Below are 72,089 nucleotides of genomic sequence, written 5' to 3'. Positions count from 1 at the left end.
TTTCATGAAAAGAGTTTGGGAAATCTATTATATTGTTTGAAAACACCTGAATCACAGTAAAAGAATATTAACTATAACTGCTATCTGTACATGGCATTATCAAGATTGATGGAGTCACAGAAAAACAAATCCTTCCCATTGTGGTCACTGTAAGCACACAATCTGAGTTTAATTTATTTGAGCCTTGAGCACAACTATTATTACGGTAGGGTACTGTAGTGGAAGGGCCTGCAGCAATGATTCAGAGTTAAAATCCTCTTGTGGCAGAATTAAGTAGGTAAAAAGTTGTGACTGTAAAAGTAACCATGAAACTGTCAAGAGTGTTGCATGGAGCACAGAATGAGGAGTAAGGAATGAATGATAGGACGTGGGGACTGAGATGTGGGGAGTGACGTCAGGGGAGTGGTGATGAATGAGGAGTAGGGGTAGGAGTGAAAAGTGAGAGGGGGGAGTTTTTCAAGTAGGAACAGAATATGAGCTGTGAGACTTTGAGTGAGAATGGATTTTGGGCTGTGGATGAGGGCGGAGGAGAGCTGAGTGAGATACATGAAGAGTGAGTGAGGGTGGGTTGTGAACAGTGAGGGCTGGGATGAGAGGGGGAGTTGGCTATGGGTCACAGAAAATGGGAGTGATGAATGTGGAGAGAAATGATTGGACTCAGAAATCAGGAGTTAGATGTGAGCAGCAATGAGGAGTGAGAAAGAAATTAAGATTTAACAGTGAGGAGGTAGAAGCAAGAAGTCAGGATTGAGGAGAGTAAGGATTGAGTTTTGGGAGGGGTGAGCAAGATTTGAGCTACCTGCAAGTGTGACTGAGGATTGAAGGAAATGTGGATTAAGCTACGTGTAGAGAGAATAAGGAATGGGGAATAGGAACATTTAGCCTGTCAAGCCTGCCCTGCTCTTCAATATGGCCATGTCTGATTGAACGATAAGCCAGGTATGGGGTTTCAGGAATGTGGGAGAAGAACTGGGGAGTTGGATAAATTTGAATTGAAGATGGGGATTCAGGAGGGAGTGATGAAGTATGTGATGAGTCAGATGCTGAAGAGAATGAGGAATGGGACAAAGAGTAAGATGTGAGGAATGGATAGTGAGGTGTGAACAATAGGGAGTGGAGATCAATGAATGGCACTTGAATTGTACTGAGTGGTGAGTGAGGATTGGCAAGTATGAAGTGGGGAGTGAGATATCCAGGTATTGGTCCCTTTCTACTAAATTATTGTCATTAATGATACAGTGATAGTTCAATTCACACTGTACAGAGTCAATAAACTGGAAATTGGAATTAGATTATGAGCAGATTTGAATAAGATGGGGAAGACTAGGCAATGATGAAGAATGAATAATTAGATACATGGTATGCAATTACCAGTAACTGAGGAACCCTAGGAATTGGAATGATGTTTAATGCCCGGTGTCAAGAGGGAGGTAGGGAATGATCCCACAGGCCTTATATTAGAAACAATCTGCTTGTTCTTCATCTCAAAAAGGACATTGTGACAATTAAGGAATATGAAGAGACATCTTGTCTGATGATATTGGAGATTGATTTATTTACATGGGTTTGTACTTAATGAAAACTCAGACTTGGAGGTGATCCATTTCTATATTACAGTATTCACCATTGTCAATTTTTGTAAAAACTTTCACTAATATCCTTGTCAGAAGGAAATCTGTCATCCTAACCTGGTCTGGCCTATATGTGACTCCAGACCCACAGCAATGTGGTTGACTTTTATCTACTGTTTGGACAATAAATGCTGGCCTAGCTTGTACCTGAACAGTGAAGCCTAACCTGTTCCCAAAATTTGACGTCAAGTCTGTTGTATTGGATCTAGCAAAAGGAATAACTAAGATCATTACTGAACCTCAGTAAGTGAAGAGAATCATAGCAATCATTGGCTTTGGCTCTGAGGATTGGGTTTGGAAAGGAGGGTAGGGAAGAGGATCAAGGGTCATGGAATCAGCAGGAAGGGTTAGAGGATGGAATAGATGAGGAGATTGGAGGATCATTGTGTCATAAGATCAAGAATTGATGCCAAAGGTTCAGGTCATACGAAAATCTATTGTTACATTAAGGTATGATACTGATCATTTGGGCACCATTTCAGGGAAGTAATTCTGAAAAACGTATTTTTTTCATTTTATAAGTAGTGTCTATGTTGGCTTTCTCAGAGAACAGGCTGATATTTCAGAACAAACAATCTTGGAGTGCAGCCTTAAACATGCAGTGGATCCTTTATACTTATATCCTTGGTCAATATTAGAATATTACAGACTGTTTACAGTAATAGAAACAGGCCACTCAGCCTGACTGGTCTATACCTGTGCTTAAATTCACCATGAACCTTCTCCTATCATACCTTATTTCATTCCATCATCACTTTTTTTTCTATTCCTTTGTTCCTCCTTTGTTTAACTTTCTTTTTCTTAAATGCTATTCTATCTTACAGGGAGACCCACAATAGAACATAGAACAGTTTAGCACAGGAACTGGCCATTTGGCACACAATGTTGTGCCAAACATGATGCCAAATTAAACTTCTGCCTGCACTTGGCCCATATCCCTCCATTTATTGCATATTCAGGTGCTTATCCAAAACGCCCCTCTCAGATCTGCCTTCACCACCATCCCTGGCAGCATATTCCACACTCCTACCACTCTCTGTGTAAAAGATTTTCCCCCTTTCACCTTAAATGGATGCCTTCTTGAATGAGACATTTGAACTCTGGATGGGTGGGGCCGGCTCTCACAAACTAGGATTTCAAGTTTTTTTTAGTTTTTAGGTTTAGCTTTAAGGAATTGCTGTTGTGGGCTTGAAGAAGTTGAAACTATGATTTCCCTCTCTCTGTTACAGCTAGGAGCTGGAGTTTCTCTCTGCTGCTGCGTTACCTGTGAGATAAATCCATTTTTCTGAATTTTCTTATTTTGCCAAGAGGTGTTTATGGGATATTACTATATTGGAATAGTTAATTAGTAATAAGTACTGTATCTATTATTCTGTTAAGTTTTCCAATAGAATTGTTATTCTAAATTCCTCTTTCTTTTTTTTAATTTTAAAAATATACTTTATTCATAAAATATTTTGATGATCTGTACAATTGGTGGTGCCATTCATATGTATACATTCCATTTCTTTACAAATGATTAATTCCGATCTCTATAAGTATATACAGGTCTGTACATTTACTATCCATGTATTTAGCTGAGACATCAGCGGAGCCCAATTACTGCGTGGGCCCCCTGTTCTTTGGCAGGCGGACTTTACATGGTGGTCTTTCCCCATCGCACCTTGGCGGCCGCTGCCCCAAGCTTCAGCGCGTCCCTCAGCACGTAGTCCTGGACCTTGGAATGTGCCAGTCCGCAACACTCAATCAGAGTCAACTCCTTCAGCTGGAAGATCAACAGGTTTCGTGAAGACCAAAGAGCGTCCTTCACCGAGTTGATGATCCTCCAGGTACAGTTGATGTTCGTCTCGGTGTGCATCCCGGGGAACAGACTGTAGAGCACAGAGTCCTGCGGCACAGAGCTGCTCGGGACGAACCTCAACAAACACCACTGCATTTGTCTCCAGACTTTCTTTGCATAGGCACATTCCAGGAGGAGGTGTGTGACAGTCTCATCCCCTCCACAGCTGCTTCGAGGGCAGCGTGCAGTGGGGCAGAGAGTCCAGGCACACATAAAGAATCTCACCGGCAGAGCCCTTCTCACCACCAGCCAAGCCATGTCTTGGTGCTTGTTTGAAAGTTCTGGCGATGAGGCATTCTGCCAAATGGCTTTGAGTCTACCCAGGGAACCGCTCGACAGGATCCGCCCTCTCCTTTCCCCGAAGGGTCTCAAGAACACTACGTGCTGACCACTTCCTGATGGACTTGTGATCAAAGGTGTTTTTCTTCATAAATTTCTCTATGAAGGACAGGTATATTTTAACAGTCGTGTTTAAATAAATTATGTTTTACCTAACATTGAGTAGTTTGACTAGTCACATTACATCTGAAACAAGGCACTTCACATTTGTCTTTAAAATAAGAAAAAGGGACTAGGCTACCTTCTTAAACTACTTAGAGCGGGTCTGGTCTGGTCCATAACAGCAGTCACCAGTCAAAGAAGTGAACATTTGCAGAACATCACCATGCTATGTCAAACCCTCATCAGCATTATGTGCCATGTATGTGCCAAACCCATGTATGCTTCGAGCAAATGAACATGTATAAAAGTCTGTGAAAGATGTCTTCAGTCATGTCAAGGAAGGTACACTTCAGTCAGGGGCACAATCAGTACAAGGCAGCTTCTGATATCAGCTCAGTAGCAGTCAGGGTTAGGGGTGCATAATGTACATTCTGTGAAACTTGAAAGGATTCAGAAAAGATTTACAAGGATGTTGCCAGGGTTAGAGGATTTGAACTATAGGGAGAGGATGAACAGGCTAGGGCTGTTTTCCCTGGAGCGTCGGAGGCTAAGGGGTGACCTTATTGAGGTTTATAAAATCATGAGGGGCTTGGATAGGATAAATAGACAAAAGTCTTTTCCCTGGGATGGGGGAGTCCAGAACTAGAGGACATAGGTTTATGGTGAGAGGGGAAAGATATAAAAGAGACCTGAGGAGCAACCTTTTCACGCAGAGAGTGGAATGAGCAGCCAGAGGAAGTGGTGGAAGCTGGTACAATTGCAACATTTAAAAGATATCTGGATGGGTATATCAATAGGAAGGGTTTGGATGGATATGAGCCGGGTACTGGCAGGTGGGTCTGGATTGGGTTGGGATATCTGGTCAGCATGGACGAGTTGGACCGAAGGGTCAGTTTCCATGCTGTACATCTCTATGACTCTATGACTGGGTTCAGTCTCGTGGGTCTGGTGCAACCAGTGTGGGGATTTGCAGGAGGTCACTCGGAGAGTTGTACAGATGTCAGTCAGGGATTTGATCACTCATTGTCCCAGACTGTCCATCTAAATCAGTCATGAAAGTGGACTCGAGTCTGTTCTGGAGGCCTGTCCACTTCATTGTGGGAGTTTGAGGTACAATACTAGGATTGTAAATGGAGGAAACACAATACATAAAAAGGGAAAGGGGTAATGTGGAAGTGGGGAGTTCATCAACAGTCAGCAGCATGGGTAGGGGGACAGTAGATTGCTATGTTTGTTGACTTAAAATGCTTTGGGTTGAAGCAATGGCTCTGTGCAATTGAATTTACAGGCCATGTGTTTGAATTTATAATATGCATTGGACTCATAGATAATTAAGGGGTGGGTGTTGACAAAAAATTACTTAGTCGCACTTAAAAGTCTTTCTCAATTCCACTGGCCAAATATCTAATATTGAACAACTAACAAGATGAAGGCAACAACAACAAAAAAACGAGAAAAACACGAGGAGCAGAGAGACACTAGAAAGGGAGAGACAGAAACAGAAAGAGAGACACCAGAAGTAGAGATGGAGAAAACAAGAGCAGAGACACCATGAGTAGAGAGAAGGAAGCTAGTAGAAAAAGGGGAATTACAGGATTAGAAAAAGGAAGACAACAAAAATAGAACGACAGAGAGACTATGTATAAAGGAAGAGACACCAGATATGGAAGAAGACAACAGAACTAGTGAGGGCGGCCCCAACAGTAAACTGAGAAAGTGGGACTATGATAGGAACACAAAGAATAGAGAAAGAGACACCAGATGTACAGTGCCATCATTTTCCTGCCTCTTTAAACTCTAGCTGATCCAGAGCTGTGCTTTAATATTATATCGAGAGATTGTTCTGCGTGTTGTCACCTTGGTTCTGACATGTTGGTGTTGGTGCTGTAGGTTTGGAGTGGGTTAGGAAAGAGATTAAGCCCAAGTCGTCAGATTCAGTGCTCTAACTAATGAGGAGATCCTTTTAATACTGGCAGAAGGGTTAGAATATTGCCAGTTCAGCAAAGCTGTTCATCTCTCTCACTATCCAGTTTAGGAGGCTGACAGTCACAAGCTGTATTTGCAAGAAAATTAGTAAGAATTAAAAGCTTGTCTGAATAGAACCAGGAACATTGTACAAGGAGCAAAGCAAGTTCAGCATGTTTCTTCTGCTGTCTCTTAGCAAACGCAGACAAGTCGAGTTTGTCTGTGAGCTGTGGCCTAGCAACATGCTTCCCCCTAGCAACTGATATGGTGAAACAGCAGTGGAGCCTCCCTCTGTATATAATTGTTGTACAAAACATGGCCTCACATCAGCCTTTGTTGGGGGAGGTTTGAATAACTTATACTTGTGACAAGAGGCAACATGTATATGAACTTCCACAGGCATTTGATAATGTTCTACACAGGGAATTATCAGCAAAACATTAGAGCACATAGAATTGGACAGAACCTTGTGACGTGGGCTGATAATTGGTTGAGAAGTAGGAGACAGAGAATCAGGCTAAAGGGTTTGTTCTCCGATTGGCAGAGTGTGACGTGACAAGTGATGTTTCCCAGGGATCAGTACTGGGTGCCTCAGCCATTCACTACATAGATCAGTAACTTGGATTAAAAAAAGAGAGATATACATCCACACTGAGAATGAAGTATATAAATCCAAAACTATATTCAGAATTGAATTTAAATAAAACCAATTTCATAGGTATGAGGAATGAATTGGAAAAGTTTGATTGGGAAATTAGATTAAACAGCATGATGGTAGCTGAGCAATGGCAATTTTTCTCTTAAATCTCATAGTTCTCAATAAATCTACATTCCATTAAAAAATAAAAGCCTCATGGGAAAGGATTCCCTTTGTGCCTAACTAAAGAGATTATTGATAGTATTAGATTAAAAGAAGCTTATAGTGTTGCCAAGAAGAGTAATAAGTCTGAGGATTGGGTTTTAGAGACTAGCAAAGGATAACCAAAAGAAATTGATAAAGAGTAAGGAAATAGAATATGACAATAAGCTAGCCATATGCAATTAAGCTGTGACAGCTTCCACAAGTATGTTAAAAGGTAGAGAGCCGCAAAAGTGCATGTGGGTCCCATAGAGGCTGAGACAGGAGAAATTATGTAGGGAATAAGGAAGTGACAGAAGTATCAGTCTTCACAGTAAAAGACACAAATATATTCGAAATAATGATGTGGAGGTGCCAGCGTTGGACTGGGATGGACAAAGGTAACAAAAATCACACAACACCAAGTTATAATCCAACAGGTTTATTTGAGAGTACAAGCTTTCATGGGCGGCACGGTGGCACAGTGGTTAGCACTGCTGCCTCACAGCGCCTGAGACCCGGGTTCAATTCCCGCCTCAGGCGACTGACTGTGTGGAGTTTGCACGTTCTCCCCGTGTCTGCGTGGGTTTCCTCCGGATGCTCCGGTTTCCTCCCACAGTCCAAAGATGTGCAGGCCAGGTGAATTGGCCATGCTAAATTGCCCATAGTGTTAGGTAAGGGGTAAATGTAGATGTAGGGGTATGGGTGGGTTACGCTTCGGCGGGGCGGTGTGGACTTGTTGGGCCGAAGGGCCTGTTTCCACACTGTAAGTAATCTAATCTAATCTTTCAGGGCCCTGCTCCTTTGTCGGGTAGCCAGTGGGGCAGGCTCACAGACACAGAATATATGGTAAAAGATCAAAGTGTCATACAACTGAAGTGATGTATTGAACAAACCTAGATTGCAGTTAAGACTTTAATCACTTAGAATGGGGATTCAGGTTTCGATCCTGCATCCCCATTCTAAGTGATTAAAGTCTTAACAGCAATCTGTGAGCCTGCCCCACTAGCTACCTGACAAAGGAGCAGGGCTCTGAAAGTTTGTACTCTCAAATAAACCTGTTAAACTACAACCTGGTGTTGTGTGATTTTTAAATTAGAAATAATGAGGAACAAATGATCTTATGAAAATGATGAACATAATGAAATTAATGTTAGTACAATAAAAGTAGTAGATAAATAAATAGAGACTGAAAGTTAATCAATTGCTATTACATCTTGGCTTCTAAAAGAGCATAGAGTATGGATTCCCTGATTGGGCTGTCAATCTGGTCCAATCAGGGAGCTCTGGCTGACAAATATAAAGAGGCGTGTCCTGCCCCTCTTCCGCGGTTACGTTAGAGCCCGGGTGTCCGTGAGTTGTTCAGGGAGAGGTGGGCGCCGCAGGGAGTGGAGTGCATTATTGCCCCGTCCAACTCTATTTTGATTTAGTCCCTCCCCTTCACTGTTTGATCACACGGCATTGCCCTTTGATGTGAAGGGCACTGCTTGTCACTGGCCACTCGGGTGTTTTCCTATCTTCCTGGTGGTGGAAATTTGAATAAAGATTCATGCACCTTGTGTCTCTCACTGTATCTCACACCTGCACACACACACACATGGGTACTGGGGAAAAAATAAGCACTACCGCAGTTAGGCGTTAGTGTGGAGGTTAAAAAAAACAAAAATAAACAGGAGTGTCTCCCCTACACTGTTTAATCACGCAGCATTGTCCTTTGATGTGAAGGGCACTGCTTGTTCGTGGCCACTTGAGTGTTTCTTTTCTTCCTGGTGGTGGAAATTGAATAAAGATTCGTGCACCTCGTGTCTTTCACTGTGTCTCACACCTGCACACACACAACATGGGTGCTGGGGAATAAAAAGAAAAAAAGAACAAAAAGAAGAGAAGGAAAAAGAACATGAACAGGAGTTTCAGACGTTCTGTTCACTCAGGGAACTGTCTCTGAGGGAGCTGGATCAATGTCAAGGATTCTTCACATGTAAATAAAGGGTGACTTGGTGACACGATACTGACCTCTCTGTAGTTCTTTCAGTGGTGATGAGAGGAAAGCACATTCCTGAAGAAATTCATTCTCAACAGTTGTCTTTGAGTGGAGTAAGCGTTTCTGGCATCATGCTGTTATTTGGGAAGCTTGGCTAGTTCAATCTTGCTGTAGAAGACTTAGCCCAGTATGTGGAAGGAGTAGCTTTATATCTTCCAGGCAAACAGCACTGGGACAGTTCACAGAATCATACAATCCGTACAATATGAAAGTAGGCCATTTGGCTTATTGAGTCTATACCAACCCTCCAAACAGAATCCCACCCAGACCCAATCCCATACCCTATCCCTGTAACCCAGCATTTCTCATGGCTAACCTATCTATCCTGCACATCCATGGACTCTATAGGCCATTCAGCATGGCCAGTCCATCTAACCTGCACATCTTTGAACTGTAGGGGGAAACTGGAACACCTAGAGGAGATCCATGCAGACACATAGAAACATAGATGATAGGAGCAGGAGGAGGCCATTCAGCCCTTTCAGCCTGCTCCGCCATTCATCACATTCATGGCTAATCATCCAACCCAATAGCCTAATTCTGCTTTCTCCCTATAATCTTTCATTCCGTTCACCCCAAGTGCTAAATCTAGCCACCTCTTGAATACATTTAGTGTTTTAACATCAACTACTTCCTATGATAATGAATTCCACAGGCTCACCACTCACTAGGTGAAGAAAAGTCTCCTCTTCTCTGTCCTAAATATTCTACCCGAATCCTCAGACTGTGACCCCTGGTTCTGGACACAGGCACCATTAGGAACATCCTCCCTACATCTACATTGTCTCGTCCAGCTGGAATTTTATAAGTCTCTGTGAGACCCCCCCCCCCCCCCCCCACCATTTGTCTGAACTCCAGCAAAAACAATCCTAACCAAGTCAATCTCTCCTCATACGTCAGTCCCGCCATCCCTGGAATCAGTCTAGTAAACTTTTGCTGCACTCCCTTGAGAGCAAGAGACCAAAACTGCAGAACACATCCCTGCTTCTGTACTCGAAACCGCTTGCAATGAGGGCCAACGTACCATTTGCCTTCTTTACCGTCTGCTGCACTTACATGCTTACCTTCAGTGACTGGTGCACAAGGACACCCAGGTCCCACTGCATCTTCCCCTCTCCCAATTTACAGCCAGTCAGGTAGTAATCTGCCTTGTTGTTTTTGCTTCCAAATTAAATAACCTCACATTGATCCAAATTATATTGCATCTGCCATTGATTTAGCCACTCACCCAACCTGCTCAGATGGAGAAACTCCACACAGACGGTGGAATTAAACCCAGGTCCCTGGTGCTGTCAGGCAGCAGTGCTGACCACTGAGCCACTGTGCCACCGCTAACTAAGGGAAAAGAGAAAATGTAGCAAGAGATAAAAAGCAACAAGTAATTCTCCTGACAGTTCATGGACCTGGAGATTTTTTTTGATTATTAGGAGCCTAACTTGCTCTGAGGCACCTCTAATTCTGAGATGCTATCGATTTTACTTGATAATTTGTGAATCAGGGAATCCGTATTGGGATTTTTGACTAGGTCAGGGTAACTAGCAGAGGCATGTGACTTTGGCTTAACCTTTAATAAGATGCTAAGAGACTTTGGTATGTGCCATTAATGAGGTAACCATGCAAAAGTACCTACTGGCTGAAGCCCAACTGGACTTCAACCTGGCACAACAACTGGCTTTATCGTGGCAAAATGTGGCAAGTGGAGGTTTTGCGTTGCAGGGCATCCTGATGGAAGTAGACACCCTTGCCAGCAACTGAGCTTAGGGAACACCTCTTGTGTGAAGGCACTTGCATAGACTCACTCAGAACATACTGAGAACAGCGGACCCATAGCAAAACTCCAGAAGAAAGACAAGCCTCGGCCAAATGGCTATAATCTTCTTCAGTATCTGGGTCAGCAAGCCACTGTATTTGTGGCTGGTACGCAGACTCAAGACCAGCAAAAAAGTCCCACCAGACCTAATGGAGTAAGAGAACTCGTAGGCCACTATCCAGGAGAGTGAATGCCATGCAAAGTCCACCTGTATCTGATTTGGAACAGTTAAATTGCTTAGCAACATCCAAATCAGAACCAATCAAAGTAAACATCTGGTTAAATGGTTCCTGCTTCTGTTTGAGGGTGATATTGGTGGCTATTTCAGTGATCGCAGAACCAAGCTTTAACAAAACTTGCTCTGGACTCCAACTTTTAAGTTTGTGCAAGACCTTAGCTAGACTGAGAAGCTATACCAGGGAATGTTTACACATAAAGGGAACAAAGTTTGTGAGAAGATTTGTAGCTCGGGTGCTCGTTGTTGTGGTTCTGTTCGCCGAGCTGGGAATTTGTGTTGCAGATGTTTTGTCCCTGTCTAGGTGACATCCTCAGTGCTTGGGAGCCTCCTATGAAGTGCTTCTGTGATCTTTCCTCCGGCATTTGTAGTGGTTTGAATCTGCCGCTTCCGGTTGTCAGTTCCAGTTGTCCGCTGCATATATTGCAGCAGTATATTGGGTCCAGATCGATGTGCTTATTGATTGAATCTGTGGATGAGTGCCATGCCTCTAGGAATTCCCTGGTTGTTCTCTGTTTGGCTTGTCCTATAATAGTAGTGTTGTCCCAGTCGAATTCATGTTGCTTGTCATCTGCATGTGTGGCTACTAAGGATAGCTGGTTGTGTCGTTTCGTGGCTAGTTGGTGTTCACAGATGCAGATCGTTAGCTGTCTTCCTGTTTGTCCTATGTAGTGTTTTGTACAGTTCTTGTATGGGATTTTGTACAGTACATTGGTTTTGCTCATGCTGGGTATCGGGTCCTTCGTTCTGGTGAGTTGTTGTCTGAGAGTGGCTGTTGGTTTGTGTGCTGTTATGAGTCCTAGTGGTCGCAGTAGTCTGGCTGTCAGTTCGGAAATGCTCCTGATGTATGGTAGTGTGGCTAGTCCTTTGGGTTGCAGCATGTCCTCGTTCCGTTGTCTTTCCCTTAGGCATCTGTTGATGGAATTGCGTGGGTATCCGTTTTTGGCGAATCCGTTTTTGTCAATAGAGGTGAATAGTGCCGTTACATCGAATGAGACCATGGTTCACCTCTATCGACAAAACCCTAGCCAGAGGAACAATAGCCAACCTGCTGGACAGACATAACAGACAACAGGATGGTGAACCTTTCAACAAAGACAGCATACTCAAACTACTGGACCTGTGCCTCACAACACACTTCACATTCAACAACCAAATATATGAACAAAATCAACGGCACACCTATAGGCTCACCCATCTCTGGACTCATAGCAGAAGCGGTAATGCAAAGATTAGAACAAACAGTCTTAGCGCAAATTCAACCCAAACTCTGGGTCAGATATGTGGATGACACCTTTGTAATCATTAGAATTAGAGAACACACACCGGATCATCAACATCACACTCACAGGAATCCAATTCACTAGAGAGGAAGAAAAGGACAACCAACTCCCATTCCTAGACGTGATGGTACAGAGAACACTGAACGGAGAATTCACCACAAAGGTATACAGGAAAGCCACACACACAGACGAAGTCCTGAACTATGAAAGCAACCACCCCAACACACACAAAAGTTGCATCAAGACACTATTCAAAAGGGCCACAACACACTGCAGCACACCAGAACTGCAAAAAGAGGAAGAAGAACACCTATACAATGTATTTGCCAAAAACAGATACCCGCGCAATTTCATCAACAGATGCCTAAGGGAAAGACCAACAGAACGAGGACATGCCGCAACCCAAAGGACTAGCCACACTACCATACATCAGGAGCATTTCCGAACTGACAGCCAGACTACTGCGACCACTAGGACTCATAACAGCACACAAACCAACAGCCACTCTCAGACAACAACTCACCAGAACGAAGGACCCGATACCCAGCATGAGCAAAACCAATGTAGTGTACAAAATCCCATGCAAGGACTGCACAAAACATTACATAGGACAAACAGGAAGACAGCTAATGATCTGCATCCATGAACACCAACTAGCCACGAAACGACACGACCAGCTATCTTTAGTAGCCACACACGCAGACGACAAGCAACATGAATTCGACTGGGACAACACTACTATTATAGGACAAGCCAAACAGAACAGCCAGGGAATTCCTAGAAGCATGGCACTCGTCCACAGCTTCAATCAATAAGCACATCGACCTGGACCCAATATACCGACCACTGCAACGGACAGCTGGAACTGACAACCGGAAGCGGCAGATTCAAACCACTACAAATGCCGGAGGAAAGATCACAGAAGCGCTTCACAGGAGGCTCCCAAGCACTGAGGATGTCACCTAGACGGGGGACGAAACATCTGCAACACAAATTCCCAGCTCGGCGAACAGAACCACAACAATAAAGGGAACAACTTCAGTTGTGGTCTTTTATGAGAAGCAATTGTTTCAGTTAACATTGATCATAGTAAAATGTTCAGGTCCAAGCTTGATGGGGCGAATTTGGTTGAGAAACATTCACCTAGATTCACTTGACATTTTCCAATTACAAAATAGCTGCCTGAGTGAAGTCTAATTAAATACAAAGATGTTTTTTCAGGGATTACCAAAGGAGCTAGGGCCTCCTTGCAAGTTGACCAGGAAGCAGTCCCATGATTCTGCAAGGCCAGCCCACTGCCATTTGCCTTACAGGCAAAAGTAGAGGCAGGAATCAGAAGGCTGGAAAGGGAAGGAGTTACCAAACCAGCCCAGTTTGCAGACTGGGTAGCACTGGTTATAATGATTGTGAAGCTTGACAGGTCAGTTTATCTTTGTGGGGATATCAAACAAATGATAAATCAATTTTTCCAGCTGGATAAATGTCCAATCCTTCACAAAGAAGATTTATGTGCAAAATTGGCAGGGAGGCAGTCCTTCATGAAGCTAGACATGAGCCATGTACACTAGCCATTGCGGTTAGATGAGGTTCCCAGAAGTACGCTACAATAATTTCCATAAGGGTTTGTACCAAAATATGACACTGCCATTTGGGATATTGTCGGCCTGTGAAACTTTTCAGCAGACAATAGAGAACATTTTATCCCAGGTTCTACTGCAGGTTGCCAACTATCTATATGCTGTGCCAGCAACAGGGAAGACCAATAACGAGCACTTAGAGAACTCAGACATAGTCATTGGATGTATCTCCCAGGGGGTGTACCCCTTAGAAGAGGAAAATGTTGTGTTCCATGCATCCCAAGTGACCTACTTGAGCTACAGAGTTGGTAAGACCAGGTTACACCCATTGGAGTATAAAGTGAGGAAGATTGAAGGTGCCCATGCTACCATGTCTGTAGTGGAGCTTAGGGTCCTTCCTTGGATCAGGTGAAAATTTACAGGAAGATCATACATAACCTGACGTCCATCTTTGCACCTTTGCATTAAATTCTTTAAAAAGGGTCAGCCTTGGAAATGGTCATGTAGCCAAGCCACACCTTTCAGGGAAGTGCAGAAACAGCTATCATCCTCTAAGGTATTGGCACAATATGATCCCAAGTGAAAGCTGGTATTGACCTACAATGCCAAACCACACACACACCCACCTCCCTCCCCTGCGCCCCCACCCCCGAGGTAATATTTGCTCATAAGTGGCTCAGTGGAGAAGAATGCCCAATATGTATCGAGAACTTTGGCCAATGCAGAACATAGATATGCCCAGATGGAGAAGGAAGGTTTGGCGGTTATATTTTAAGTCAGGAAGTTCCAGCAATACCTTTACAGACGTAAGTTTGTAATCGTAATGGACCAGACTCCCCTGCTAAGTCTACTTAAAGAGTACAAGGTAGTGTAACGCATAGCTTCAGGCCAAATTCAGTGGTGGACCCTAATACAAAATGCATTTAATTACAAGTTGGAACACCATCCAGGAGGCCAAGTCGCAATTGCAGATACACTGAGCTAGCAGATACATCGCCGGTGGTCCCACCATTGCAAGGATCCGTAATGGTTTTACATTTTCTGGACACACTTCCAGTTACAGCTGGCAATACTTTGGACGCAGAAAGATCTGGTCCTGGCAAAACCGGAACAGCTGGTAGTGATGGGGAAAACACAAGGGCCATTACAACCAGAACTGAAACATTTTTGAATCTAGAGAGACCAAATCACTTGAGAGGATGGCAAATTATCATGGGGAACAAGAGTGATTGTCCCAAGCAAAGGTCACCACCAGATACTGGCTGAACCTCACTAGGGTCATCCAGAGGTTTCCAAAATGAAGTTGTTGTTGAGAAGATTGTGGCTGGTGACTAGGATTGGATGCAGACATAGCTGTGTTGGTGGATCAGTACCCTGGGTGCCAACAAGGATAAAAATTATCACCCGTGGGAATGGCTGGGTAAAACCTGGACTTGGTTACATGTCAATTCTGCAGGTCCTTTCATGGGCTTAGTGTTCTTGGTTATTGTGGATGCCCACTCAAAGTGGCTCAGCATGCACGGAGCTCATTCTTCCAACATGACGATAGAGAAACTGCATGACACAGACTCCTAGAAGTGTTGGTCACAGATAATGGGTCATCATTTACCAGCAAGGAATTTGAGTATTTCCTAAAGTTGAATGGTATTTGTCATGGAAGAACAGCTCTGTAACTTCTATCCTCTAATAGTCTGGCAGAAAGAGCAGTCCAAGTTTTGAAAGCAGGCTTAAAGAAACAGCCTATAGCTTCCCTCGGTACTAAACTGTCCCAATTCTTATTTTATTATAGGACCACCCCTCATGCAACTACAGGGATAGCTCCAGCAGATGGGGCTATGGGGACAGGACTCCACACCAGGTTAAATCTGATCTTTCCAGACCTGGGGGGAAGGGTGAAATGGAATCCAGAACGCCAATTCCCAACACAAGACTCCACTAAGCAAGAGAACCAGTTTACTTCAGAGGACTAAGTTTGGTGTCGGAACCATGGGAATGGCCTTACGTGCGTAAGAGGCATGGGTGATGCAAGGTCAGGTCCAGTGATGTATAAAGTTCAGATACGTATGACAGTCTTGAACAAGATTGTGGACCATAAGAAAGCTGCAAACTCACAAATGATGCAGCAGCAAAATATGCCCAGCTTCTCGACAGCCTTTCTAACTGTTTCAGAACCCACGGGTTCTCCCTCTCCATCAAGCATTGAACATACCGCAGAATCTGAAATGGACACAGCAGATGTTGCCACCTCTACATCACCTGAAGAAGAGGAGGAATTTCTTCTGAGACACCCTGGGTGCAAGAGATGAGCTGCTGTGTGTTACACGCTGCCCGTATCAGAGACAGAGTCGGAGGTACCTGACCCAGTGCTAAAATGCCATAGGAGGAGCTACAAAAAAAACCGGCCTATGTCCTCAGACTAAGGGGGGGGAGGTAATGAGACCAGCCAGATGGACATCACAGATATTGAGGTTCCCTGACTGGGGCTGTTGATCTGGTCCAATTAGAGAGCCCTGGCTGATAGATATAAACAGGGGTATCAAATGTTCTGTTCACTCTAAGAGCTGGCTCTGAGGGAGCTGGATCAGTGTCATGGACTCTCTACATGTAAATAAAGAGTGACTTGGTGATGGAATACCGGCCTCTGTAGAGATATCTAAAATTCCTGAATTTTGTAAATGTCCCATTGGATTGGATGACCACAAATATTAAAGCCAATATTCAAGAAATGAGGGAGAGAGAAAACAGGGAACCATAGATCTGTTAATCCATCTTAATGCATTAGGAAAATATTGGAATTCATCATGAAGCAAGTGGACACAAGGCTCTTAAAAAATCATACTATGTCATGACAGAATTAACATGGTTTCATAAACAAAAAACATGTTTGACAAATTTATTGCAGTTTATTTTTGAGTATATAACTATGGGGGGAGCTAAAAGGGAACCAATCAATGTAGTATATTCTGATATTCAAAAGACATTGATAAGGTACCACATAATAAGTTGTTGTAAACAGCCCATGGAATTTAAGGTAAATATCATCATGGGTCCAGATTTGTTATAAGACTGAAATCAAGATGAACAGTTGAAAAGGATACTCAAAGTACACAGATCTTCATAACACCATTAAACTCAACATCCTTGCACTGATACAGCATTACCCTGAGATCTTCCCCTTACTGGTTAATTATCTGTAACTACCAGGCTCAAAAGATAAATTATTCAAAAGAAAATATTCAAAAGAATTTTTTTATTAAGAGCTTCAAATTCTTTGAGTTGAATTTAGGCCAATCTATATGTAATAATCTGCTTTGAAAACTCTGCTCATATTTTGGTAGCTGTGACAAACTGCACCAGGGCATTGGAGATAATTAACAATATTCTAAACACAATCATTCAATGTTAAAAAAGAAGTAAATTCTACCTATTTCCCAATGTTAACAGATACCTTAAAAAAAATCCAGATCTTCACCAATACCTGGTTAGTTCTTCCCATATCTTAATTGTATACTAAAATTTCATTGGAATTTGTCCATTGACACATTGTTTACAGGCAAACAGATTACAGGAACAGCTTTGACAAAGGGTCAGTTAGACTTGAAACGTCAGCTCTTTTCTCTCCTTACAGATGCTGCCAGACCTGCTGATATTTTCCAGCATTTTCTCTTTTGGTTTCAGATTCCAACATCCACAGTAATTTGCTTTAAAACCCATTGCAGTTGTACAGAGCTTTGGTGACACTATACCTGGAGTATTATGTACAGGTTTGGACTCCATACCTGACAAAATCCTTTGAGGGAATACAACAAAAATTGTCTTTCATTAGATTGAGTCCTGAAATAAGGAGTTGTTCGATGAGTACTCATTGACGAAACTGGTCCTATAGTTTCTGGTGATGAGTGATTGAGAAGCGATCCCTATGAGATACACAGGATTCTGAGAGAGCTTAACAAATTAGTTTCAGTGAGGTTTTTCTCCAAACTGAAGAGCCTTGATCTAGGATAATGAGACAGCTATTTAAGACCTTTTTATTTGTTCATTGGATGTTGGCCCCACTGGCAAAGCCAGCATTTTCTGCCCACAGCTAATTCTTCTTTAAAACGTGACAGTGAGCTGGCTCCTTGAACATATCAAAATTCACAATACTGTAGGGAGAATACTCCAAGACTTTGAACCAACGTTAGTGAAGGAACAACAGTATAGTTTCAGTTCAGAAAGGTGTCTGACGTGAAGGGAGACCTGGAGGTAGTGATGTTCCTTTCACCTACTGCCCTTAATCTTCTGGATGTAGAGGTCAGATGTTTGGAAATTGCTGTCACAGAAGACTTAGTGAGTTGCTGCAGTGCAAATATAGATGGTAGATGCAGACTGCAGTCACAATGCACCAAAAGTGATTATGGAATCATAAGAATCCCTATAGTGTACAAATAGGCCACATAGTCCTTTGAATCTGCACTGCCCCTCTGTAGAGCATCCCATCGATTCTCAGTCCTTTCCCTTATTCCCAGTCCCTTCCCTTATTCCCATAACCCGCCTTTACCATGGCCAAACCACCACCTAGTCGGTACTAGGACAGTTTAACATGGCTAATCCACCTAACCTGCACATCTTTGGACTGTGGGAGGTAGGTGGAGCATGCGATGGAAACCCATGCAGTAAATGTGCAAACTCCACACAGATAACCAAGGCTAGAATTGAACTCAGGTCCCTAGCGTTTTGAGGCAGTAGTGCAAACCACTGAGCCCCACTGTACTGAAGATGATGGACGGGATGTCAATGAATTAAGCAACCTTGTCCTGAATGGTGTCAAGCTTCTTGTGTATTATTGGAGCTGCACTCATTTAGGCAAATGAAGAGTTTTCTAGTACATTCCTGGCTGAGATGGGAACAAAAAAAAATCAGTGTTGTGAATTTTTAGAATTCTCTACCCTAGAAGACTTTGCATGTTCAGTCATTGCTCATATTCAAGATGGGGATTGACAGACTTCTGGACTCTAAAATAATTGAGAAATGTGGAGACCATGTGGGAGAATTGAGTTTTGGTTAAAGATGAGCCATCATCATACTGAATAGTACATCAGGCTCAAGGTTCTGGAGAAGGGTCACTGAACCTGATGAAAAGTAAACCTGTCTTATGAAGGAAAGTCCAAGTTAAAGAGCAAAGTGAGTCTGTACTGGCACTAGTGCAGCCACTGCTACACTGAATAAAACTGTGATTCAATTATAACAGATGGGATGCCCTGAGGAAGAGGGAGGCACTGAGATTGGGTACCAAGGACAAGCTCAAGGTTAGTTATTGGCAGGAGATGCTAGGCGTTGTTTATTGAAGGAGAAAGTGAGGACTGCAGATGCTGGAGATCAGAGTTGAGAGTGTGGTGCTGGGAAAGCACAGCAGGTCAGGCAGCATCCAAGGCAAATGCCCTTCATCGGGAATGAGGCTTGTGGGCTAGGGGGTTGAGAGATAAATAGGAGGGGGTTGGGGCTGGGGGCCAAGGTAGCTGAGGGTGCGATAGGTTGATGGAGGTGGGGGTAATGGTGATAGGTCAGAGAGGAGGGTGGAGCAGGTAGGTGGGAAGGAAGATGGACAGCTAAGACAGGTCATCGGGGTGGAGTTGAAAAGTGTGGTGCTGGAAAAGCGCAGCAGGCCAGGCAGCATCTGAGGAGCAGGAGAATCGACGTTTCTGGCATAAGCCCTTCTTCAGGAATTGTAGAAGGGCTTATGCCTGAAACGTCGATTCTCCTGCACGTCAGATGCTGCCTGGCCTGCTGCGCTTTTCCAGCACACTTTTCAATTCTGGTCTCCAGCATCTGCAGTCCTCACTTTCTCCTAGGTCATCAGGGTGGTGCTGAGTTGGAAGGTTGGATCTGGGACAAGGTGAGGGGAGGGGAAATGATGAAACTGGTGAAATCCACATTGATGCCGTGAGGTTGGAGGGTCCCAAGGTGGAAGATGATGCGTTCTTCCTCCAGGTGTCGGATGGTGTGGTGATGGAGGAGGCCCAGGACCTGCATGTCCTTGGTGGAGTGGGAGGGGGAGGTGAAGTGTTTGGCCACGGGCGATGGGGTTGTTTGGTGTGGGTTTCCCAGAGATGTTCTCTGAAGTGTTCTGCAGGTAGAGGTCCTGTCTCCCCAATGTAGAGGAGACCGCATTGGGAGCAACGGTAAATGACATGTGCAGAAGTGCTGGTGAAACTCTGGTGGATGTGGAAGGCTCCTTTGGGGCCTTGGACGGAGGTGAGGGGGGAGGTGTGGGCACAGATTTTGCAATACCTGGGGTGTCAGGAGAAATTGCCAGGATAGGAGGGTGAGTTGGTGGTGGGTGTGGACCTGATAAGGGAGCAGCGGAGGGAATGGTCTTTATAGAAAGCAGATAGGGATTGGGTGGGAAATATATCTCTGGTGGTGGGGTCTGATTGTAGGTGGCAGAAATGGTGGAGAGTGAGGCAATGTATACGGACGTTGGTGGGATGGAAGGTGAGGGTCCAAAGTTAATGAACGGGTAAGGGGATTCTGGAAAAAAAGGATGGGGGCAGGGTGTACTCTGAAGCAGGCAGACAGTGGAGTACAGAGTAGGCAAGAGGTGTGAGGCAGATAATTAGTTGATTTTACAGGAGAACTGGATAGCTGGATGTTTGTAAGACATGACTACTGAGTCCAACTGGGTGAGCTGTTATCTTTCTGTTCTTGCATTTCCTATGAATGTAGAGGACACGAGTTGACCTGACAGAAAGGACGAATAGAGAAATGTAGCTCAGTGGTGACACCTGGAGGACAATGGAAAGAATTCGCATCAATTTGGAAAGGAATGCATGTCAGAGCTAAAGTGGGAAAGAAGGAAGTAAGGGAGTGATGGGGGAAGGTGAATGGTTGGAAAGGAAGAGGAGAGGATAAGGTTAAAACATGGAAGAAGTGGTAGGGAAACAAAACAGTAAAAATTCTGACTCAATGAAAAAATGATTGAGTCAGAGGTAACTCCAATTTCAAAAATATGGATCTAGCACAGATTGAGAGGGGAGATGTATAGATTACTGACGTTACGCCTCAGATAATCCCACGATTTTCTTAAAGCGACATTGTCAGAATGTTGGACACCAATCTGTTCATGTAATCACGTAGCAGCTGTTAAGAGCTCTGGGAAGTGGAGGGGGAGGAGGTGAAAAGTTTGGAGGCTGATGTCAATGAGGTAGCAGGAGAAAGACTAACAGCAGGAGGGGAAGTGACAGATGGTAGCTGGTTTACACACCCACCAGATCAAAATTCTCTCATTTCTTCTTCTTTGCTAACTTACAGGCAGAAACTAGGAAGCACAACTTTGCCCATTACCAGCATTGCCTGAATGTAAAGCTTTAAATATAATATAAAGTTTTTAGGGGAGAGAGTGAATTAATGTGGGGTCTAGTTTAACCTGCTCATAATTCCTACGATACCTGTTACTTTCTGAAAATGTTGTAAACAGCAACAGAAGTAACAATTACAGGTACATCAACAGGAACAATAATAATTGCACTAACAATGACAGCAATAGCAAGCACGTTTATTTACATAGTACCTTTGAGCTGGTAAAATGTCCTGAGATGCTTCACAGGAGCATTATCAAACAAAAATTGGTCAAAACCGCATGAGAGGTATTCAGACAGATAACCAAAAGTTTGGATCACAAAGCAAGGACTACCTTAAAAGATGAAGGGAGAGGGGAAATGGTGGAAGCTAGTATAATTGCAACATTTAAAAGGCATCTGGATGGGTATTTGAATAGGAAGGGTTTGGAGGAATATGGGCCGCGTGCTGGCATGGGGGGACTAGATTGGATTGGGATATCTGGTTTGCATGAACGGGTTAGACCGAAGGGTCTGTTTCCGTGCTGTACATCTCTATGACCCTATGACTCCAGAGCTTAGGGACCAAACAGCCAAAAGCATGGTCAACAATGAGGAAACAATGAAAATCAGGGAGTGCAAGAGGCTGGAAATAAAGAAGCACCGAAATGTTAATGGGTTGTGGGGCTGAAGGAGATAGGCGAGGAGGGCGATTATGGAGAGATTTCAAAACATGAATTAGAATTTCAAAATTGCAATGTTTCCAAACAATAACAATAATAATAACTTACATTTACGGTATTAATTCTAAAAAGGACACAGGATCAGAGTGACAGATAATTGATTTTGGCAGGACTGGTGAATAGAGCAGTAAATAAAGCATACAGTGATCTTGAATTTATTAATAGTGGCATACAAAACAAGAACAAGAAGCTGATGTTGAACTTGTACAACATAGGAACAAGAATAGACTGTTCTGCCATTCAATGAGATCATGATTGATCTGTGGCCCAATCTCACATACCTGCCTTTGACCAATATTTCTTAACAACTTTGCTAAACAAAAATTTATATATTTCAGATTTAAGATTAACACTGATCTAGCAAGAGCCGTTGGATACATGTTAGTCCTCATCTGGAGTGTTGTGTACAGTTATGGAAACTGCTTATAGGAAAGTTGCAAATGCATTGAAGAGAGTGCAGAAATTAATTACTAGAATGGTTTCAGGTATGAGAAGCTTCAGCTTTGATAACAGATTGAAGAAGTTGGGACTATTCTCCCTGGAGAGAAAAAAGCTGAGAGGAAATCTGATTGATGTTTTCAAAATCATGAAAAAGCTGTGCAAAGTAAAAAGAGAAAAGCTATTTCCACTTTTAAAAGAAACAAAAGCGAGAGGGCACAGATTTAAAGTGATGTGCAAATGAAGCAAGGGTGATGTGACAAAAATCTTTTTCACACAGCGAGTTGTTAGGGTTTGAAATATACTGCCTGGAAATGTGGTGGAGGCAGGTTCAATTAGATTACTTACAGTGTGGAAACAGGCCCTTCGGCCCAACAAGTCCACACCGACCCTCCGAAGGGCAAACCACCCAGACCCATTCCCCTACACATAACACTACGGGCAATTTTAGCATGGCCAATTCATCTGACCTGCACATCTTTGGACTGTGGGTAGAAACCGGAGCACACGGAGGAAACCCACGCAGTCACAGGGAGAATGTGCAAACTCCACACAGACAGTTGCCCGAGGTGGGAATTGAAGCCAGGTCTCTAGCGCTGTGAGGCAGCAGTGCTAACCACTGTGCCACCGTGGCATTCATGATGGCATTGGATTTAGTTTGGATAGTATTTGGGAAAAGGCAAGAGCTTGGCACTAGATAATAGAGCCAGACTAGATAATAGAGTTGGTGCAGGCACAATGAACTGAATAGCCTCCTTCTGTATTGTAATAATTCTGTGATTCTATATAGAACTGCAAAACAGTAAAACACAGGAGCTTTCTCAATGATGCCAGAAATAAATTTAATAACAGTAACATCATTCACCAAGACTGCCTACTTCCATCTCTGCAACATTGCTCCATTCTGCCCTTGCCTCCACTAATCTGCTGCTGAAATCCTAAATCCTGTCTTTTTTAACTTTAGGCTTAATTATTTCAATGCTCTTGTGACTGGTGGCTCATCTTCCACCCTCCACATACTTGAGATCATCCAAAGCTTTGTTGTCTGTAGCCTAATTTGCTGCACAATGGCTTCAGGACCTTGGAACAAACCTGGTGATGGTGTCTCAGAGCTGTATATCATAACATAAATATTACAGTGTGGGCAGTGTTAGAATAATATCGACTAGAAGGATTGAGTGAGCACAAGGGCATGAACACCACAAAGATAGGTTAGTCCTTTCCTAATGCAACTGTAAGTCAGAACCTGGTATTTCTAAGATTACCATGTACTATTGTATTTAGCATTTATGTATAATAATTAGTGTTACTTTGAAGTCTAAACCTGAAGATTGTTCTTGACTTTGAATTCTCTTTGATCAGTCTGCCATGAATCCAACTCTATGACCTTTTCCAGCCCCACAATTCTCCACAATCACCTAGACTTCTGCACATCTCCAATTTTATTTACTCTACCTTTCATCAGCTATCAATTTTGTTCATTATTTCCTCCCTACACCTGTCCAGCTCTCATCCCTCCTTTAGCATAGAACCTTTTGACTGAGCTTTCAGTCATCGGAATTAATTTCGTCTGAAGTACCTCCGTGTCAATTTTTATTTAATAATGCTCCTAGTAAGCTTCTTAGGATGTTTTAGGAAATTGAAGGTGCTGTATAACTGTAGGTTGTTGTTGTAACAGCAGCAACAGTAATAATAATTACAATAAATCAGTCTCTCACTGACCCTGAACAGCAAGGTCTCTTGTGCTTTGAACCTCTGCCAGTAAAATGCTATTGATCTTTCTCCTCTCTCTGCTATTGCTCCTCTTGTGTTTCCACTGCCTCTTGAAGCAGCTGCAGATTCTGTACCAGTTGCACATAGAAATCCCGAAGGCTGCTGTGCCACTGTTCAAAGAAGAATGGGGAGCTTTCCTGATCAATATTATGAAGAAACGATTAATTGATATTTTATCTCAATGAAGTTTTGGCATATTTCTGTTGTTCCTCTTTAAACTACAGGAACAATGTTGTTGGATATGTCTGAAATGTGCTGGAGGGTGATACATTACACTTAAAAGGAAATACTGCACATACTATTTCCAAAAGAAAAAAAACAAAAAGATGGAGAGGTTCAGCAGCCTTTGTGGAGAGAGTTAATGCTTCATGTGACTTTTTTAGTGCTTTCTCTTTTAAAGTTGTAATGCAGGTATTCACCAACAGAGGGTGGTATTTACATGTTGTATTTAATAATGGCCTGCACAGAATGAATACATTTGAATTGTTTAATTAATAATTTAAAAAGACTAATGGAATAGCCATGCTTTATCACAAAGGAGCTGGAAAACAAAGTGATAGAAATTATAATTCCGTTACATAAAGCACTGATTATTTCCCATTTATAACACTACACAATTCTGAGCACGCCTCAGTATAAGTATATTTTTCTTGGAGAGAATTATACTGGGGTTAGAGGATAAAATCATAAGCATTGATTGCATACAGTAGATTTATATTCCCTTGAATATCAAAGATCTAAGGGGTGATCTAATTGAGATCATAGAATCATACAGCAAGAAAACAGACCCTTCAGTCCAATCAGTCCATGCTGATCATAATCCAAATTAAACTAGTCCCACCTGCCTGCTCCTGGTTCATACCCCTCCAAATGTTCTTATTCATATACTTACCCAAATATCTTTTCAATGTTGTAACCGTACCTACATACACCACTTCCTCTGGAAGTTCATTCCACACACAAACCACTTGCTGTGTAAAAACGTTGCCTCCTATTTAAATCTTTCTCCTCTTACCTTAAAATATGCCCCACCATAGGGAACAGACACCTGTCATTCACTTTATCTATACCACTCATGAGTTTATAAACCTCTATAAGGTCACCCCTCAACCAACTATGCTCCAGTGATAAAGTCCCAGCCTATCCAGGCTCTCCTTATAACTCAAATCCCCCATTTCCGGCAAAATCATGGTAGATCTTTTCTGAAACCTCTCCAACTTAATAATATCCTTCCTGTAAGTGAGCAACCAGAACTGGGCACAGTATTCCAGACGAGGCCTCACCAATGTCCTGTACAACCTCAACATGACTTCCCAACCCTTCTGTTCAAAGAAGTGGACAATGAATGCAAGTGTGCCAAACGCCTTTTTAACCAGCCTGTCTACATATGTCACAAACTTCGAAGAATTATGTACCTGAACCCCAGGTCTCTCTGTTCTATAACACTACCCAAGGCCTTACATTTAATGATAGAAGTCCTGCCCTTGTTTTTTTTACGAAAATGAAATACTTCATATCTATCCAAATTAAACTCCATCTGCCACTTCTCAGACCATTGACTCAGTGTTGGACTTTAGACCAATTAGTTTCCCTCGTACTTTTTCCTCCAGTGATAGTCTCTGTATTATTTTCTCCCACCATTTGTCCCTTAATTTAGTAATTTTGGAATGCTACTGTGAAGGCTGGTGTAAAGTATTTAGTCATCCCTCTGCCATTTTCTGTTTCCCCCTTACTATTTCACCTGTTTTATTCTCCAAAGGGCCTAGGTTCACTATAGCCAATATCTTCCTTTTATGTCATTGTTTAGATGTTTAAAGGAGTTGGTAAACAAACAATTCTCTTAGTTGAGGGAGCGCTCAGAATAAAAGGTATAGCCATAAAACAAGCTAGACCATTCTGAAGAAAATTCAGCAAGCACTTGTTCACAGAGTCATAGAATTGTTCAAGCATACAAGGAGACAATTTGGACTGTTAAATCTCTGTAGACTCTCCAAATGACCAATACACAAAATGCCACACCCATTTTCTCCTTGTAACCCTGTACACTCATCTTTTCCAAGTAATAATCTAAGTTCCTCTTTCATGTTTCAAATGAATCCGTCCTCTCATTTCAGTCCTTCTACACTGGGAATAGTCGTTCCCTATCTATCCTGTCCAGACCCCTCATGATTTTAAATAATAACTCCTCTTAACTTTTCCTTCCCCAGGAGAACAGTCCCGACTTCGCCAATCTATCTAATGCAATGAAGGTATTCATCCCTGGAACTATTCTCATTATTCAGTCACAAAATCTCTCCCACCATGCTGCACTGATTGACATTTTTCTTACATCAATAGTCAATTGTGTCTGCATTCCATTGATGCCATCTTCCAAACTTGCTCCCTCTACCTCCTAGAAGGACAAGGGCAGCAAATGGGAACACCACTTCATACGAGTTCCCTACCTTACCTTAAAATGTATGGTTGTTCCTTCACTTTTGCTGAATCAAAATGCTGGAAGTACCTTCCTAAGAGTATAACTACACCACATGGTGTGCAACAGTTTTGGAAGGCAGCTTACCATCTCAAGGTCAATAATTGCTGGCCTAGCCAGTGACGTTCACATCCTGTGAATAAACAATTTAAAAAATTTATATGGCATCCCAAATATCATTAACCAACATAGGAAATTTTCCACAGAAGAAGGCGGTGTTTGGTACGCTTGCTTTTATTGGTCAGTGCATTGAGTATCAGTATTTGGAGGTCATGCAATTCTGGTCTCCCTGCTATAGGAAGGATGTTGTGAAACTTGAAAGAGTTCAGAAAAAATTTACAAGGATGTTGCCAGGGTTGCAGATTAGATTCCCTACAGTATGGAAACAGGCCCTTCGGTCCAACAAGTCCACACCAATCGACCGAAGAGTAACCCACCCAGATCCATTTCCCTCTGACTAATGCACCAAACACTATGGGCAATTTAGCATGGCAATCCACCTGATCTACACAGCTTTGGACTGTGGGAGGAAACCAGAGCACCCAGAGGAAATCCACACAGACACAGGGAGAATGTGTAAACTCTACGCAGTCATCCAAGGCGGGAATCGAACCTGTGTCCCTGGCGCTGTGAGGCTGCAGTACTAACCACTATGCCACCCCCAATAGTTTGAGCTATAGGGAGAGGCTGAATAAGCTGGGGCTATTTTCCCTGGAGTGTTGGAGGCTGAGGGGTGACCTTATCAAGGTTTATAAAACCATGAGGTGCATGGATAGGTAAAAAGACAAGATCTTTTCCCTGGGGTGGGGGAGTCCAGAACTAAAGGGCATAGGTTTAGGGTGAAAGGGGAAAGATTTAAAAGTGATCTAACGGGCAACATTTTCACACACAGACTGGTGTGTGTATGGAATGAGCTACCAGAGGAAGTGGTGGAGACTAGTACAATTACAACATTTAAAAGGCATCTGGGTGGGCATATGAATAGGAGGGGTTCAGAGGGATATGTGCCATATGCTGGCACATGTAACTAGATTAGGTTAGGATATCTGGTCAGCATGGACGAGTTGGACTGAAGGGTCTATTTCCATGCTGTAAACTTTATGAATTTATGTGCAAAAATAATGATTTGTAGGGGCCAGTGTTGGACTGGGGTGGACAAAGTTATAAACCACATAACACCAGGTTATAGTCCAACTGGTTCACTTGGAACAGATGAAGGCACACTGCATAACTATCACCAGGCAGGGGTATTCCCTCCCAATAGGGGAATACTTCAGTGGTCAGGGACCTTTGGGTGACCATCCTCCAAGGTGGACTTCGGGACAAGCAACAATGCAGAGTGGCCGAGCAGAGCTGACAGCCAAGTACCCAAGATGGCCTTAACCAGACTTTGGGTTCATATCACACTAAAGGTGACCCCACTGCACTACACACTTTCTTATACACATAATCTTACATATTCACACACTCACGCAGATCCTCTCTTATACACAAGCTCTCTCTCATGTGCACACTCACACCCACATACACTCTCTCACAGGTTTATACTCCATCACACACACATACTTTACAAAGCTTGCACACATGTAAGCAAACACTCTCTCTCATGCACTCCCACTCACATGCACACACTCACTCTGTCTCTCTCTCTCTCCTGCACGCACACACATATAAGTTTATCGGGTGAATTTATATTTGCAGAATTAAATTTGCATATACATTCTATTTTGCTCAAAAAAATGCATAATCTCCAGGCAGTTAATCCATGTAATATTTTGTAAATTCCACTTTAGAAAAAGAACCAGTCTGACCGAAGATTAGGATACAGACAAATTTTAACCTCACACTTTTAATACTTTGTCTGAGCTGAGATGGAACTTTTTGTTATAAAACCTTAAGTTAGCCTGAGAATGTGACTTGAGAGAAGTTTTGGAATTTACACGTTAAAGAACCGAAACTAGCAAACCCATTCTAAAAGATGGGTTTGTTCAATATATCATTTCAGCTACATGACACTGTAATCTTCTGCTATAAGTTCTATGTCTTATGGTCCTGCTTCACAACCACCTGATGAAGAAGCAGCACTTTGAAAGTTAATGCCTCCAAATAAACCTGTTAGACTTTAACCTGGTGTTGTGTGATTTTTAACTCCAGAAAAAGCACTTATGGAAAAATTAAAGAACATTCCAGACACGGATGACTGTAGTAATGTACTCAAATAACAGTACTAGGTTTAATTATATTTGTTATGCATGTAAATGGAGATGGTGTATACATGGCAAAGTTGTCTTTCAGTATGCACGTGGCAAGTTCTGTCTCACACAAGAAACCTGACAACTCCCACAGACAGCATAAACCTTGGACATTTCACTAAACAACCCAATGTTAGAGTTTCTAGCAGGCCAGAATCCCAGGTTCAGTTACTGCTAGAAAGAAGCCTTCAGCTCTTTACAAATAATGTTCCTAATCCATCTTGGCTGAAGATATTTTTAATTTACTTGGTTAGGCATGTATGGAACATGTCTGGATCAGGTGAGGCCTGGACCTGGGTGTGCTAGCCCAGAGGTTGGGGTGTTACCTCCACATTGGCTGTAAATTCATCAGGCTTGAGTTGAGTGCTCTGTGTATCAGCATGTGAATTACTTTGTTCGAACTAGGTCCTCTCCAACTGTCAACAACCTCAGCAACTATAAACCCCTAACAGCAGCCAGATTGCACAACCACAGTAGCCCACTCACATCCTCCTGCAACCAACCCTCCTTGCCTCTACAATCTCACTGGATCGTATCATTCTTTGTCATTTCCGCCACCTCCAAACAGACCCCACCACCATGGATATATTTCCCTCCCCTCCCCTATCAGCGTTCCGGAAAGACCACTCCCTCGTCAGGTCCACACCCCCCACCAACCCAACCTCCACTCCCGGCACCTTCCCCTGCAACCGCAAGAAATGCAAAACTTGCGCCCACACCTCCCCCCTCACTTCCCTCCAAGGCCCCAAGGGATCCTTCCATATCCGTCACAAATTCATCTGCACCTCCACACACATCATTTACTGCATCCGCTGCACCCGATGTGGTCTCCTCTACATCGGGGAGACAGGCTGCCTACTTGCGGAACATTTCAGAGAACACCTCTGGGACACCCGCACCAACCAACCCAACTGCCCCGTGGCTGAACACTTTAACTCCCCCTCCCACTCCGCCAAGGACATGCAGGTCCTTGGCCTCCTCCGTCGCCAGACCATGGCAACACGCCACCTGGAGGAAGAGCGCCTCATCATCCACCTAGGAACCCTTCAACCACAAGGGATGAATGCAGATTTCTCCAGCTTCCTCATTTCCCCTCTCCCCAACTTATCTCAGTTTCAACCCTTGGACTCAGCACCACCTTCTTGACCTGCAATCTTCTTCCCGACCTCTCCGCCCCCACCCCCTCTCCAGCCTATCACCCTCACCTTAACCTCCTTCCACCTATCGTATTCCCAACACCCCTCCCCCAATTCCCTCCTCCCTACCTTTTATCTTAGCCTGCTTGGCACACCTTCCTCATTCCTGAAGAAAGGCTTATGCCCGAAACGTCTATTCTCCTACTCCTTGGATGCTGCCTGACCTGCTGGTGTTTTTCCAGCAACACATTTTTCAGCTCTGATCTCCAGCATCTGCAGTCCTCACTTTCTCCTGGGTGATCAAGATGACCTATGAAGGCTACTTTTGTTCACCTGTTGCTGTCTTAGCCCCGGTTGTCAATGGGGCTCATTTCTATAAAGGAAAACTTCTCCATTACTCAGTATTAAAGATCATTCAATCCATCATATTTGTGATGGCTGTTTGATAAAACTACTCAATTAGACTCACTCTCCTACTCTCTCCCCATTGCCTTGCAAAGTTTTCCTCCCCTTCCCTTTCCTTTACACCTAAAATCTTTAGTAAGTTACTATCCAAACTACTTCCACCATCTTTTTAAAAATTAATTCACAGGATGTGAACATCACTAGCTAGAGCAGCATTTGTTGTCCTTAGAAGATGCTTGTGACCTGCGTTCTGCTGCCTCTGCAGTCCATTTGGTGTAAGTACATTCACAATGTTGTTAGGGAGGGAGTTCCAGGTTTCACTCAACAGCACTGAAGAAACATTTTTTTTAATTTCAAAAATATACTTTATTCATAAATGATTTGATGGTCTGTACATTTGGTCATGCCATACATATGTCAACATTTACAAACACAGATTCGAATTTAGCATTGCTTTTTACAGGTCTGTGCATTTCTCAATCTTATGCACATATATTTGGCTGAGGCATCAGCAGAGCCCAAAAAACGTCCGCATGGTCCCCCTGTTCTTCTTTAGGCAGGCCGATCTTACACGGTGGTCTTTCCCCACCGCGCCTTGGCGGCAGCTGCCCCAAGCTTCAGCGCGTCCCTCAACACGTAGTCTTGGACCTTGGAATGTGCCAGTCTGCAACACTCAGTCGGGGTCAACTCCTTCAGCTGGAAGATCAACAGGTTTCGGACTGCCCAGAGAGCATCCTTCACCGAGTTGATGATCCTCCAGGTGCAGTTAATGTTCGTTTCAGTGTGCGTCCCAGGGAACAGACTGTAGAGCACGGAGTCCCGCGTCACGGCGCTGCTCGGGACGAACCTCGACAAACACCACTGCATTCCTCTCCAGACTTCCTCTGCATAGGCACATTCCAGAAGGAGGTGTGTGACAGTCTCGTCCCCACCGCAGCCACTTCGAGGGCAGCGTGCGGTGCGGCAGAGAGTCCGGGCGTGCATAAAGGATCTCGCAGGCAGAGCCCTTCTCACCACCAGCCAAGCCATGTCTTGGTGCTTGTTGGAAAGTTCTGGCGATGAGGCATTCTGCCAAATGGCTTTGACAGTCTGCTCAGGGAACCGCTCGACAGGATCCGCCCTCTCCTTTTCCCGAAGGGTCTCAAGGACACTACGTGCTGACCACTTCCTGATGGACTTGTGGTCAAAGGTGTTTTTCCTCATAAATTTCTCCACAAAGGACAGGTGATACGGAACGGTCCAACTGCTTGGAGCGTTCCGCAGCAGCGAGGCCAGGCCCATCCTTCGCAACACCAGGGACAGGTAGAACCTCAGTACGGAGTGACACTTGGTGTTTGCGTACCGGGGATCCACGCATAGCATGATGCAGCCACACACAAAGGTGGCCATCAGGGTGAGGGTGGCATTGGGTGTGTTTTTTCCCCCATTGCACCGGTCTTTGTACATTGTGTCTCTTCGGACCCGGTCCATCTTTGATCTCCAAATGAAGTGGAAGATGGTCCGGGTGACTGCGGTGGCATAGGTTCTGGGGATAGCAATACTGAGAGTACCTCACACCTGATGACCAGGTTTTTTCCCGCGATGGAGAGCGACCGTTGTCCCCATCTGCCTAGTTCTGTCTCAACTTCCTGATCCGCTCCGCCCAGGTCTTGGCGCACACCCCAGCCCCCCCGAACCAAATACCCAGCACCTTCAGGTGAAGGGGATAGAGGATTGGTTGGCCCAGTTCCCGAAGAGCATGGCCTCGCTCTTGCCTCGGTACCTTGGCCCCCAAGGCCCGTTCGAACTGGTCACAGATGCACGTGAGTCTGTGCACGGACAGCGGATCCGAGCAGAAATCAGCGACGTCATCCATGTACAGGGAGGCCTTAACCTGTAGGCCCCTGCTGCCAGGAAAAGTCACCCCTCTCAGGCTCGCATCCTTCCTGATGGATTCGGCAAATGGCTCTATGCAACACACAAACAAGGCAGGAGAGAGAGGGCATCCCTGCCGGTCTCCAGATCTTACAGGGAAGCTATCTGATTCCCACCCATTGATTGAGACTGCACTGACAATGTTGGTGTAGGGCAGTCTGATCCAATTTCCGATTCCCTCCCCAAAGCCCATTTTGGAGAGGACATCCCTCATATATGTATGCGATATCCTGTCAAAGGCTTTCTCCTGGTCCAGGCTGATGAGGCAGGTGTCCACCCCCCTGTCCTGCACGTAGGCGATCGTATCCCTGAGGAGTGCAAGACTCTCAGAGATCTTCCTGCCCGGTACAGCACAGGTTTGGTCCGGGTGGATCACCGATCCCAGAGCAGACCTGACCCGGTTGGCGATGAGCTTTGACAAGATTTTGTAGTCTGTATTTAACAGTGAGATCGGTCTCCAATTTCTAATTTCCTCCCTCTCCCCCTTCCGCTTGTAGACGAGGGTGATGATGCCTTTCCTCATGGATTCACTCATGGTACCTGCCCGAAGCATACTGACATACACCTCCAGCAGGTCCTGGCCGATCAAGTCCCAAAGAGCGGAATAAATCTCGACCGGTAAGCCGTCGCTTCCGGGAGTTTTATTCTTTTCGAAGGACTCGAGGGCCTTGGTCAGTTCATCCAGAGATAGTGGCTGGTCCAGCCTCTCTCATGTTCCGTCATCTAAGACCTCTGTGATAGAGGACAGGAATGACTGGGAGGCCGCGCTGTCGGTTGGCTTCGAGTCATACAGGCTGGCGTAGAAGGATTTGCTGATCCTCATGACGTCAGCCTGAGATGATGTTACCGAGCCATCTTCTTTCTTCAGGCTGCTGAGCATGGAGCTCTCTTTGTGCGCCTTCTGGAAGAAGAAACGTGAGTACGTCTCGTCCTGCTCCACCGAGCGGACCCTGGACCGGAAGATTATCCTGGAGGCCTCCGAGGCAAAGAGCGAGGCTTGCTGGCCCTTCACCTCCTTGAGGTCCTCCGTGACATCGACCCCCATCGTCTGCAGCAGGAGCAGGTTCTGCATACTTTCCTGGAGCTGGGACAGTTTTCCCCGCCTCTCTCTTGCCTCCTGGACACCTTTGAGGATAAAGAACCTCTTGATGTTCCCTTTTACCGTTTCCCACCAGTCCGCTAGAGACTCAAAGAGGGGCTTCACGGTTCTCCAACCTGCGTAATCCCTCTTGAGCTCTTCGATGTTTCCCGGGGTCAACAGCTTAGTGTTCAGTTTCCACGTTCCCTTGCCCGCCCGCTGTTCGTCCTGTAGGTGACAGTCGGCCAGCAGGAGGCAGTGGTCAGAGAAGAACACCGGCTTGACGTCGGTGGATCTGACCGAGAGCGTTCAGGACACAAACAGGTAATCTATCCTTGAGCGGATAGACCCGTCTGCCCGTGACCAGGTGTATCTACGCTGCGCTCCATCTGCAGGGGTGCTGAAGACGCACTGAAGAAACATTTATATACTTCCAAGTCAGAGTGGTGTGTGATTGGAGGGGGACTCACAGGTAGTATCGTTCCATGCATTGGCTGCCCTTATCTTTCTAAATGATGGTGACTTTGGATTTAGAATGTGCTGTCTAAGGATGTTTAGCCAATTTCTGCAGTGCATCTTGTAGATTGTACAGTCTGCTGCTGCTGCAGCATGCCGATGGTGTGGGGAATGAATGTTTGTGGATGTGTGCAGGTTTCTTTGATGGTGTCAAACTTCCTGAGTGTTGTTGGAGCTGCCTTCAGCCAGCAAGTGGAAGTATTCCATCACACTCCTGAGTCGTGCCTTGTGGACTCTGTAAGTAAGAGATTCCCTTCAGATTCTGAGCATCTCGCCTGCTCTTGTAGCCGCAATATTTATATTCAGTTCAGTTTGTGGTCAATGGTTAATCCCCAGGATGCCTTTGAGAAAATGCATACCAGATCATAATGACTCATTGTGTAAAAACGATTTTCCCTCATGCGTCCTCTGCCTGCCAACTACCTTAAATCTGTTCCTTTGGTTACTGATCGTCTTGCCACTAGAAACAGTTTCTCATTATTTACAATATCAAAACTCTTCATTATTTTAAATAAGTCTATTAGTCCTCAACTTATCTTCACTACCCTAAGGGGATCAGGCAAATCCGAGAGTCATAAACCCGATACACCATGGAAGCAAACCCTTCGGTCAACCAGTCCATGCCGACCATGATCCCAAACGAAACTAGTCCCACTTGCCTGCTCCTGGTCCATATCCCTCCAAATCTTTCCTATTCACATGCTTATCCAAATGACTTCTAAATGTTGTAATTGTTCCCACATCCTTTGGAAGTTCATTCCACACACGAATCAACCTTTGTATAAAAATTTGCCCATCCTGTCTTGTTTAAATCTCCCTCCTCTCACATTAAAAATGTGACCCCTAGTCTTGAAATCCCCATCCTGGGAACAGATATCTACAATTAATTCTATCTATACCCCTCATTATTTTATAAACTTACATAAGGTCTCCTCTCAATCTCCTACGCTCCAGTGAAAGAAGTCCCAGCTTATCCAGCCTTTTATTGTAACTCAAATCCTCCATTCCCAGCAACATCCTGGTAAATCTCTTCTGAAGCCGCTCCAGCTTAATAATATCCTTCCTATAACTGGACAACCAGAACTGAAGGCAAGTGAGCCAAATGCCCTTTTAACTACCCTTCTACATATGTCACAAACTTTGAAGAATTATGTACCTGAACCCCTCGGTCTCTCTGTCAACACTACCCAAGGCCTTACCATTAATTGTATAAGCCTTATGTTCCTCATTCCTGACACTATTCTAATTAAGTCTTGTTTTCACCCTCTCTAAGGCCTTACAGCCGCAACATGACCTCCAAACTCCTGTACTTAATACTCTGACCAATAAAGGAAAGCATACCAAACACCTTCTTCACTATCCTATCTACCTGCGACTCCACTTTCAAGGAGCTATGAACCTGCACTCCAAGGTCTCTTTGTTCAGCAACACTCCCTAGGACCTTACCATTAAGTGTCTTAAGCCCTGCTAAGATTTGCTTTCCCAAAATGCAGCACTTCGCATTTATCTGAATTAAACTCCATCTGCCACTTCTCAGCCCATTGGCCCATCTGGTCAAGATCCTGTTGTAATCTCAGGTAACCTTCTTCAGTGTCCACCACACCTCCAAGTTTGGTGTCATCTGCAAACTTACTAACCCTACCTCTTATGCTCGCATCCAGCACTGATCCTTGTGGCACTCCACTGGTCACAGACCTCCAGTCTGAAAAACACCCTCCACCACAACCCTCTGTCTTGTACCTTTGAGCCAGTTCTGTATCCAAATGGCTAGTTCTCCCTGTATTCCGTGAGATCTAACCTTGCTAACCTGTCTCCCATGGGGACCCTTGTTGAACACCTTACTGAAGTCCATATAGATCACATCTACCGCTCTGCCCTCATCAATCCTTTGTTACTTCTTCAAATAGCTCAATCAAGTTTGTGAGACATGATTTCCTACGCACAAAGCCATGTTGACTATCCCTAATCAGTCTTTGCTTTTCCAAATACATGTACATCCTGTCCCTCAGGATTCCCTCCAACAACTTGCCCACCACCGACATCGGGTTCACTGATCTATAGTTCCCAACTAGAGGACATAGGTTTAGGGTGAGAGGGGAAAATATAAAAGAGACCTAAGTGGCAACTTTTTCACACAGAGGGTGGTACGTGTATGGAATGAGCTGTCAGAGGAAGTGGTGGAGGCTGGTACAATTGCAACATTTAAGAGGCATTTGGTGGGGTATATGAATAGGAAGGGTTTGGAGGGATATGGGCTGGGTGCTGGAAGGTGGGACTAGATTGGGTTGGGATATCTGGTCGGTTTGGACAGGTTGGACTGAAGGGTCTGTTTCCATACTGTACATCTCTGTGACTCTATGACTTAATATCCTTCCTAAAGCATATCATCTAGAGTTCAATACAACAGGGCCCTCTCTGTGTCTTACAACACTTCTTCACTAAAAACTGCAAAATCATTTGATTTACAAAGACTCTTGATTTTAAAATAAAAGTGTACATTACAAGGCCATAAGACAAAGGAGCAAAAGTAAGGCCATTCGGCCCATCGAGTCCACTCCACCATTCAATCATGGCTGATGGGCATTGGGATATGTAAACTATTCATAGGACCATAACTACTGCTCTGTCCTTCCAAAGGATAGTCTACAAACAACAATGACAACTGAGGAGGAATCATCCATGATGGAAGCCCTTATACACAATGAAGGCAGAATGAGGCCTAGTGGGAGAGGAAGGACAAGGTGCAAACTGAAGTGCCAAGAGAAGAAATGAAATGTTATCATAGGTGGTCTTTGCCTTACACACTTGGTGATGAAATCCATTTTCTGGATATCCAATTGTATCAGGGAAGACAGCATTCTCGAAGAGTGTAACTTTCTGAGTACACTCAGTTCCAGCATTGCTGGATAGGAACATTCAATTCTGCCCTGCAATAAAAGCATCCCTTATTGTCAGTTTTTTTAAAAAATAGATCACACAGAATAGTTGGGGTCATGGAAGCACACTTTAAAAGTTTACAGACAGGATTTAAAGGGCATGGTGGCACAGTGGTTAGCACTACTGCCTCACAGTGCCAGAGACCTGGGTTCAATTCCTGACTCAGGTGACTGACTGTGTGGAGTTTGCACATTCTCCCCGTGTCTGTGTGGGTTTCCTCCGGGTGCTCCGGTTTCCTCCCACAGTCCAAAGATGTGCAGGTTAGGTGAATTGGTCATGCTAAATTGCCTGTAGTGTTAGGTAAAGGGGTAAATGTAGGGGCTGCGCTTGACTTGTTGGGCCGAAGGGCCTGTTTCCACACTGTAAGTAATCTAATAACCTCCATGTAAAAAGTGCTGATTTTTAGATTATATTGTAGGGAATTGCATCAAACTTGTATAGTTGGAGACCCAGGGAAAAGGAAAGATTACACTTGATGAAGTGAGCTGTGAGGGCTAGAAGCTGTAAGTGTTAATACTTCAGTGCAGCTGAAGAGTGGGGATTAGAAACCACAACTGGTGTCTGCATGACACAGCTGTGCAAGATTAAACTGAAAAACAGTAAAGTTTTAGTTTTGTGAAGCTAGCTACCAGTGAAAAGCCGGAGTCAGTGATATCTGTAACAGCAACAACCTCAATAGATCAATAGCTGCCAGAACAATGCTGACCAGTGGCCATGAGAGCCTGACTAAACATTTTATTTTCATTGGATTTGCAAGACCTACGCAGCCAGGTACAGGGACTGATATTACTGTCAGTCCAATTTCTTTAAACTCTATGAAGCCCACCACCTGAAGAGATTTCTGGATCCATGTTATTGTAAGTGAAAGGCCCAGGACCTGGCTCCACAAATCGTTGGTTCCCTCTGATGGGAGTCACCTCATTCGCACACCTTTCAACCTCATCCAGCTTAGGCATCATCTTGCAGAAATCTGATTCAGAACCTGTTTTGACAGCTCACTCCAGAACTATCTAATTGTCTCTGGGACGCTGGCCTTCCATGGCTGAGGTACCTCCATTCCGTGCAATCTCGGAGAGAGGTGTGTATTGACTGGAGTTTGGTAGGGGAGGAAGTGAGGGGAGTCCTGGGCCCAGGTTCACTTGAAAACTGCAGCATCATCTCAGCTGAGTAAAATTTAGAAACACTGAATCAACACAGACACAATTTCTGTTTCAGCAACCCAGCGTAGCACTGCCAAGTTTCTGTATGTGATGAAAGATTTTTTGATAATTCAGACAATAAGTCGGCATGCAAGCCCGAACTGAGAAAACCTGAACTGAGTGAAGTATACTGTGTTGTCCCTTAGGCACATTCTGATTGTCACATCTGTTTTGGTTGGTTTGAAATACAGTGCTCTCTGAAGCGTATGTAGGGCAGCTCTTGAGCCAGGGGCCTATACTAAAATAAATACAAATCTATGATGGCAATAACATCAGCTGTTATGTAACTTGCATTTGTGTTCTTGGCAGTTTTCCAAACAGTTGCCCATGAGCTCTTGTAGATATTGACCCTGAGAACCTGTCAAAGCAAATAAATAACACAACAGTGACTATGAGGATATTGGGTGTGGCTAATGACATTTACAAACACTCCTGATCCCAGTGTCAATTAATTTAATGAGTTCAGATTTGTTATGTGCATTCTTCAATTGAACTGTGAAAATCCTGGCATTAACAAGACTGATTTGTTAATGCCAGAATTAAAAGAGAGATCCTATAAAGTGGCCAAGAGCAGTGGGAAATCAGAAGATTGGGAAGGCTACAAAAACAGAGGATAACAAAGAGAGTAATAAGAAAGGAGAGGATCAAATATGAAGGTAGGCTAGCCAGTAATATTAGAAACGATAGTAAAAGTTTCTTTCAATACATATGAAACAAACGACAGACAAAAGTAGACATTGGGCCACTTCAAACTGACGCTGGAAGCCTAGTGATGGGAGATAAGGAAATAGCTGGAGAACTTAACAATACTTTGCATCAGTTTTCACAGTGGAAGACATGAGTAATATCCCAACAAATAAAGGGAGTCAGGAGGCTGAGTTGAGTATGGTTGTCATTACAAAAGAGATAGTGCTAGAAAAGCTAAAAAGTCTTAAAATTGATAAATCTCCTGGCCCCGATGGGATACATCCTAGAGTTCTGAGAGAGGTGGCTGAGGAAATAGCAGAGGCATTGGTTGAGATCTTTCAAGAGTCACTGGAGTCACGGAAAGTCCCAGATGATTGGAAGATCGCGGTTGTAACCCCATTGTTCAAGAAAGGATCAAGACAAAAGATGGAAAATTATAGGCCAATTAGCCTAACCTCGGTTGTTGGTAAAATTCTAGAATTCATCATTAAGGATGAGGTTTCTAAATTCTTATAAGAGCAGAGTCTGATTAGAACAAGTCAACATGGATTTACTATGGGGAGGTCATGCCTGACAAACCTGTTGGTATTCTTTGAAGAAGTGACAAGTAGGTTAGACCAGGGAAACCCAGTGGATGTGGTCTATCTAGACTTCCAAAAGGCCTTTGATAAGGTGCCACACGGGAGGCTGCTGAGCAAGGTGAGGGCCCATGGTGTTCGAGTTGAGCTACTGGGATGGATTGAGGATTGGCTGTCTGACAGAAGGCAGAGAATTTGGGATAAAAGGTTCTTTTTCAGAATGGCAGCCGGTGATGAGCGGTGTCCCGCAGGGTTCAGTGTTGGGGCCGCAGCTGTTCGCATTATATATTAATGATCTGGATGAAGGGGCTGGGGGCATTCTAGCAAAGTTTGCCGATGATACGATGATAGGTGGACAGGCAGGTAGTACTGAGGAAGTGGGGAGGCTGCAGAAGGATCTAGACAGTTTGGGAGAGTGGTCCAGGAAATGGCTGATGGAATTCAACGTGAACAAATGCGAGGTCTTGCACTTTGGCAAAAAGAATAAAAGCACAGACTACTTTCTAAACGGTGAGAAAATTCGTAAAGCCAAAGTACAAAGGGATCTGGGAGTGCTAGTCGAGGATTCTCTAAAGGTCAACATGCAGGTTGAGTCTGTGATTAAGAAAGCGAATGCGATGTTGTCACTTATCTCAAGAGGGTTGGAATATAAAAACAACGTTGTGCTACTGAGACTTTATAAAGCTCTGGTTCGGCCCTATTTGGAGTACTGTGTCCAGTTTTGGTCCCCACACCTCAGGAAGGACATACTGGCACTGGAACGTGTCCAGCGGAGATTCACAGGAATGATCCCTGGAATGGTAGGTCGAACATATGAGGAACGGCTGAGGATCCTGGGATTGTATTCATTGGAGTTTAGAAGATTAAGGGGAGACTTAATAGAGACGTACAAGATAATACATGGCTTGGAAAGGGTGGATGCTAGGAAATTGTTTCCGTTAGACGAGGAGACTAGGATCCGTGGGCACAGCCTTAGAATTAGAGGGGGTAAATTCAGAACAGAAATGCGGAGACATTTCTTCAGCCAGAGAGTGGTGGGCCTGTGGAATTCATTGCCGCGGAGTGCAGTGGAGGCCGGGACGCTAAATGTCTTCAAGGCAGAGATTGATAGATTCTTGTTGTCTCGAGGAATTAAGGGCTACAGGGAGAATGCAGGTAAGTGGAGTTGAAGTGCCCAGCAGCCATGATCGAATAGTGGAGTGGACTCGATGGGCCGAATGGCCTTACGTCCGCTCCTATGTCTTATGGTCTTATGATTTTCTGTGCATCTCCAGGCTTGGATAGCCTGGAGCTGAGCAGTGAGGTGAGCTGGGAGGTAATTAAATGACTGAATCACTTGTTCTATTCCAATATTCGAGTCACAAGCCAATTTTAGTTCAGTATTAGGGCATTTCATTCTGGTATGAAAGTAACATGTTAAAGAGTTTATTTGAGTGGCAAAGTTGGAAGAAAATGCATTTGCCTCACAATTCAGAGCAATTCTTAAATCAAATTTAACTCACAAAACTTTGCCAATATCGTCGTTCCCATCGCTCCAAGCTCCATCCATCAGGAGGAGGTGTTAATAAATTCCGTCAATCCGCCAGTAGGGGGGGGGGTGGGGGGGTCACTGATGTATGTGCTCACTAGCACCACTCACTGGCAGAGATTAGCACTACAGCAGTCACAACTTCCTCAACTTTGCAGACATACACAGTTCCTGTTACATTAGCTCCTTAAGGTGCTGTGCTTATTACCTATTAATTATACATATCTATTAACTACTTACTTGAGTTACATCTGTTACAGGCTCCTTGATTGCAGTCTTTCCCAAATGTGAGGCAAACACAATATACAATTTGACCCGAACTGGGGCACATCTGTCTTTCATGGGGCCATTTGACAGCATTTCTCATTCTGACCTTGTCTGAACAGCTGGTTTTAAACAGTTCAGTTTGTCTGATAATTAGGGTTGCCAACTCTGAGTGGATATGTAAACCCAGAGGCTTTACCACATGATCTCTCTCCTCCAACTGCCCCAGCCAAACAAATAACATATCCCCCATCTGTTTATTGATACAAAAAAAGTCAGAGATGTTCAAAGAAAAGTAATGCCCCTCTGATTATCCCCCAAATTTATCTATCGCAGAATCCAGGAGGCCATCTTTACATCTTGGAGACATTAGAACTTTCCAAAGGGTCAGCAACTCCAATGATGCAACACACTAACCTTTAATTTCTAAACCACTCCTAAATATTGAAAATATGCTGAATGAGGATACGGTGCTTTACAGAAATGAGTTCCAATTACTAACCCTCCTCTCTCAGCAACGTGGTTCTTGAACCCAGCAATCTGGTGGGTCACACTGATAAAAAGATCTAGTATTACGACTGATGGGGTATACATGCCAACAGGATTATGGGTTACACTTGACTCTGAACTCGAATATGCAATGATCATATTTGCTGTCAGTATAAACTTTGTTAAGATTTTCCATACCTAAGGAGAAAGTGAGGACTGTAGATGCTGGAAATCAGAGTCAAAAAGTGTGGCGCTGGAAAAGCACAGCAGATAAGGCAGCATCCGAGGAGCAGGACAGTCTACAGTTCAGGCATAAGCCTTTCATCTTATAACATCTCCTCAACATAAGCTTATGCCCTTCAGCAACATTCCTGATGAAGGGCTTATGCCCAAAACGTAGACTCTTCTGCTCCTCAGATGCTGTCTGACCTGCCGTGCTTTTCCAGCACCACACTTTTTAACTCTATTCCATGTGTAACTTGGTTGCTGCTTGATCACATTGAAACTTTGTACTGAATCTCAGTGAACACTCTCTCCCAATGAAAGAGTGGTCATACACGAAGAGATTGTCTGAAATTCTCACTGTCCCATTGATCCCCTTCAGGAAGGAGTGGAAGCATCAGTTGCATTAACTAATCATTTTAAACGGCTACTCCTCTTAATATAGTCTGTCTATTCAAACAGAATGTAGAGAGGGGAACACTTTATATTCTGGGAGTCATGTGTTCATTTGTCCATTATTCACTTTGGGGCAGTTCTTTCCTCTGTTCTGATGCTTCTGTTCCAAATATTGCCATGGTTTCAGCTGCTTCAGTCATTCTTCTGGTGCCAAAGGAGGACAAACCAATACCCCCTACTGCAAGGAGCAGTGCAGAGAAGTTAACGAGTCGGTCAGTACTCTGGACTGTGGCCTCACCCGCAAGTTGCATCTGTGCAAATCAGAAAACCACCAGTAAATGAGATGCCATAATTTCCAAATAATTCCCTCCCCTTTCCAGATCAAGGAAGAACATTCCCCACCTGTCAGTTCTTTGCTAATAAATCCTATTTCCAAATAACTTTACATAATCTAGATGCTTTTCAACCTATCCTTGTTCTGCGCTGCTGACATTTTCACCTTATAGATCCATCCCCTGTCATTTTAAAAACATTTCTTTCTGAAAATTTCCCTTCAGTTGAGATTCGCCTTATATAAATATTTCTAAAATCCTATCACCTTCCTTTGTAATGTAGAGATTCTTTAACTTCCTTCAAATGCAAAGTGGTTCCTTTACCTTTTGACTATTTTGTTTTTTCCCCACTTCTATTTATTGAATTTTTCATACTCCCTTTTTGTTTCCCCTCTGCACTATAACCATATATCTCTTGTTTTTAGGCTCACTGTCCTCAGAATCTATGAATCCCAGGCTTTGACAATGCTTCTACAGCTGTAGGAGTATATTTATCCTACAACTTCTCTGTCTCTTATTTAAATATCTCCCTCCCTTTATCCACTGTTTGACTTGCCATTCTTTCCTGGTCTGGATTCTATGTCATCCCACTGCACTCTCAGTCAGAAGATTACTCGGTGACTCCTTCCATCACTTCACTGATGGCTATAAGGAGACTGAAAGGATGGGGTTTTGGCCAAATTAGAATTTTGTTTCTTAGTTGTGGTTGGGCTATCCTGGCAATCTTCTCATTGTCAGGTAGACTCCAGTCTCAAAACCATTGTGGAACCAGGTGCAGAACTATTGGCAAGTCTTGGTGTTGCCCATGACAGCAATTGTTTGGGGGAATGATGGTTTTGATGATGGGAGCCTGAAAGGAAGCCAATTAGAATCATGCACTTGGTCTGGTTCATTGGTTTTCCATTTCCTGCAAGCTGTCTGATATTTACCATCACTCTCAAGTGGATGGGGGTGCATTGCTTCAATTGGTTCTGAGGTCTGCTGCTTAGCTGCAGGTAGGTTTATCTGGCACAGCTTTATACACTCCATACTTGGTATTATCAGCATTATAGTATAACATTTTCCTGCATTACAATAATGACTATACTTTTAAAAGTATTTAATCGGCAGCTAATGTGATTGTGACTGAGGGTTGCAGGAAGGACCAGCAGAACAGGCTCTTGTCACCAGGATTTTCTGTGTGATTTTCCCAGGAAAATTTGTTAAGAACCACACTAAACAGTAAGCAGAGCTTGGTAAGGGTTAAAAACTAAACCACATGAGCCAGTAACAATGATGCAGTTTGGCAGTTGGGATGTTGGTTTTAATATTTAATCTGATCCTTATATAACAACTGCTGATTCTAATCCATTGAGAGTCCAAATCAGTGAAGTGAATGTACAAAAACATCCAGCTGTCACTACAGGGCGAGAGAAAGAATTTTGCAAAAAAAAAAAGTCACTACCCTCCCTCTGTCAACATTCCCCACCAGCTTCCTTCCACTTGCTCACCCCCACCCCCCAAACTGCGCCCCCCCCCACCCCACACACACTCCATTGGTTCTGCCCCTACCCCTCAGGCATTGCCTCTCTACTATCAGGATTTATTAATATGGCATGGATGATTCTAATTTCCGCCCCCTTGTCCACTGTAACTCTGGCTGTGGTTAGTGCCACAGGAACATGACAGTGCTTCAGTTAACAGAGATGTGAATAAGCGAGTGTCAGGAGTTAGCCGAGCCTGTTTGTGACCACTGCACCCAGCCACCCACCCCCCCCCCCCAAAAAGTCTCGAGTGTAAGTCATCTGGCATGATGCTCCTGACTTGAATAAGGAAACGGGAAAGGTCATGGCCTGGGAATAATTGGAGAATTTTCTAGCAAATGGCCATAGGCATGGTAGACTAAATGACTTCCTTCTTATTATTAAATTCCTGGTCAAGGCTGAATCAGGATATTGCAACAAAGACAATGATTATATTGCCAAGTTACCCTCGGCACTTCAGTTGGGGGAAGGGGGAGCATTGTGCTGTTCAGTCACCCCTAGTGACAAATGTGCACCCTGGCTAAGGCTCAGGATTCATTGTCCAGCTGTTCCTGGTGGGTTGATTTGCTAATAGGTTCACACGAGAATGCAAAGGATTTAAGTGAGATGAGTGGTGGCGTGAAATACAGCCCAGCACATTCAGGAATTACAGTTGATGGAAGGAGGTAAAAGGAGTGAAATAGGGTGGAGGGAGAGAAGAGGAAAGAGATAGGCAGGAAAGAAGGGAGAGAAGGAACAAGATCAAAAGAGAAAGGAGGTAAAAGAGAGATGGAAAGATTATATGTAGAGAAAGGAACTAGAGGGAGGAGGAGTGAAAGAGAGCAAGAGGAGACGAAGACCAGGCGACTCACAGACACTGACTGTTCTGTAACCCTGATGACTGCAGGCATGTTGGATAAAGAGGTATTTAATAGATCTTGATACTGGGCCATTGACAGGCTACAGCCTCAGAAAACAAATGGCCATTTGACAAAGTAGATTTAAAGATTAGACAAAACCTACCCAATCTCCAGTTTAAAGATTTAAGTAGAGGAAAAGTGAAGTTTTTATCCAAGAAACCTCATCAGTTAAGCAGTTTCATCTACACAAATTGATAAAAACCTGTTAGTGAATGTGAATTAGTTTCAATGCATGTTAATGTCATGCTATGTTATTGACTATTTTACATACAATTTACAACACAAACTAGTCATCCAATCCAAATGGTCTAATTTTTTTATGCTTCTTTTTCCATCTTATTTAATTTCATTGTTCGGTGTATCCTCCTGAATTCCGTTTTGGATTTCTTAATTCTTATTTATCTATAATATAGAATATATATTTCTACATTGACCAATCAGATAATCCATTAGTCATGCAGCTGTTTAATCTTTTTCTGTCAGTTGCAATCTCTCAGTACTGGGACCATTCTTATACTTTTCTTTTGCAATTTCTCCACCATCTCTACCTCATTTTGTAACATAACATCCAGAACTATGCTCAAAGTATTCCTTGTACTGCTAATAAAGTGTTCTTGTTTAGAGTTGAACAGCAGGGAACATATTCCACAAACAAATGTACCCCAGTACTTGCTTTGTTTTTAAATGGCCCTGTAAAGCAGGAGTTATTAATTTTAGTAAATCTGTACCTGGATCCCCTTGCTCCTCTAGTCCATTTAGACCCTTCTTTCCCAAAGAAACTTGGCATCCACATTATTCTTTAACAAAATGCATGACCTCACACTTATTTATATTGAACTTAATTTTCTAATTACAGACCATTCAGCAAGATAATTAATGTTTTCCTGCATATTGTCCCAGATTTCATTAGTATTTTTACTATATCCCAAAATCTGATGTAACCTTCAAATTTTAAAGTCGTCCTTCCAATTTCTGAATGCTTATCCTCATTGTAACTGGTGAGCAACAATGGTCTCAGCACTAATCCCTGTGGAACACCACTTTCCACCTTTTACCAGTCTGAGTAATCACTTCTGACCCCTTATTTTCAGATTTGTATCTAGCTTGCTATCCACTCTGTTAATAGTCCGCTCACATTACTTACGCTGACTTTACTGAGGAGTCAGCGATGTAAAAGTAAAAGCCTCCATAATCCTAGAGGACAACTGTCTTATTAGAGGTTCAGAGATGACTGGTGGTGAGTTTAACCTAAGTGTCACTACACTACAGCTAAGGGGCAAGGTTCAGAAGGTGGGATGTTCATGGTAGCCTCAGCTGGGACAGGAATTAAACCCGTGCTTATTGGTGTCACTCTGCAACACAAACCTGCCATCCAGTTAAGTGAGCTATCTGACACCCAAAGGTCATTTGAGTCCCGAATATATTACATCCACTGTATTACCCTCATCGGTTCTTTTTGTTGCTTCGCCATGTGTCATTATCTGAACGTCACAGCATGTTACCGTGCAAAGACCACTGCTCATAATTGTTTGAATGCCACTGCATGTAATCTTGCATCTTTATCTGCATATTCCCCAATTTAATTAAAGGAAGTTCTACTAACCTGTAATAGCCGGAAATAACTGGGAGTTAATCTGTTCAACCGAAGTATCATATCCAAGTATCATATCCAAGTATCATATCCAAGTATCATATCCAAGGCAACATAAGAATGGCACTTGATTACAACAAGAGAAGTGTGCAATTCAAAATATTCCTAGTCTCAGGAGAGGAAGACTCCACGCTATTGGCAGTGCAGTTACATCCCAGTAAGATGACCGGTACTGCCTGGTGGAATAAAGTGTAGTGCAGACTCCGAACTGACTGGATGCTTATGATGACTGGCCGTAAAGAGCTTTTTATACCACGCTTCTCGCACTCAGTGATGTCATTGAGCTGTTGAGCCGTCTGTCAAAGGGCATCAGCGTTATATGTTCAGGATATGTATTCGCTTCACCGAGTCCCAGACTCAGACGCATCAACTCTCTTTGTGATCACTGCACTTGACAGGACCTGCCTTGGGCTGAACAAAAAGAACACAGCTTCAGCAATGTCCCCAACCTTAATATCCCCTGCCAGAAAACTCAGGACTTTAGTGATGGCCCATCTGTTTGGCCTTCCCCTTCAGCTCTCAGTTAACTGCACTCACCTCACTGTTATTTGCCCGGTATCACCCAATGCTGTTGTACCCAATGCCTCATTCCTTGGAATACCAGCACATGTCTCCAAACCTTGTTACCAATACTAACATTTGTCCCTTTCTCCACTGTTACCATCACTCACCCCAACCTTAGGTTACTAGCATTTACCCTCTCCACAGTCACCGCACTCATCCCTTCTCTTTACTAGTCTCAATTCTGAGGAAATGGTGGTGTAGTGATAACGTCATTGGACTAATAATCAGAATGCCAGGCTCACGTCCTGTGGACATACACCCACCATGATAGATGGTGATACTTGAATTCAATAAAAATCCGGAATTAAAAGATCAGTCTAATTGTTAATGGACAATAAAAAAAACTTATGCCCTTCACTGATGTCCTTTAGAGAAGGAAATTTCCATTCATCTTTGGCTTGGCCTATATGTGACTCCAGACCCACAGCAATATAGTTGACTCTTAACTGCCCTCAGAGCAGTTAGGGATGAGCAATAAACTTTAGCCAAGCCAGCAACACTCACATCCCATGAGTGAATTTCAAAAATCTCAAACCTCTCCCACAAGTCCCCGTATACCAGTACTTAGTCACACTTTCCATTCTTTAATTATCTGTATTCACCATCATCTCAGCTCTTCACCCAACTGTCAGCATTTGTGCCGGCCCCTCCTTCCTTTCAGTTTGGACATTGTGTAACCAAAATAGTTGATTGCACCAATGATGGTCCAGCTATTGTCAAATTAAAGCAATTGAAATTCAGGATATGGTGAAACAGATACATTTAAAGCAACATTTAGGAAGGACGGAATGCTGGGAAAAGGTGGAGAGGTCACTCTCTAAATTAATGATGAAATTACCATAATAGAGAGGGATTATCTAGTTCAGAAACACGGATATGAAGGTGGTTTGAGTAGAGATGAGAAATCACAAAGGCAAGCAGTCACTTGTGGGAGTGGTGTATTGGATCCTTAATAGTAATCACATAGCCGGAGCATAAAGGAAACAATAATGAGAGCTTTTCTAAAGCATATAGCAACAATCATCACAATGTTTGTGTTCATAAAGACTGGAAAGGGTAAAAAGTAGCCTTGTTACAGAATTCACAAAATATTTTGGGATACTTTCTCATAATTGTACATTCTGGAGCCAACCAGTGGTGCTACAGACTTCATTAATTAGTGAAAGTGTCCCTCAGTATTAGATTAGATTACCTACAGTGTGGAAACAGGCCCTTCGGCCCAACAAGTCCACACCAACCCTCGGTGAGCAACCCACCCCACTACATTTACCCCTCTACCTAACACTATGGGCAATTTAGCATGGCCAATTCACCTCACCTTTTTGGACTGTGGGAGGAAACCGGAGCACCCGGAGGAAACCCACACAGACACAGGGAGAGTGTGCAAACTCCACACAGATAGTTGCCTGAGGTGGGAATTGAACCCAGGTCTCTGGCGTTGTGAGGCAGCAGTGCTAACCACTGTGCTACCATGGTTGAACTTTACGTTCAGTTTGAGGGAGAGAGCTGGAGCTTCAAGACTAGTATTTTACATTTAAATATGGGCTATTAAGGAGGCATAAAAACAGATAAAAACTGGCAAATTAGCGCAATGGATGGGTCAGACATGCAGTGGCAGACTTTGAAAAAAAATTGATTAATAGGATGTGGGAGTTATCAAGCCTGTGTTTATTGCCCAACCCTAATTTCCCTGGAGAAGATGTTGGTGAGCTTTCTTCTTAAACCACTGCAGTCTTGGGGTCCAGAAACATACTCAATGCTGTTAGGAAGGGAGTTTCAGGATTTTGACCCAGTGATATCGAAGGAATGGCAATATAGTTTCAAGTCAGGATATTGTGTAGCTTGGAGAGGAACTTTCAGGTGATGGTTTTTATATGCATCTTCTACTAGATGGTAGCAGTCAAAGGTTTGGAAGGCACTGTTAGAGGAGCCCTTGGTGAATTGCTCCAGAGCAATTTATTGATGGTGTTTATGGCTACTATTGTATGTCATTGGCAAAGGGAGTGATGATTGAAGGTGATGGATGGGGTGCCAATCAAATGGGCTGCCATTGAATGTCAAGGGGTAATGGTTAGCTTCTCTCTTGTTGGAGATGGTCATTGCCTGGAATTTGTGAGGAATAAATGTTACTCACCGCTATTAGTCCAACACTGGATGTTGTTCAGATCTTGGTAAATGCTTCAGTACCTCTGGGCAGGTAATTGATGAAGCAGCTGAATGAAGACGTTGGCCCTAGGACATTATCCTGACACATTCCAGCAGTGATGACCAGTTATAGGCAGCAGCTCGTATAAGAGGAGATTGAGAATAGGTAACCATCCTCCAATTCTTTGTTACTTCTATTCAAGGAGAGAGAGGATGTTGTCTTTGTAAAGGTCTGGAGGTTTGTCATACTGATGATCCCTGAGGAGAAAGTGAGGACTGCAGATGCTGGAGACCAGAGTTGAAAAATGTGGTGCTGGAAAAACACAGCAGGCCAGGCAGCATCTGAGGAGCAGGAGAATCGACATTTCGGGTATAAGGGCTGATGCCCGAAACATCGATTCTCCTGCTCCTTGGATGCTGCCGGCCTGCTGTGTTTTTCCAGCACCACATTTTTCAACTGATGATCCCTGAGCCGCCCAACTGTTCTCATTGGTTTTTCAATCTACAGGCTAATACTGGGCAAAGTTGCCCGAAACATACAGCCACAGTGTTGATGAGTCTTCAGCATCTTCCCCTCTGCTTTAGCAGACAGCAGCGTCAATACACCTCACAGTGAACTATTAACTAACTTTAAAACTGCAATATCTCCTTTCACAGCCCTTGGTTTAAGATTAGATTACTTACAGTGTGGAAACAGGCCCTTCGGCCCAACAAGTCCACACCGCCCCGTCGAAGCGCAACCCACCCATACCCCTACATCTACCCCTTACCTAATACTACGGGCAAATTAGCATGGCCAATTCACCTGACCTGCACATCTTTGGACTGTGGGAGGAAACACACGCAGACACGGGGAGAATGTGCAAACTCCACACAGAGAGTCACCTGAGGCGGGAATTGAACCCGGGTCCCTGGTGCTGTGAGGCAGCAGTGCTAACCATTGTGCCACCGTGCTACCCACAAAGCAGTATCCTTTTCCCACTTCAGTCCACAATCCAAAATAAAGAAAACTAAAATAAAATGTGAGTAGGAAAATAAGTTGTGAAGAGATTATGAAAGGATATTGATAGATTTTAAGTGAGTGAATGATGATCTGGCAAATGGAGTATACCATGGGAACATGAAATTGTCCATTTTGGCAGACAGAATAAGAAAACGTTTAAACTAAAATGGTGAGAGATGCAGAAGGATCTAGGTGTCCTTGTCCATTAATCATAAAAGGCTTGTATGCAGATACAGCAAATAATTACGGAAGTTGATAGAAAGTTATTATATTCAATTTCTCTTGCAATGAACAAAGTACAGAGGTTATGTTTCAGTTTTGCAGAACATTGGCGAGACAACATCTGCAGTAATATGTAAGTTATTTAAGGAAGAACGTAAATACATTCAAAACTATCCAAAGAAGGTTTATTAGATGAATACCTGGGAGGCAGATTGTCTTTTGAGGAAAAGTTGGAGAAGCTAGGCTTTTATCTGGTAGATTTCAGAACAGTAAAATGTGACTTAATTGAAACATAAAAGATATGGAAGGATCGTGATAGTATGCATGTAAAAAGGATGTCCCCTCTTCAAGGAGGATCGAGTACTGGAGTCACGGTTTAAAAATAAGGTTCACCCATTTAGGACATTTTACAAAGGATTTAGCGCCTTTGGATCACATCCTCAAAAGCTGGAGGTTTTGTATAATTTTAGGGAAGAATCAGATGGATTATTGAAAAGCAAAGGAGTGAACACTTATTAGGGTGGGCAGAAAAATAATGGAGGAAACAGATCAATTCACGACTTTATTGAATGGCATAGAAAATTTGATGAGCCAAGTGCTTCCAGCACCAATTTGTAAGATTGTACATAAAATGGAGTTCACAGTGGGTGGGGAGTTGCTTTGTGACAGTCAGATTTCCCTTTTACCCAGAGTCCTAGAAGCCCACTTCAAATCTGACCTGGGTAAATACAAAATAAAAATGAGGAAGGGAACAAAATGATTCTCATCATCATTCACACAATTATTGCCCATGAATTCTGCCAAAGCAACTCTATCAGTCTCTCAGAGGTGCCTGACACCACGGAAAGTTCTGCCTCCCCAGCCATCTCAGTACACAGACCATCATACAAAGGAACAGTTTCCATATCCCTTGACTCCCTTATCAATCCAAATCTGAATATACTCAAATCCTGGTTAGATAATGACCATCATCTATTGCATGTTGGAGAGAGAATTCCAAGCACTGAAGAATCTCAAAAGAAATACTTCAGTAAATTTTTCTTATTTAAGACAAATTGCATGTTTGTATCTATGCTCCTCATTTTAGATTCTCCCATGATGGAGAATTCTCTCAGCAACCACCCTATCAAACCCCCTCAGAATTTCATGTTTCAATATGATTATTGCTCATTCTTCTAAATTCCCTTTCCTTATCAGACAACCTCTTCATCCCAAGAATCTAGCGAATCTTCTCTGAATTGTCTCCATTACAAGTATATCCTTCGATACGTTAGGTGATTATAACTGCATATAGTATTCTGTGATTTCATCAATGCCTTGTACAATTATAACAAGACTTGCAGAATTTTATACTCCATCACCCTTGCAATGAAGACCAAAATTCAACTCGCCTTCTTAATTACTTGCTTCATACCTACATTATCATTCACAACTTTCTCTGTATTCTGCATTTTTCTCCATTTAAAATATTATTCTGCCTTTCTATTCTGACTGCCAAAGAGAGCAATCTCACATTTCCCAAATTATACTCCATTGACCAAACTTTTGTCCACTTGCTTAACCTCTCTGTATCCTCTTGAAAAGTCTTTGTATCCTCTTCACAACCCGCTTTCCTAATTAACTTTGCATCATCCATGAATCTGGCTGCAATGCAACCAGTCCTTTCAAACAGGATTTCTCTTTCATAAAACCATGTTGATTACCTAATTGTATTATATGATCTGGATTAATATGGATCTTAGCATTTTTGAAGACAGGACTGTATCAACTAGCTCATGGTTCCCTGCTTTCTCCCTCTTTCATGAACGCAGGTGTTATATTTCCAATTTTCCAATCCTCTGGAAGCAATCCAAAATTCAGGGAATTTTGGAAGATTACAACCAATGCATTAACTTTTTTTTAAAACAGTAGCATGAGAGTCACCAGATCCAAAGGTTTTGCTTGTCTTCAATCCTATCAACATTCCCATTATGTTTTCTCGATTGATAGTGATTACAATCATTATTGGGCTTAGTAAGAAAACCTGTATTTATACTAGCTAAAAGCTGCAGAGATGAGTCAGCAGTGCAGACTAGAAAAACCAGTTCTAACTACATTAACTAACTGCAGCTCCCAGCTTCAAAACAGGAAATTATAGTTTTCTGCTAAATACAAAAACTAAAAAGAAAAAGAGAAAAACCCATAACATTACCTGTTAAAGTCTCCTCAAGCACCAAATACCCAAATTCTCAAATGTCCTGAACTGCATTTAGTGATGAGTTGCCAGTTTTATTTTCAGCAACTCACCCTCTTCCCAAATTAACAAGATGTTGCCTCAATTCTCCTTCAACTCCTTTTTCTGTTCCCAACCCAAGTTTGAGATCAGTTAATCCTGTTGAGGTCTCGGTGACTGCAGCTCAGCCCCCTCCAAACTAACTAACTGCCTCTTCATAGGGATCAAGACTCTGAATGTTGCTCAGCCTATGCAGTCCATTCTCTGTGTGGTGTTCAGACATTGTGTTTTGCAGGTTGTTCATCAATAGGTCAGTTCTACTTTCCTTGTGACAACCATTTACACTGGAGTGACCACAGGCTGTGAGAATCTATTTCATTCTCCCACAGTTGCTGAGGTCCCCAACAACACAAATTGGAGTGGAACTTGGACTTTAATATTTTGCATGGCATAATAGACTATCACTGAATTGTGTCAGTGTCTGGCTATCTCATAACCTTCCATGCTGTGTGTGAACACAGCACGTGAAAAATTGTATAAATGAAGCAACCCCTTGCACTCATTGGAACAAGAAGCGTCCATTCAGCTCCTCAAACTCCAGGGCAAGTTACAGGGTCCTATTTAGAAAGGAAGATGACGATAATCTAAAATCACAGAACACCACAAACATAAGCCATTTGGCTCACCACATTTGTACCAGCATTTTAAAAATAACTATTCAATCAGATTTATCCCTTTGCCCTTTTCATAGACCTCTCTAGATTTTTATTTTCAAACTGTCCACTGACTTGTTAGACTTCAAAATTCAACTTAAAAAATGCTAAATTTTGAACAACCCTACAGGATTTCAATGATATTCCCAAATCACAATCTTCCAAGATCTTTATGCATCCCAGTCACAGCCTTCTAGCACCTCAGTGTACATTCCCAAAAGAAAACACTGGCTGCTCCATAAGTGACTTCGGCATTCTATGAAAGGTGCTATATAAATGCAAAATAAAAGCTGAAAGAACTGTGGACGCTGTAAATCAGAAATCACTGTAAAAGCTCAGTAGGTTTAGCAGCAGCTGCAGTGAGAAACCCTCTGATAAAGGGTCAATGATGTTTTTATAGGTTTAAAGCTGCCTCTTTGTTTTTGTATGCCATTTCTCTCTTTATAAAATCAAAACTGTTTTTATAGCTTTAACTGCTCATCAGTTCCTGACTCCTAAAGTACCTTTCATTTTATCTTTAAAATGAATTTTAAAAACACTCCAAAATGGGAGCTCAACCCTGGAATCTGGAGCTGGAATCTCTTTAGGTGAATGAATGAAGATGGACCAATTAAACTCAGTAAATGTCTTGTGATTCTAAGTATTGGAGTTTAAAGTCCTTTGTCAACACTAATCTGCCGTCCAGGGGATGTGAAAGATTCCATTGGTACCAGGGTGAGGGTGGGGGTGAGAAGAGCTCACTACACTCAGTGTCTGGTACAGCAATATTTTCTCAACTAACATCCCCAAACAGATTACTCAACAGACGCCTGTGAGACGGACATTGTGTACAAGATGACAGTTATGTCCACCAAACTAAGAAATGACTGCATCTCAAACCATTCATTCTACTTGAGCTGCTGTCAGATGTTTTGACAAGGAGTTAATAGAAAGTAAATAGTTTCTATACTATGCAGTTGACAATACAGGGACAAAAACAAAGTTTTGACGCTTGAATTTTGCTACCCTCAAATATCAAGATTTCATCTCCAGGTTAATATTGAGGTCATCATACTCCATCCCCACCATATAGTCCTTTCTAGGCTCACTGTCAGAAGCTAAAAAATGTTGTTTGCAATCTGACCCCATATCCTCTTTCCCAGATTGCCTGCCTCTACCTCTGTGACATCATCCACCTTAAACTCTAGCTCCAGCCTGCCTGCTGCTGAAACTCTCAACTGTGCCATAATTACTCCCAGATGTGACAATACCTGGTTGTCCTGGTGGCCTCACATCTTTCATTGTCCATAAACTCATCCAAAACTCCATTGGTCATGCCCTAACTAAAATCTGGTCACAGTTACCCACCACCGTCTTCTAGTCATAGAGCATGGGAACAGACCCTTTAGTCTAACTCGTCCACACCAACCAGACATCCCAACCTGACCTAATCCCATTGAACAGCATTTGGCCCAAATCCCTCTAAATCCTCCCTGTTCATATATCCATCCAGATGCCTTTTGTTCAGTGATCTTTATTGGCTCCTGGTCCATCCACACCTTAAGTGTAAAAAACATTCATGTTTAAATATCTTCCAAATTACGTATGCTCCCTGTCTCTGTAATCTTCTCAAATCTTGCAACTTTTCCTGAAATCTCAGTCTCTTTGGCTCTGGCATTTTGTAACTCCCTAACTTCCTTCCCTTTAAGCTGTAGAATTCCCTTCCCAAAACACTCTCTCATGTAAAACTCTCCTTAAATCTATGACAATCTTCCTGATCCACTTCCCAAGTCCTTTTTTTTTATCTCGCCACTAATTTGTTCGATTATGACTTTAATTAAACATTCTGGAATGTTTTTCGAAATCAAAACGCTATTTTGAGCAGGTTGTTGTTTAACGAGCAGGAATTTACAAACTACGCCTCCAGTGTTGAGAAGTTGATTACACTTTGAATTCTCCCCTCACTGTCCAAGCAATTAATGTCATTTTAAATCATCGACTGTCAATCGGAGAAGATCCGCCTTTTCCGTGGCCACTTTCTGACACGGAACTAAAAGCTGTTGAAGACAGAAACAAGAACCTACTGTTTTATTGTCACTGATGGAGTAGGAGCGAGGTCTCTCATGCTCTACTTTTCGGTTCTACAGGAAACATTATGTTCAACTATCCTTTGGTTCTGAAATAGTTTGGGGAACCTCGCATGTGATTTGGCGATAAATAAGTGCAAGACCTTCCCACTGTCTTTAAATATAAATTCCGCCTCTTACAAATTTTAATATATAGCCTCCTCATTTGCTCAATGTAAGGCTGAATGACAGTTGCTTAAATTTGTTTCCTTTAACATTTTTTCACAATTGTTTTGTTTTCAGCCGGGATTTATTTCTCTGAGAGTGCGACCTCTCAGAGCTAATCCAATTTTCCCCATTAACATGATCTGTAAAATTACACAGAACAGCAAAAAAAAACGCAGAAACTTACAAAATGAGGCGGTCAATGAGCGAACGACCGGACTGGGGAAAACAGCACCACAGCGAGGCAAAGCATTCCATTAAAGGTACAGCTCCAGATGCTCCCTGCTTATTGCATATTACCAGGGTCTCTGCTGTTAGTGGGAGAGACAATCGCTACCCAGACAGACGAGTATTCAGTTGTGCAATTCTGCGTCTTGACACAAATTGACCCTTAGGAGCTTTTGGTCAATTAGACTCAATATTACTCAGGAGTATATTTACCCAGTGCGTCAGTTCCAGGAGACTATAATCCACATGTCACAGAACCATTGACTGAGTGCACTTCACTCCTGATCACTGAATAGCGACAGCCCGGGAACCCAGTTGTATTCATACCTCCTGGAAAGTGAGCTCTGACGAAAGGTCACATGTGTCCTGACTTGCTGAATACTTTCAGCATTTTCTGTTTTCATTTGATGGAAACAGCCTATAAATTTCACAAACTCTGCTCCTAAATTCTGCCACTTTTAGATTCCCCTTTCATTGTTCTGGGACCAGCTCTGCAACAAATGCTGCACTGATTTTTAAGAAGTACAACTTTCAGATTGCCTGCTGTCCAAACGTCAGCAATGATTCCAACGCCGGGAGCTGCGAATTTAGATGTGAAACAGCAGGACGACAGCATCATTCCCAGTGCCTAGAACTGGCTGGATCAAGAGCTCAGTCACGCAGCTTAAGTCCAATCTCAAATGCCAGCCGTCAAGTAAACTCTGTCCCTCTCTTGTAAAGACTTTTTAAACATATCAAACTGGTAAATTCGTTTACGTCAAGCATTTCAGCAACAAACAGGAATGAGTCAAATTCACTTAAAGAATTTCAGTTCCAAGATACTGAAGTCACAATTTTATTCAAAATTATGTCTCAATAAGCAGTCCAACTGAGGGGTGGGCGTCTATATCCAATAAAAAAAAACTTATCGGCAGCTGGATGGAATGGGGAACTTGGTACAATTCCCATGTATTTTTCCTTCCCTTGTCCTGTTTAAGTTTTGTTAGCTCTCTGCCATCACCAACTGAAATAATTGGGCAGTCTGCGGGCAGAACTGCTGGCAAATGGTTGATTTCTTATCCATCTCCCTGCTGAATCGATAATGATCTGGCGCCATCTGCTGTTTTACGGGGAAGGTCAGTGCCTAAATCATTCAAAATCTTTCTGAACTGAATGTTTGACACTCCCTCACCATGCGACCCTTTCGCCACATCGAGATTTATTTTAAATGTACGTTTTAACACAAAGGCAAGTCCTATTTGATAGACCTCAATTAAAGACACTATTGGAGTGGAATTAACTAAGGAGAATCGACGTTTCAGGAATGAAGGGCTCATGCCCGAAACGTCGATTCTCCTGCTCCTTGACCTGCGGCACTTCTCCAGTAACACATTTTCAGCTCTGATCTCCAGCCCTCACTTTCTCCTAGTGGAATTAACTAAGCCGAGGGCTACCACACCTCATGTAAAGGGAGAGGTTGAGAAGGAGACTGCTTCGTGGTAAACTCAGGTGTGATAATTTAACTCATACTGCTGGGATTACACTGCACTGCAAACCGACCGTCCTGCCAACTGAGTTTAACGCAAAAATAGCTACTGGCTGGATTACCAACCGTGATAAAAACTAAAACCATCTTTAGCCCAGGCTTCGAACTGGTTGACTGTTCACTTATAGGCATAATCAACTGAACAGGAGGGAGAAAGGAAGACAGGAATGGAAATAAAATCCTAAAATTTGGAGGCTGAGGGGAGGGGGTGGATGACTTTTTGGAGGTTTATAAAACCATGAGGGGCATGGATAGGATAAACAGACAAGGTCTTTTCCCGGGGTAGGGGAGTCCAGAACTAGAAGGCATAGGTTCAGGACGAGAGGGGAAAGATATAAAAGGGACCTAAGGGGCAACATTTCCACACATATTGGTTCATGGGGCACAGTGGTAGTAGTTAGCACTGCTGCCTCACAGTGCCAGAGACCTGGGTTCAATGCGCACCTCAAACGACTGTGGAGTTTGCACATTCTCCCAGTGTCTGTGTGGGTTTCCTCCCACAGTCCAAAAATGTGCAGGTTAGGTCAATTGGCCATGCTAAATTGCCGGTAGTGTTAGGTAAAGGGATAAAATGTAGGGGAATGGGTCTGGGTTGGTTGCGCTTCAGCAGGTACTTGTTGGGCCGAAGGGCCTGTTTCCACACTAAGTAATTTAATCTAACGTATGAATGCTGGCACAATTACGGCATTGAAAAGGTATCTGGATAGATATATACAGTAAATAGGAAGTGCTTAAAGAGATGTGGGCCAAGTGCAGGCAAACAGGTCTAGATTAGGTTAGGATAACTGGAATTGGACTGAAAGGTGTTTTCAGTACTGTACATGTCTAGGAGTCTAAATACATGGGAATTGCACTATGTTCTCCATTCTGTTCTGTGGATTGATGACTACTTCCTGTTCCCTCAATTACTCATTTTCTTTACTCCAACTGTTTGTCCATTCCTCACCTCACTCCCCCCCCCCAAAAAAGATCCAAGTTCTGGCCACTTAGTTCTGGCCGAGAGGGACTCAAGATTAAAAATCAAAAGATATTTGCACGTGAAGCTGTGGTTTCTCTCCCATTGACCATAATTTGGACTCTCAACAGAAGTACAAGAATAGCTAATGGCAGCAGAACTAAGAGCCAGTGACTTTACTTGTGAACAGAGAAGTAGACAACCCCATTCCCAAGCGTAACAGTATTCAACTTTATTTAGGTAGCAAATTTAAAACTCCATGATACTCAGCAAAATAGGACCAATGTCAGAAACATCTGTCAAAACATATTCCAAAAGAATATTTCACCTTAAAACAGCATTTTTAAAAAGTTTCATTTTTCATTTGTGAAATTGCCAAGAGTTCGGATTTCACATGGAGAGCAAAAGTTGCCACTAAAGCTACTGACATTAACAGATACAATTTTAACTGATAGCACAAGTAGGAAACAGTCACATTTAGGGATAGAGGGGGAAGCAAAAAAAAAGTTTAATCTCAAGCACTTTCAACGTGCATCGTGTCAGTATACAAAGTCTCCAGAAAATAAAAACACACTGCAAGCATCCGCAACATCTGCCCACTCAACCTACAAAAATGTTGCATTTATAAAAATTGATAAAAATATTCCTTTCAACTGTACAAGTGACAGGAGGTTGGCAAACTCTCCAGACTTGGACAAGACTTTCGCCCATCTGCAGTTTTCAATTCTCATGCCTGTAAAAAAAGTAAGAGAAAACCATTTTGATTAATTTTAAACTACAATTCAGTTCTTCCAGATGACTTAGCTAGTGAGAGTGCAGTGTAGTGTGACGACTGACACAGCAGGACATCAGAGTCTTTGGACACAGCTCTCTCAAACCCTGTAACTGCATGGGTGCTGGATACCCTACTAATTTGTTCAGACAGTGAGTGGCACCACTACCAAAGTTCAATCCTATCATTATCAGACATCATCATAGAAACTCCATGCATGAGTCACCCAACCATAATTAGCATTTCAGAGTTCAGGGAATGAGGTAGAATATAGAATCTGGACGGAGGAGATTTCAGGAAACATTCTGCTCTGTACAGCCCCACTACTCAGTAAGCTTTAAAAGAAAACTCAAAAGATTGCTTAAAAAAAAACTAGAGATGGCTACCACTGCCCATTTTGCAAATATCCACCAGATAACTACTTCCTAAGGGAAATTAGTTAATACAACTTAAGTTAAACAGATCCTAAAAGTAGCCCTTTTAGGGCTGTAAATTTAGATCAAAGGGAGGTCTCAGCCATTCAACTTCAGAATCCTGTATGCAGTTCGAATGATAGATGACAGGGGACTGCAAGCTTTTACCTCTTTATTTTCCCCATTTTGAGCTGCTGCAGCATTAGCCTCCTGGCTCGAATCACTCGCCTTCCCTTTGGTGACCTTTTGTTTCTTGGCTTTCTAGAAGAGAGAAAAAACAAACCATTCAGAACCAAAGTGGCATTTAACATTTTACCTCCAGGCCATGCTTTCCATGTTAAGCCACTAAAAATCCTGAGACCCAAGCTGATCCTCTGGGGATACAGGTTAGAATTTGACTAGGGCAGATGGTTAAGTTCAAAGCAATTAACATGAACAGGGAACAACAGTGGACCATTCAGTTCTTCGACCCTGCTGTATTAGTCATGAATATCATGGCTGATCTGAATTTAAACTCAATTTTACATTCCTGTAATCCTATAATCTTTCATCCCCTCTCTAATCAAGACTATATCTCCGCCTTAAAAATACTTGAAGATTCTGCACTCCGTGCCTTTTGAGGATGGGAATTCAAAAGACAACCCTCAGGAAAAGAAAATGTCCTTATTTGTCTTAACTAGCCTGAACTAGATTTACAGGATGTTGCCAGGGTTGAAGGATTTGAGATATAGGAAGCTGTTCAGGTTAATTAAGGAGATTAATTAAAGGAGAGTACTATTAAAAAAAAGGCGGGGGGAAAACAAAGAGGAGAGAGACACAGAGAAAAAGAAAAGAGAAAAAAAAACAAACACAGGTGGTCGTGGTATGGGAAAGAGAATCTTCAAAAAGTTGGAGTTAGGCCATTAAAAGATAATGCATGCAAGTTAGTGGAAATCTGGAACCAACTCTCCCAGAAAGCCACAGACTCAGCTTGAATACAAATTGGCTAAGGAATAGAAAATAGTTGTGGTAAACAGCTGCTTTATGAATCAGTGTGATGTATACAGTGGTGCTCCAAAGGTTCCACTACCAGGACCACAACTTCTTGATATGTATTTGTGAACTGGACTCAGAGGTTCAGAGTAGAATTTTGCAGATAACAAAATTTGAAAGTTTAGCGAATAACTAGGAAGTCTGAATTTCATTTGTCACGTTGAAACATTGAGAATAATGAGGGATAATGTAAACTAAACCAATTTTGAAGGGGCTGTAAAAGGAGAGAGGACTGGGATGCCTATGCACAAGCCTCCGAAGATTATGCAATTCTAAGCTTCATTTAGATAAAAAGGGAGCATATACATCAAGAGGTCATGGTAAAACTGACTGGGTTGATATACTTGAAGCTTTTAATTTAAAAAAAACACACAATGGAAGGACTGTGCACAGTTCTCCCAGAGCAACCTTGCTCTGGCTCGATTTGTTTTGGTTTCAGCAGTTGGGCTGATCAAAGAAACAGTTACATGGAAGAAGTTCCATGCTGAATCTCCTCTCCTGTAAAACCCTGTGTTTGATTTTACTTTTCTTGTGAAGGGGTGTTTTTGGGGATTGTTGCAGAAATTTGGAATAGCATCATTAAGTTGGGATCGTTGGGTTTTCGGATAGATTAAGTTATTCTATATTCTGTTCTCTTGTTTGTGTTTCATTCAGTAATCTTGCAAATAAATTATGTTTTGTTTGAAACTAAATGGATGGGCCAGCTGCATCACTCCTGGAATATCAATTTTTACACTTGCTCCAAACAACTTAGTTAGGCTGTGACAACTTTCTTCAAATGTTTTGAGGGGTGTGTGACCCAACACTGTCAAGCCCCCGATAACCTTACTGAAGTAAGGTTCTCATTCATCTAAATGCCAATAAGCACAAGCCCAACATATTCAACTACTTCTTCCATACCTGGAATCAACGTGAATGGTCACTGGACTGCGTCAGATAAAACTGTTCCCTATTTCAGGTGTGGTCTAACTAGTGTTTTATATAGTTTTCAGCAAAACTCTCCATTCCCTTTGAAATAAAGGCCAATAGTTCATTAGGCGATTCAAGAATGAGGACATCCAAATCCTACTGTGTAACTTACTGCACATTTTCCCCCATTTAAATAATATTCAGTGCCTTGACTCTTCCTGCCAAAGTGCATATTTTCCCACATTATATTCCATCTGCCAAGTTTCTGCCCATTCACAACCAATCTAGATCCCTCTAAACTCTCATCCTGACTACAACAAAACCAAATATTACAGGCCAAACCCAACAGGTCTGGCAACACCTTTGGGAAGAATGCAGGGTTGATGTTTTGGGTCCAGTGACTCTTCAGATGATGTAGATGCAGATGATTTGCCAGACCTGCTGAGTTTCATCAGCGATTTCTGCTTTTGTTTCAGATCCCCAAGCATCTTAAATTTTTGTTTGTTTATACTATCCTCACTACTTGTTTTCCTATCTTTGGGTGCTGAATAGACTCAAAGGGCCTAGTCCCTGCCTGTGCCTAGTCTCCATTAAATTGTACTGTGATGACTGGATTCTAGCATTTGTTGGCTACAGTAATGAAGAGGTATAGATTATCTAAGGGAATACTAACACTGATACATGTCAATAATAAAGGATAGACAGAAAGCAAAAATACTTAGCTGAACATTTTCTGACACTCTGCCATGGCCATCACATCTTGAAGTGGGACTTCAACCTAGACCTTGTCACCCAGAGATCAGAACACTACCATAAGATGCTCAAAAAACCTTTGTATGAAGAGTTTATGAACTAATCCACCAATCTTTCAAATCGATTAAATCTACCCAATCAAATAACTCTTAACATCTGCTAAACCCACTAGTTTAACAAGTCAGAATATTCCATGCAGCTAGGTTACTGCACAGCTATAGCTCATTTACTACAACAGATCAAATCTTGAGGCCAATATGGGAAAATTTCATTAGTGCAAGCACATAATTGCCGAGAACATATTCACTGACATTCAACTTGAACCATTTTAGCTCTCGACCTCATGACAGCCTTGCTTCAGACATGGCTGACAAATTGAATGTTATGAGAGGTTGATGTTGACATTAAAGCAACAGGATAACATAGGGTCCTAATTAAACAGAAGGTGAGAAGATAAAGGATAAGCTCTTCAGTTGTTGGAATCATATTTGGTATAAAAAGGAAAGTGATCGTCATAGTTAAGAGCATGGGAACAGACCCTTTGGCCCACCATGTCTATGCAAATCAAAAAACACCAAGTACAATAATCCCATTTACCTGAACCTAGCCCATAGCTTACTATGCGCTGGTATTTTAAGTGCGCATCCAGATGCTTCTTCCATTTTGCAAGAGTACCTACCTCCACCACCCTGTCAGACAACACGTTTAATACTTCTCTCACCCAAAGTAGTTTTGGTTGACAGGGACAAAGTATCACTCTTGGAACTACTCAGCAATTTCTCAGGGAAGCGCCTTACACTAGATGGCCTGTTCTCCACCAGAGGATAAAGAATGGAGCCAAATTCTTAATATCTTAGATCCTCACCTTTCAAGGCTACACAGATTGCAGTGATACACAAAGCACATGATTGATGTATACCTTCCTGTAAACAGAGCAATCTTGTCCCTGGGTGCACTAACTCTACAGAGCAATAGGAAAGGGGCTATTAAAAAATATAGCTTTGCCAGCAAAAATTGAATACTGCCTTCACCAAATCTCATGTAGAATCCAATGAATCAATCGATCAATCAGGATACAAAACCCTCCCTTCCATGAGTGAAGATAACTACAGAATCCCACAAAGATCAACTAACAGCAATACAGGATTAATTTGAAGACCATTCTGATCAAATTCTGGTAATCAAGCTAAAAAGTTAACTACAGCAGAAATTTAAGTCAAATTAAGCATTTGTTGAGGTTTCCAGACTGTGGCAAAAAGTTTACCTTAGCTGGTGGCTTCTTGGTTGGAGGTGCTGCTTGGACAGTACGCTGTTGAGAATCAGAACGAGAAAGAGACTAAGTAACTACGTTCAATAAAAACTTGATTAAAACAAAGGTACATGTCACTTGGAGACCAACTTGCTTCAATAATCATTTCTACAAATTAATTAGTATGCTGGACAATTCAATGTCTGCCAGACTATTTTTAATTGTCATTCATTTTATTGACTGACTTTCTTCAATCTATCCTGGAGAGGACAAAATAGCCTACTTCACTCAACCCTGCCAATGAGCTTAAAACACACCAGACATGCAACCAATACTTTGGAGGGACTTATGCAAGCCTGTGACTGTCCATGTGAAAAAGCAAAAATTCAGCTAACTCGACTCTCCAAGTTCTCTAATATCTACCTTGGTTCGAGATGATCTCCTTAGTTCCTGCAAAACAAAAATGGACAGGTCAGAAATAGGCAAATCAACTTTTATTGAATAAACATAAAAATGTTTTTATATAAGAAAGGTACTTACTTCAGGTCGTACAGACGCAGCCTAGGACAATAAAGACAGGTGTTTTACTACAAATTTTAAAAGTCATTCACTCCTACAGCAATACTTTAAAAAAAAGACTAGATAACCCACACACCTAATGACCATGCAAACTGACTACTGAAAATCCAATTCCCCTCAAAATGCATCAGTGCGTTTCAGTCTATATTAAAGGTCTGCATATGTAAGGACTCTTGTGGTGCACTGGTAATATCCTCATCTCTAAGCCAGGAAGCCTAGGTTCAAGTCCCACTTGCTCTAGGGGTGTGTAATAACATATCTAAACAGGTTAATTAGGAAAATATCTAGGAGGGTCCACATATTGTTTCAGTGAGCACACGATTAGAGTCATCTGCTGCCCATGACTCATTTTAGGAGCGAACATGAAAAAGTAGGAAATGAAGACAAATTTCAAATCACAATATTTCAACAGTTCATCAAAAAGAAGTTCACCTTCTATTGAAAAACTGACTTTAAGTAATCACGTTTGAACACCAAGAATATACACAGGCTTTTAAAATAATATTTAAATAATACTCTGTTGGGACCAAAAAATTTGACAATGGACAGAGGCATTAACACCTTTTTGATCCGTGGACCACTCTTACAGTGATGAAGTTTTAACAAACTTGAACAACATGTCACACAGAAACCCTCAACTATTTAGGTTGGATGTACCCAGTTTTGCCCCATGCTTCCTCAGCTTGTAAACAATAATTTATCAGATTTCAAGAACTAATCTGCAGAGAGCCATTACATACATATCTCAGGACTGCACCAAAAAGAACAGAAATGTGCTTCAGAGCATTTGACTACATATCAAGAGTGGTAACAAAATAGAAATGGACTTTACTTTTTCCCACCCACATATTATATCCTTCATACCTACTACAAAATGCAATATCTAATACTGTATACCCATTTGGATCAATGGTTACATTTAAAATAAAGAATTTGTCTTTAAAGAGCATCTCTGCAGTAAGCATGTAAAATTATTTTAAACAGACCACTATTGTGACAATTACTAACTAGATCACATAATCACAGCATTTATCTCCAACTGCTAATGCAGCATGCCATCTGCTTTTAAAGTGCAGTAAAGAATTGACGTACAAACTATGAATAAAAATGGTAAATAGAAAGAATTCTATGTAGAGACAGTGTTAAATTCAAGTATCTTGAACTGCCAAAATTCAGACAGTTTCAGAGTTAAATTAGCACTACACTTTTAGGTGGTAGGTCCACTATATTACTCTCTTCTCACCACCATTAACTAGATTGCAAGTGTACCACTAACAACAGGCTGGGACTCCTGATTATTTTAAATTTAAAAAATCTTGTGTATGATGATGAAGAGCTCAAGTCAAATATTTTCCTTAATTTTAATTGGATGACAACAAAAAAAAAGCCAATTCATTTCACTGTGAATATCTAGGCATACAGATTCAAATTGTCCTTTATAAAAACATAAGATTTATTCAAATTATTAACCAGAGACAAAATATTGAAAATATCAGATTTCAGAATTAGAAGCTGCTACTCTGAATAGGTGATGTATTACCAAAATTTCATTTACACCCAAACCTAAGCTATATAGCATGTTTCACCCTCAGGAGGTTCAAACTCAAAGAAGTACTTTTTAAAAAATATCTAGGTAGAGACACTATTGTAGGTGTATAACAGAAGTCTAACACAATACAATGTAAATAGCAATGCAAGAATGATCAGATAACTAGTTTTTCAGTTGTTGACTTCTAAATACTGACCAGGCCACTGGGAGTACTGTTTTTCTTGGATCATAGCATGGGATTTTTTTCCATCCACATGAAACATTTAAGATCTCACCCCTTCAAATAAAAACAGCAGCTCTGACAGTGAAATATTTTATCCATACTGACTGAGCATGTCAGGAGCAACCTTGTGGCCAACCCCAAAGAGGGATTTGAATGTACATCATTGGTTTAAGGCAAATGCATTACCAATTGCATCCAGCTGACATCTCATTGTATTTTTACTGATCGTCATGTTCCCATTATCAATGGAGGATTTTGCTGTAGCTCACTAATATTCATTATATCAAAGATTATTCAAAATTACTAGTTATTTCCAGAGGACAAAATACTGCAGTCAATGGAGAGTCGTGGTGAGTTGTAGCTCAATTACACCTCAATCAAGGAAACACGGAGACCAAGACAAAGCTCGATGTCAGTCAAGCAAATCGGACTGCAGAACAGTTAGGAGAGAAGATGGAGGGGGTGCTGGGCGTTGTAGATATTCATGCAGATCTAAAGGTCTCTTGATAATAACACCATAAACAAGGTATGTAAACAAGGATATGATGGGTTAGATCCTCGGTAGATGATTTATGCAAGATTGTATAGAACAGACAAAATTTTAAGTTATTTGACAAGAGTTTGAGATGAACAGATGGGAGAATCACTTGATTTTAATGGTTTATAAATCTGACTTATGAAATATAGCTTTCTCATTAAAAATATGATTGGAAACTTAGAGTGTGTGTAGCATTAGCTTTGGTTTCAACATCAATTCCTATGTTGATGTGGAGCAGTGTAGTGGTAATGTCACTAGATAGTAATCCAAAACCTAAGCTGATGCTCTGGGAACATGGGTTCAAATTGCACCATGTCAGATTGTGAAAACAGAATTCAGTAGAGAAATTGTTAGAATCTACTTTAAAAGGATCGGATATCCGGATACATACGAAATAAGGGTGAAATTGGGCAGCAGTCACGGATTATGGAAGGAAAATAATGTTTGACAACTGTTGGGAGTTTTAAAAAAAAATTTCACTTGTAGCATAGATAGAATAGAATCAGTCAATACAGTGTATTTGGAATTTCAGAAGGCTTATAATAATGTCACAATTCCACTCAAAGTTTGTGAACAAGACAAGAGAACAAGTGATTAGACTTGACTGATAATTAATTAACAAACAGCAAAGGGAAAGTAGGAATAAATGGGTCATTCTTAGGATTGCAGGCTGTTACTAGTGGGATGCCACAAGATTCAGAGAGCCACAGCTGTTCACAATAAATGAATTAGATGTGGGGACCAACTGTAATATTTTCAAATTTGCTGATGACAAAATTAGATGGGTATGCAAGATGAGAAAGTAGCAAGGAGGTTTTGAAGACTTTGAGGGGTTAAAATGTTTGGACAAGAACATGGCAGATGGAATAAAAAGGGAAGTGTGAAATTATTTGCTTTAATGAAAATAAAAAGAGGGGGGAAATATTTTGGAAATGGCGAGAGGTTGTGAAGTATTAAAGTCCTTGGGGGCCTGGGTGTCATTATTCATGACAAGATTGCAGGGCAACAATCAAAAAATTTACATCAGCCTCCATCACAAGGGGATTTGAGCACAGAAGTACAAGGTTATCTGCAACCGTATAAACCCAATGGGAGACTGCACCTGGAGTAGCGTGTACAATCTAGTCTCCTTATCCAAGGAAGGATATACTTGCTTTACAGAATACAATATAGGTTCATCAGGCTAATCCCTGGATGGCAGGATTGTCTCATGCGCAGCGATTAAGGAAACTGGATCTGTACTTTCTAGAGTTTAAAATATTATCTGTGCCCATTGAATTTTATAACTTTTTTAAAAAAAGAGTGTGACAGTAGACAGACAGCAATTTCCCAAAGTTAGTGGTTCTATAACTAATGAGATGTCTCAGAATAAGGGTTGCCCGTTTAAGACTGAGATGAAGAGGAATATTTCACTCAGAAGATAGTAAATCTTGGGAATTCGCTACCCCAAAAGGGCTAGGGAATTGGAATCATTGAGCATGTTCAAAAAAGAAATCAAGAGACTTTGGGAGACTAATGACATCAAGGGGGAGGCAGTGCAGGAAATTGATGTTGAGGTAGATCATCAGCCATGATGTAATTTAGTGGTACAGCAGGGTTAATGGGCTGAATTGCCTTTTCCCATTCCAGCGTTCCCTATGGTAACCAGAAACAATGGTCAAGCAGTGATGGACATGAGTTATTTCTGAATATTATCCACAGTAACAGGGAGAAGTATCCAAATTAAACAGATCAGCCAGATGAACCCACTCCTACCTGAAAATATTCTTGTTCAAGGGAGGGAAAGAGATTGAATACAAGGAGCTGGTTCAAACTAGTTACTTATTTCCTGTTACATCTTGCAACCTAAAAAGGAGTTTCACTTTCTGAAAGCAGTTAGTGATGCATTTGCAACAAATGGTGTCTGCATTCAATGCAAGTCAAACTGCAAAAAACATCCACTCCCAGAATTTATGATCTCATTACAAAATCATATTAAGTTCAAATTTCAAGTGGCTGTACTTGTTTTTCTATGGAAACAGGTGGTGAGATTCTGGCAAGTTATAAGCACTGGTGCACTCCCCTTATACTCATTTTCCCTCACATACCAAGGGAGACAGGAGCTAGTCTCTCTACTCTTCAAGATTAGAAGCATCAAGATAGTTTAAATCAAAAACCAGAACAGTGGCAGATCTTCTGGGACTGGAATGCATTTAAACAAATGTAAACCAACATTTGGAAAGTAACTCTAAATAAGATCTTGTTTGACTTTTTCTGAAACACCTGTTCACAACCACTGCCAATCGCTATGACAGAAGACTGTTCCCAAAAGTGAAGAACTCGATAGGCATGGACAGAACAGTTTCCTCAATCCTATCACATTACTTATGCAAATTTTAAAATTCAACAGCAGTTTTAACCCCTTCTTTGCCAATTCACTAGATGAGCGTTATTGGCACAAACACACTTAAATGGTCAGACGCCCTTGGGAGACAAGGGTCAAAGTTACCAGCAATCATATAAACAAATTATACGTAACAAGGCCAATTTTGAAATACTGCATGCAAGTCTTGTCTCCATTATAGGAAGGATGTTGCAAAACTTGAAAAGGCTCAGAAAATATTAACAAAGAAAATGTTGCCAGGGTTGGAGGGTTTGTGCTGTTGGGAGAGTCCAAGACTAGGGGGAACCTAAGGCACAAGTTTTCCACAAAGGGTAGTGAATGTATGGAACGAGGAGATAGAAGAGGCTGATACAACAAGACGTGCGGATGAGTATATGAATAAGAAGGGTTTAGAGTCATACGAACCAAATGGGACTTGACTAAACTTGGGGATATCTGATCGGCATGGACGAATTGAACCGAAAGATCTATTTCCGTGCTGTACAATTGACTCTAATTTACCGTGACCCGAATGGGTACCACGCCACGAAAATATATCTGTACGGCGGGCGAGCAGAATCGGACCGAGGGAGGCGTGGCCCCGCGGGCTGATAGGGCAACACTGAAGCCCGCGAAAACGGAGTGGGAGGGGCGCGGTTCGGTATGAAGGGGGCTGCAGAGGCATGTATGCGCGGGGGAGGGGCCCACCGGGGTCGCGCGGGAAGAGGAGGGGGAGGGGCCCACCGGGGTCGCGCGGGAAGAGGAGGGGGAGGCCCACCGGGGTCGCGCGGGAAGAGGAGGGGGTCAGTGTCAATGACTTCCCTTGGGTAAATAAAAAGGTGACTTGATGAAGGGATACTGGCCTCAGTGGAGTTATTTCTATGTGTTCCCTCCCTTGAGTCATTTAGCACAGAACGTAGGGCAACTCAACCTGAAATTATTTACTGAGCTGTGAGGAGTTACTGAGGGTCAACTCTGATCATTTTTTAAATAAGTAGATCCATCGGGGTCGAGCGGGGCGCGGCCGTCAAAGGCCAGCAACCGGGAGGGGGCGGGGCCTGCGCACGCGATTCCAACTGAACCGACACCAAGCGCGCTCCCGCTCTCCCGCCATTTCGCTTCGACCCGATGAACGACAGAAATAAACGGCTAAAAATCAGTCGCCTCCCACATCGCCCACCTCCCGCGATCGGGCCTGAACTCCGGCCTAAGCGGCTGAATTTAAATCTCGAAATGAGGTCGAAAGCGTATATTTTCTGCGTCGGGGCCTGCCCGATGTTGATGGGACAATGACGGACGAACTCACCGCTCTGCGAGGCATGTTGGACGGGCGGGAGTGAGCTGAAGGCGCGGATTCTCGGACCGGGATCAGAACCGACAGACACGCTCAGCTCTGCTTCTCGCTCCGACTGCCCGCGGCCTGGGAACCGGTTCTAACCAGCTGCCCATCCTCGGCCTCCATTGGTCACAATGATCACGTGGGGTTTGTCCCCCTCGAGGGGAGGGGAACGCACTGTGCAAAGGCCAATGGATCTCGCAAACCCCACAGTCGGTGATCCCTTATTGCTGCTTTGGGACCTTGCGATATGAAAGTTGGCTGGCGCGCTTCCCGAATTTGCAGCAGTGATTACACTGCCAGGTGCACATTTTGCGATGGTAAAAGGCGCCATCCAAATGTAGAGGTGCTGTTTATTGGCCAATCCTTCGCTTCAGCAGTCAACTTAAGTATAGTAAGGTTTGGTCAACGTGAGAATTAACTGTGCAAGAATCCAAAAGCCAAAACTCTCAAGCGCCTGTATTTGCAAATGTTCAGGCATCAAGTGTGCAACAAGTGCTATGCGAACTCTGGGGTTATTTGATTTGATTTATTACTGTCACGCGTACGGAGGGACAGTCAAAAGTGTTGTCTTACATAACTTTATAGATAGGTCATACAATAGAAATGCATCAGAGTAGTGGAAAAGAGTGCAGGATACAATGTCACAGCTGTCCAGAAGGTGCAGAAAGAGATTAATATTTAAGAAGTCCATTCAAAAGTCTGATAACATCAGATTATGTTCTTGAATATGTTTCTAATGTGTATTCATCTCTTCTGTCGAAAGGAAGAGGGTGAAAGGGAGTATAACCGGGGTGGGGATGGGAGGCTGGTTTGCGTGATGGATTGGACTGTATTCATGACTATGTAGTTTCTTGGGGTTTTGGGAAGTGCAGTTGTCATATCATACTGTGATGCATCCAGATAGGATGCCTTGTATGGCGCATGTATGAACAGTTGTAAGTCTTTGTGGACATGTCGAATCTCCTTAGTCTTCTGAAAAAGAAGAAGCTTTAATGTGCTTTCTTGGCCATAGTGTCAACGTAGGCAGACCAGGACAGATTGTTGGTGATCATCAATCCCAGGAACTTGACAATGAATCATTTGCATCTCAGCACCATTGATGCAGACAGGGCGTGCCCGCCATCCCATACCTCGCTGATTCGCACTCTGTAGTGGAGATCTAATGCCAGGTGCTGACAGCCGTACTTTATTGTCTGATTTGTAGCAAAGTCTTAATTTCAAACCACCATTAACTTGAATCAATGCCATTTGACCCATTGTGCTTGCACTGGTTTCTTTTACTAAGTGCCAAACTACTCCTTACTCCCATATCCATCTCAATAATCATCCATTACCATCTTAAATACCTCAATTGAACCTGCCTTCAGCAAATTTCCAGCACTCTCACGGTATATCTGTACTTTCGATTTGTAACAGTTATACTTTATCAAGTATGGAAATCTGGATGCATTCTGTACCCTAACAACTCACTGTGTGAAAAAAATTACTTGGGTCACCCTTGCTTTGTTTGCACATCACTTTGAAGTGCTTCAGTATGAGCATAAACCTTACAATGGTCCACAGGTAAAGTGCATCACTTAAGAACCAGTATTTTGAGATGATGTGGAGGTGATAATGTTGAACTGGGGTGGACAAAGTTAAAAGTCACACATGACCAGGTTATAGTGCAACAGGTTTATTTGTAAGTACTAGCTTTCGGAGTGCTGCTCCTTCATCAGGTAGCTGTGGGACAGGATAATAAGACACAGAATTTATAGCAAAAGATCACAGTGTCATACATGCACCTGGTACGATATACACCTGTATTGAACAAACCTGGATTGCTGTTAAATCTTTCATCTTTTAGAATGGGTTGCAGGTTTTTGGTTCATTAATGTGTAAATCCCAGAATTTCTTTCAAATCACAATCTCAAGATAACTTAAGGTTTTATAAAAGAAGGCGACATCTCAGCTCAGACAATGCATTGAAGGTATGAGGTTTGAGTCTGTCTGTATCCCAATCTTAAGTCAGACTGGTTCTATTTCCAAAGTAGGAATTTATAAAATATTACAAGGATTGACTGCCTGCAGATTGTGTGCTTTTTGAACCAAATAGATAAGTCTTCTGGGTTGGATGGGATTTAT

At 42.6% G+C, this 72,089-nt stretch overlaps 1 long non-coding RNA gene across 4 annotated transcripts; it reads right to left on the bottom strand.

The window, feature by feature from the left end:
• Nucleotides 1–38,184: 38,184 nt before the first annotated feature.
• LOC140453479 (uncharacterized) lies at nucleotides 38,185–70,109 on the bottom strand. Of its 4 annotated transcripts, none has more exons than XR_011952399.1 (10): nucleotides 69,933–70,109; nucleotides 63,916–63,936; nucleotides 63,799–63,825; nucleotides 63,391–63,435; nucleotides 59,601–59,693; nucleotides 55,727–58,980; nucleotides 49,109–49,313; nucleotides 46,363–46,821; nucleotides 40,875–42,316; nucleotides 38,185–38,199 (listed from the first exon to the last, which is right to left on the bottom strand). It is a non-coding gene; the product is annotated as an uncharacterized lncRNA (long non-coding RNA). The 4 variants fall into 4 exon arrangements; XR_011952400.1 differs by lacking the exon at nucleotides 38,185–38,199 and adding an exon at nucleotides 44,863–44,941 and having other exon boundaries at nucleotides 40,516–42,316; XR_011952398.1 differs by lacking the exon at nucleotides 38,185–38,199 and having other exon boundaries at nucleotides 40,516–42,316.
• Between the last annotated feature and the right edge of the window lie 1,980 nt (nucleotides 70,110–72,089).

Source organism: Chiloscyllium punctatum, chromosome 27 (assembly GCF_047496795.1).
Source record: "Chiloscyllium punctatum isolate Juve2018m chromosome 27, sChiPun1.3, whole genome shotgun sequence".
NCBI classification, from domain to species: domain Eukaryota; kingdom Metazoa; phylum Chordata; class Chondrichthyes; order Orectolobiformes; family Hemiscylliidae; genus Chiloscyllium; species Chiloscyllium punctatum.
This window is presented reverse-complemented; position numbering and strand designations above follow the sequence as displayed.